The 51,622-nt window shown below is 45.0% G+C and overlaps 8 protein-coding genes across 11 annotated transcripts; 2 read left to right on the top strand and 6 right to left on the bottom strand.

Moving 5' to 3' along the window:
• Positions 1–221: 221 nt before the first annotated feature.
• On the bottom strand, positions 222–6,306 carry LOC120823517 (4-trimethylaminobutyraldehyde dehydrogenase). Its single transcript, XM_040183562.2, has 11 exons — positions 6,090–6,306; positions 5,166–5,311; positions 4,713–4,842; positions 4,502–4,636; positions 4,220–4,416; positions 1,804–1,944; positions 1,536–1,724; positions 1,318–1,405; positions 1,083–1,224; positions 832–944; positions 222–648 (listed from the first exon to the last, which is right to left on the bottom strand). The coding sequence occupies exons 1-11, from the start codon at positions 6,229–6,231 to the stop codon at positions 554–556; spliced, it is 1,518 nt and encodes a 505-aa protein (XP_040039496.2). The 5' UTR covers positions 6,232–6,306; the 3' UTR covers positions 222–553.
• A 1,149-nt stretch (positions 6,307–7,455) lies between these two features.
• aldh9a1a.1 (aldehyde dehydrogenase 9 family, member A1a, tandem duplicate 1) lies at positions 7,456–13,129 on the bottom strand. The gene is made up of 11 exons (XM_040183559.2): positions 12,834–13,129; positions 11,866–12,011; positions 11,413–11,542; positions 11,202–11,336; positions 10,915–11,111; positions 8,765–8,905; positions 8,497–8,685; positions 8,278–8,365; positions 8,043–8,184; positions 7,792–7,904; positions 7,456–7,611 (listed from the first exon to the last, which is right to left on the bottom strand). The coding sequence occupies exons 1-11, from the start codon at positions 12,973–12,975 to the stop codon at positions 7,517–7,519; spliced, it is 1,518 nt and encodes a 505-aa protein (XP_040039493.1). The 5' UTR covers positions 12,976–13,129; the 3' UTR covers positions 7,456–7,516.
• Positions 13,130–13,523: 394 nt separating this feature from the next.
• On the bottom strand, positions 13,524–16,513 carry tmco1 (transmembrane and coiled-coil domains 1). The gene is made up of 7 exons (XM_040183579.2): positions 16,207–16,513; positions 15,437–15,514; positions 15,283–15,342; positions 15,115–15,161; positions 14,807–14,874; positions 14,470–14,614; positions 13,524–13,978 (listed from the first exon to the last, which is right to left on the bottom strand). The coding sequence occupies exons 1-7, from the start codon at positions 16,274–16,276 to the stop codon at positions 13,880–13,882; spliced, it is 567 nt and encodes a 188-aa protein (XP_040039513.1). The 5' UTR covers positions 16,277–16,513; the 3' UTR covers positions 13,524–13,879.
• A 1,532-nt stretch (positions 16,514–18,045) lies between these two features.
• uck2a (uridine-cytidine kinase 2a) lies at positions 18,046–22,795 on the top strand. The gene is made up of 7 exons (XM_040183578.2): positions 18,046–18,340; positions 19,466–19,625; positions 19,802–19,898; positions 20,167–20,309; positions 20,433–20,530; positions 20,641–20,689; positions 21,731–22,795. Exons 1-7 carry the CDS (start codon positions 18,236–18,238, stop codon positions 21,865–21,867), a joined length of 789 nt encoding a protein of 262 aa, XP_040039512.1. The 5' UTR covers positions 18,046–18,235; the 3' UTR covers positions 21,868–22,795.
• A 337-nt stretch (positions 22,796–23,132) lies between these two features.
• aatf (apoptosis antagonizing transcription factor) lies at positions 23,133–25,280 on the bottom strand. Its single transcript, XM_040183560.2, has one exon. It carries the CDS (start codon positions 25,195–25,197, stop codon positions 23,512–23,514), a length of 1,686 nt encoding a protein of 561 aa, XP_040039494.2. The 5' UTR covers positions 25,198–25,280; the 3' UTR covers positions 23,133–23,511.
• A 37-nt stretch (positions 25,281–25,317) lies between these two features.
• magoh (mago homolog, exon junction complex subunit) lies at positions 25,318–27,217 on the top strand. Its single transcript, XM_040183582.2, has 5 exons — positions 25,318–25,719; positions 26,057–26,115; positions 26,483–26,593; positions 26,837–26,919; positions 27,005–27,217. The coding sequence occupies exons 1-5, from the start codon at positions 25,629–25,631 to the stop codon at positions 27,102–27,104; spliced, it is 444 nt and encodes a 147-aa protein (XP_040039516.1). The 5' UTR covers positions 25,318–25,628; the 3' UTR covers positions 27,105–27,217.
• A 1,821-nt stretch (positions 27,218–29,038) lies between these two features.
• Positions 29,039–32,688, bottom strand: cpt2 (carnitine palmitoyltransferase 2). Its single transcript, XM_040183557.2, has 5 exons — positions 32,036–32,688; positions 31,714–31,794; positions 31,504–31,610; positions 30,107–31,411; positions 29,039–29,926 (listed from the first exon to the last, which is right to left on the bottom strand). Exons 1-5 carry the CDS (start codon positions 32,224–32,226, stop codon positions 29,598–29,600), a joined length of 2,013 nt encoding a protein of 670 aa, XP_040039491.2. The 5' UTR covers positions 32,227–32,688; the 3' UTR covers positions 29,039–29,597.
• A 1,012-nt stretch (positions 32,689–33,700) lies between these two features.
• Positions 33,701–49,861, bottom strand: tprg1 (tumor protein p63 regulated 1). Of its 4 annotated transcripts, none has more exons than XM_078107641.1 (7): positions 49,238–49,278; positions 48,696–49,059; positions 48,498–48,659; positions 47,510–47,601; positions 45,891–46,067; positions 36,167–36,320; positions 33,701–34,559 (listed from the first exon to the last, which is right to left on the bottom strand). In XM_078107641.1, the coding sequence occupies exons 1-7, from the start codon at positions 49,261–49,263 to the stop codon at positions 34,365–34,367; spliced, it is 1,170 nt and encodes a 389-aa protein (XP_077963767.1). In that variant the 5' UTR covers positions 49,264–49,278; the 3' UTR covers positions 33,701–34,364. The 4 variants fall into 4 exon arrangements, with proteins under 4 accessions (XP_077963767.1, XP_077963766.1, XP_077963768.1 ...); XM_078107640.1 differs by having other exon boundaries at positions 48,498–48,893; positions 48,930–49,059; XM_078107642.1 differs by having other exon boundaries at positions 48,498–48,857; positions 48,930–49,059.
• Between the last annotated feature and the right edge of the window lie 1,761 nt (positions 49,862–51,622).

Genomic DNA, 51,622 nt, shown 5'->3' with positions numbered 1-51,622 from the left:
TAAAGAGAGCAAGTTGAGCCCAGATGGCTTTTAGTTTTGCTTTGCAGAGGCAGTGCGGAGAGACAGTAACCACGTACGAGTCCTGTAGCACTGCAGTGTGCACAAGCCTTGGTTTCCCAGCCAGTTTTTGTTTACAGTTGTCACTCAAAATGTGATATTAAAGTATATTGTTAAACATAATTCCCATTTTATTCTGAGGCAAAAAGTAATCAGGCACGGACTTTGTTTCGTAAACATTTTATTTGGGTTGAAAAGGCGTTAATTGTAGTGTGTCACTTAAGCACGAGTGTTAAAACAACAGTTCACTACAAACGGAAGGTCTTATTAAGGCTCACTCTTTAGGAACACACAGGCATTTATAATGCGTTTTAATAGGACGTTGGTTTGACATCACTGTTTGTGTTAATTTACTAGGTGAACACTAAAGTGGGTGCACTTGAAAGACCTACATGAACTTGTGTGTTGCGGAAGGCACATGATAAAAGGCAGCAATTCCTTTGACAAAGTGTTTAATTCAAAGTTGTGACACGGCCGGGTTAACTGGGAGAGGAGTTTAGAAGAGGCTCTCCACGTCGCCCATTTCAACAACAACCGTCTTCAGCTGGGAGTAGTACTCGATGGTCACCTGGCCGTTCTCTCTGCCAAAACCTGGTGCAGCACAACAGAGATCAGGTCAAAAGCAGATTTGAATGACTTCCTTTCATTCAGTGAAGATAATGCAGGTCACTCGCTGCAAGACATTCATCACACCATGAATGTATTTGCAATATTTTATTATTAAAACAGGCATTTGGACCATTTTAACGTTTAATAACCATAAAACACCCCTACCTGACATCTTGTATCCTCCAAAAGGCACTTCCACAGGGCTGATGTTGTAGTTGTTGATGAAGCAGCTCCCCGCCTCAAGGTTCTCGGCCACGCGATGGGCTCGGGAAATGTCCCTGCAGGGCGGAACGGAAGAAGGTCACACAGTTGAAATACTGCCCTTGACCTAGAGACTACTGTCCACACGGTAATTACAACACTCCTTTTCACTGCTCTGTTGAAACGCTGGACGGCCTTTAGTGCACTCGGCTGACCTGGTGAAGACGCCCGAGGCCAAACCGAACGTGGAGTCGTTGGCTCTCGCCATCACTTCTTCCTCCGTGTCGAAAGGCAGCACCGACATGACCGGCCCGAAAATCTCCTCCTTCACACAGGTCATGTCGTCCCTGCAGTTATCTGTGCCGGAGGGGAGAGGGGGGGTTAACATGGAGTTAACATGCTGGGACACATGGAAACTGAGCGATTATGTGAAGGTGTATCGTCGCTTACCAAGCACACAAGGTGACATGAAGTAGCCCCCCTTCAATTTGGGGTCGCTGGGCACGAAAGGTTCTCCTCCACAAAGCACTTTGGCTCCCTGGAAACAAAGACATATTACGAAAATAATGATGCGAACTGTAGGACTACACTTGACTGGGCATTCTCAGATAAAAAGGCCTTGGCGGCTCAGTTCCACTGATCTGACGATAAGAGGATCAGAAGCACACCTCTTTCTTGGCCTGGCTGACATATCCCAGCACTTTCTCCAGCTGCGGCTTGCTGATCAGCGCACCCATCCGGGTGCCGTCCAGCAGGGGGTCACCCACAGGGATGGCCTTGGTCCTTTTCACAACTTCTTCAAGGAACTGGGGCATGATCTCTCTTTGCACGTACACCCTGGTGCCATTGCAGCAAACCTGCGCATAGAAACAGAGAATGCATCCGATCGGGTCGAGCTCGACACTGTACAACAGATAAATGGCACAACTGCCTCACCTGCCCCTGTGTCAGGAAGTTTGCCATCAGTGCTCCCTTCACCGCGTTCTCCAGCTCACAGTCTTTGAAGATCAGGAGGGGAGACTTCCCTCCCAGCTCCAAAGTCACATGCTTCACCCCCTTTGCAGACATCTCCATGACCTGAGGGCAAGGAGGACACACTGGGCATCAACGACCAACGGCAGGGACCAACAGCAGGGACAATAGAAGCCTCAGGGAGCCCTTCTAGAGGGTGTCCTAACCAAATTCCATCACATCTTCTACAATCTATCGCACCTGACCTTCTTCCGTTCCTCACCTTTCTCATCAACAACGCTCTGTCATCTGGCTGTTTTCCCAATCCTCTGAAGGAGGCAAGAGTCAACCCTCTCCTGAAGAAACCCACCCTCAACCCTTCTGAAGAAAACAACTACAGACCGGTCTCTATTCTTCCCTTTTTGTCCAAAACCCTTGAACGTGCTATCTTTAATCAACTCTCCTCTTATCTCCACTGTAACAACCTCCTTGACCCCCACCAGTCAGGTTTCAAGGCAGGCCACTCCACAGAGACTGCTCTCCTTGCTGTCTCTGAGCAACTCCACACTGCTAGAGCCGCCTCTCTCTCCTCTGTCCTCATCCTTCTGGACCTCTCTGCTGCATTTGACACGGTCAACCACCAGATCCTTATTTCCTCCCTTCAGGAACTCGGTGTCACAGGCTCTGCTCTCTCCCTTCTCTCGTCCTACCTCGATGGCCGCACCTACCGGGTAACCTGGCGAGGATCTGTGTCGGAACCTTGTCCTCTTACTACTGGAGTTCCTCAGGGTTCCGTGCTGGGTCCCTCCCTGTTTTCGCTTTACACCAACTCTCTTGGCGCTGTCATTCGCTCGCATGGCTTCTCTTACCACAGCTATGCTGATGACACCCAACTAATTCTCTCCTTCCCTCACTCGGACACCCAGGTGGCGGCTCGGATCTCTGCCTGTCTAACTGACATCTCTCAGTGGATGTCTGCCCACCATCTGAAAATCAACCCCGACAAGACTGAACTACTTATCTTTCCCGGAAAAGATTCGCTTACCCAGGACCTGACAGTCAACTTTGGGAACTCCGTACTAACGCCCACTTTGACCGCTAAGAACCTCGGCGTCACACTCGACAGCCAACTCTCCCTGACTCCCAACATCGCCGCGACAACGCGATCCTGTAGATACATGCTCTACAACATCAGGAGAATACGTCCCCTTCTCACTCAGAAGGCAGCGCAGGTACTGATTCAGGCTCTTGTCATCTCCCGCCTGGACTACTGCAACTCCCTCCTTAAGTCTTAAATCTTCAGGAAGTTTATTCCAGCTGTTTGTTTCGTAGTAACTAAATGATGCTTTCCCATGATTTGTATTTACTCTGGGAATCACTAACAGATTGGTGTCAGAAGATCTTATTTTATCATATCAGTGATATACTTTGGCCCTAAACCATGTAGTGATTTATATGTGAGCAGTAGGATTTTGAAATTAATTCTCTGACATACTGGGAGCCAATGTAAGGATTTAAGAATTGGTGTAATGTGCTCACATTTTTTGGTCTTTGTTAGAACTCTAGCAGCAGCGTTCTGAACAAGCTGGAGCTGCCTGACAGGTTTTTTTGGAAGACCTGCAAGGCGACCATTACAATAGTCTAGCCTACTGGTTATAAAGGTATGTACAAGTGTTTCTAAGTCTTGAGCTGACATGAGCCCTCTAAGTCGTGCTACATTTTGTAGGTGGTAGTAGGCCGATTTTGTTACTGATTTGATGTGACTCTCCAAGTGTAAATCTGAATCCATAATAACCCCCAGATTTCTGGCTTTATTTGATGTTTTCAGGGACAGAGAGTGAAGGTGTTGGGTTACTTTAAACCTTTCTTTTTTAGCACCAAATACAATGATCTCAGTTTTGTCTTCATTTAGTTGTAGGAAATGTTGACACATCCAGTCTTTGATTTGCTCGATGCACTGGCACAGAAGATCTATGGGGCGATAGTTGTTTGGTGATAGCGCTACGTAGATTTGGGTGTCATCAGCGTAGCAATGGTGGTCAATTTTATTTCTTTGCATGATTTGTCCTAGTGGGAGCATGTAGATGTTGAATAAAGTTGGCCCCAAGATCGAACCTTGGGGGACTCCACACGTTACGTCGGTTGTTTCTGATACGAAGTCACCAATGGAAACAAAATAGTTCCTGTCTTGTAGATATGACCTGAACCAGCTTAAGACTGTGCCTGAGAGCCCCACCCAGTTTTCCAACCTGTCCAAAACTATTGAGTGGTCGACAGTATCAAATGCAGCACTGAGGTCTAATAGCATTATTATTGAAATTTGCCTGAGTCTGTGTTAAGACGGATGTCATTTACAACTTTAATAAGGGCCGTCTCTTAAACCCCGGTACGGCCTCTGCACCTTCTTGCCCGTTGGCACACTGCCGGTGAATGAGACTTTGGCGACCCCCGGGTGGTGGCAGAGCAAGGTGCCGGTGTCCGCCCCGCCCTGCACCACACAGAAGAGCCCGTCCGGGACCCCCGCCTCCTTGTAAATCTCAGCCAGAATGACGGCGGTCACAGGAGTCATGGGAGAGGGCTTGAACACCATGGCGTTACCTAAACGCAGCGCAAAGTTTAAAAAGGGGACACATCCTCGCCGGGCAGACACGATGATCTCAAATCGCCGCCGTTAGAAACTCACCACATGCCAGAGCAGGGGCGGACTTCAGCGACGCCAATTGGAAGGGGTAGTTCCACGCACCGATTCCCACGCACACGCCCAGGGGCTCCCTCCGGGTGTAGGCAAACGCTCCGCCGGGAAGCTGGATGTGCTGGCCTTCAACGCCCCAAACGCCACTTTAAACACAACTTTTTGTGAAGTGAAAAGAAGAAAACCTGGTTCTTTTACACACCTGCGAGTGTGCCAGCCATGCCAGCGTAGAACTCGATGCACTGCCATGAGACGTCGATGTCCACCAGCGCTTCAGTGATGGACTTGCCGTTGTTGATCACTTCCAGCTTTGCGATCGCCTCCCTTCGTTCCTGTTTGTATTGGAATAACAAACAAAAAGCGGTGAATTAGAACAAACTATTCAAACATTAACGTGGTCATTTGCTTCTATTGCATGTATATAGATTTAATTATTTATTTATACAATGACTGAGGTTAAAATCCAAACTGATACGGAGACAGCAAAGGTCTGTTCTGTGCGTATGTAGGTCAGCAGGAGGTGGTGGGGGGGTCGCGGGGGTGAATAATGAATAACTAGTGTCTTACTGCAGGCTTGCTCTTATTTGTGTTGCATAACATTGAAGTCCGGCTGGTTTCCAGAGAGCACGTGAATGAAACGGCTCCACCGGCTCACCCTGATAATGCGCGCGGCCTCCAACATCACCCGAGCCCTCTCCGTGCCCGCCATCTTGCGCCATTGCAAGTAGGCGCCGTGGGCGCTCTTTATGGCCTCGTCCACCTCCTCAGAGCCACAGGGAACCATCTGACACAAGACGCGGCCTGCACAGACGAGATCAGCTGCTTTACAGAGCGACACCAGGGTGGAGGAACCACATATTCAATGGTGGTTTCCTCCTACATAGATCCAGTTGTGCAAAGGATCTAATAGCGCTGTTGGTGTTTGAGGAGCGTCCTAAGCTTTCTGTAAACAGGCCGTAACATCTCTTTCAAACGGTTGGTTCCAGATTTCCTTTTGATTATGATGCTGGACAGCTTGATGAATAATAAAGCATTATATTTTCAATCAAACTGGAATCTGCCATGTAACCAATGACATTTCAGTCAGGAGAAGGTAGATTTCCTCTACTGTAGATAAGTGTACAATGAAGTTGCATAACTTGTAAGTGCTTTGGGGGATTGTTAAGTTAACTTAAAAGTTACAGCTAAAATGACTTAAATCCTAAAGCTTGATGCCCAGGTATCCTACATTGCAGGTGTTACGTTCCCTACTGGTTTGTATTCACTAAACAGCGGCAGATGTTTTCTGCCTCGGTCACCTGATTCGTCACACATTCGCAAACATATTGCTGAAGAAATGCATAACGTTTCCATTGCAGCGATTGTATGAGTGAGCACTTCATCACTGCCACATATGAAGAGAAACATTGACGAAAATATATTTATTAAAAGATCGCCACAACCTGGATCCGAACCCTGCAGAGTAAAATAACAAAACGTTCCATCACGGCTGCGCTGACCTTTGAACTGGGTTCGAACACATTTTTTTAATCACGTGACGTATGAAGCAGCACGTAACGGACCGGACTCCAGTTCTTACCCGTCGCGGGTTCGAACACGGGCTCCGCGTGTTTCTCCTGCCTGGGCTTCACCCGCTTTCCACCCCAGAAGTTCAGCGGGTCGGTGATGAGCACGGTGCCCGTGGCGGCTCCGGCCATGGTGTCGAGGACTGACTGGGCCATGGTGCGCGGGACAGGACCTGCAGGAGACGATCCGGCAAAGTTGCTGTTGGTCGGACGACGGAGACAAATATGTAGGGGGAGTCATCACACGGTGACGCGCCCTGATTGGCCCTCCTGAAGGGGGCGTGTCCTATCAGGGGGGAGCAATAGGGAGTCCTGCAGCGCCTCAAAGTGGGCTTTATTTGGGTTGAAAAGGCGTTAATTGTCCATTAGTGTGTCACTTAAGCACGAGTGTTAAAACAACAGTTCACTACAAACGGAAGGTCTTATTAAGGCTCACTCTTTAGGAACACACAGGCATTTGTAATGCGTTTTAATAGGACGTTGGTTTGACATCATGTAACGGAGTTAGAAATACACAGTCATTTTCAAAGTATTGTATTTTATTTTTTGGCTATTATTCAACAATCTTGTTGAACGTGTGTGTTTGAATTTTATTTTGATGAGTCAAATTTGCGGAAATTGCGATTCCTCTCTACTGCGCCTCCTAGGCTTCCGTAGTCCCGTTTTTCCTTCACAGTAATGTTACACTGTTGAAGGTAAGTTGAGAAAAAAAACGACGTCGCACTATTTCGCTATGTTCTTAATTATAACTGTTAACATCAGCTACCATTAGCGTGGGTAACATGACCACGGTTCTCAGCTGTGGTGCGTCATTATTCGATGGAGTGGTGATAAAAGTATACGTTTGGTCATTGTTTAATTTCGCGCCGTTTGTACTCGCTACATCCGGTCGTCCTGACGTATACGTTCCCCTCCATAGACCCTGTGTGTAGGGAGCTGATGTGCAGAGACCAGAAGGCAATGTCTGTGTTTTATTGTCTTCTGCAGGTATGTGTTTTCTTTTGTTTTAATGCTGGAATTTTTGCAGTTGTCACTGTTATTTATTTAGTTCACTTGGGGTTGTTCTTCCCCTTTTTGTCACAATTTCGATCTTTGACAAGCTATAATTTAGATTTTGCAAGAGTCCCGTTCTTCCTGCACAGTAGTGTTACACTGTTGAAGACCCTGTGTGTAGGGAGCTGATGTGCAGAGACCAGAAGGCAATGTCTGTGTTTTATTGTCTTCTGCAGGAGCAAATAAATGCAGAAAAGATCAGTACCTGAGTCGACTACTTCCATGCCCTAAACACATCTGTTACAATCACTTAACACTAAAGTGGGTGCACTTGAACGACCTACATGAACTTGTGTGTTGCGGAAGGCACATGATAAAAGGCAGCAATTCCTTTGACAAAGTGTTTAATTCAAAGTTGTGACACGGCCGGGTTAACTGGGAGAGGAGTTTAGAAGAGGCTCTCCACGTCGCCCATTTCAACAACAACCGTCTTCAGCTGGGAGTAGTACTCGATGGTCACCTGGCCGTTCTCTCTGCCAAAACCTGGTGCAGCACAACAGAGATCAGGTCAAAAGCAGATTTGAATGACTTCCTTTCATTCAGTGAAGATAATGCAGGTCACTCGCTGCAAGACACTCATCACACCATGAATGTATTTGCAATATTTTATTAAAACAGGCATTTGGACCATTTTAACGTTTAATAATCATAAAACACCCCTACCTGACATCTTGTATCCTCCAAAAGGCACTTCCACAGGGCTGATGTTGTAGTTGTTGATGAAGCAGGTCCCCGCCTCAAGGTTCTCGGCCACGCGATGGGCTCGGGAAATGTCCCTGCAGGGCGGAACGGAAGAAGGTCACACGGTTGAAATACTGCCCGTGACCCACAGACTACTGTCCACACGGTAATTACAACACTGCTTTTCACTGCTCTGTTGAAACGCTGGACGGCCTTTAGTGCACTCGGCTGACCTGGTGAAGACGCCCGAGGCCAAACCGAACGTGGAGTCGTTGGCTCTCGCCATCACTTCTTCCTCCGTGTCAAAAGGCAGCACCGACATGACCGGCCCGAAAATCTCCTCCTTCACACAGGTCATGTCGTCCCTGCAGTTATCTGTGCCGGAGGGGAGAGGGGGGGTTAACATGGAGTTAACATGCTGGGACACATGGAAACTGAGCGATTATGTGAAGGTGTATCGTCGCTTACCAAGCACACAAGGTGACATGAAGTAGCCCCCCTTCAATTTGGGGTCGCTGGGCACGAAAGGTTCTCCTCCACAAAGCACTTTGGCTCCCTGGAAACAAAGACATATTACGAAAATAATGATGCGAACTGTAGGACTACACTTGACTGGGCATTCTCAGATAAAAAAGGCCTCGGCGGCTCAGTTCCACTGATCTGACGATAAGAGGATCAGAAGCACACCTCTTTCTTGGCCTGGCTGACATATCCCAGCACTTTCTCCAGCTGCGGCTTGCTGATCAGCGCACCCATCCGGGTGCCGTCCAGCAGGGGGTCACCCACAGGGATGGCCTTGGTCCTTTTCACAACTTCTTCAAGGAACTGGGGCATGATCTCTCTTTGCACGTACACCCTGGTGCCATTGCAGCAAACCTGCGCATAGAAACAGAGAATGCATCCGATCGGGTCGAGCTCGACACTGTACAACAGATAAATGGCACAACTGCCTCACCTGCCCCTGTGTCAGGAAGTTTGCCATCAGTGCTCCCTTCACCGCGTTCTCCAGCTCACAGTCTTTGAAGATCAGGAGGGGAGACTTCCCTCCCAGCTCCAAAGTCACATGCTTCACCCCCTTTGCAGACATCTCCATGACCTGAGGGCAAGGAGGACACACTGGGCATCAACGACCAACAGCAGGGACAATAGAAGCCTCAGGGAGCCCTTCTAGAGGGTGTTCACGGTGTGTCTTGACGAAGCAATGGTTGTCTCAATACCAATCTGTGTTTTTTCGCTCTCCAAAAAGTCAGCCAATGTAGAATCATCTCTCATATATGATTTTCTCAAACTACACATTGTGGCACCATGACGCGCGATGAACCCTCGAGCTTTTATAACCACGGCCTTCAGATGGTTCTGACCCAAATTCTAGACTGATCTGACTAAGATCCCAAACACGTACGGGAATAATGATAACTATCCAGTATCGGAGGGAAGACGTCGTCTTTGTCTCACTGGCCCCCTCCAACCCTCCACGAAAAACTCTTTGGACAACAATTGAATGACATTTTTTGATTTCAAAACTGAACTTCGCCAAAAAGCGACAGTTTGCAGTTATGGTGTTTATACAGTGAATAGCAGTTTCTACTTCCCGGATTATTCAGTCTTTGACATTCATTTCACCAGGGTCAAAATAATCTTACGTTATCAATATCACCAGTCTGCATCATTGGTGATTTAATAGGTATTATTGCCATGTTCTACCACCGGGCTTAAGGCAAGGCAAGGCAATTTTATTTGTAAAGCGCTTTTCATACACAAGGCAGCCTCAAAGTGCTTCACATCATAACATTTCATACAATAAAGTGAAATAAAATGCTGGAATTAAAAGACAATTAAAAACAGCAAATAACATTATAAATTAAAATCTTATTTAAATTGTTTAATTAAAAGCAGAGGTTAAAAGTGCAATGTAGGTCAAATTTAGCAGAAGGCGAAGCTGAACATAAAAGTTTTCAGTCTTGTTTTAAACGTGGTCAGAGTTGGGGCAAGTCTTAAATCTTCAGGAAGTTTATTCCAGCTGTTTGTTGCGTAGTAACTAAATGATGCTTTCCCATGATTTGTATTTACTATGGGAATCACTAACAGATTGGTGTCAGAAGATCTTATCTTATCATATCAGTGATATACTTTGGCCCTAAACCCTGTAGTGATTTATATGTGAGCAGTAGGATTTTGAAATTAATTCTCTGACATACTGGGAGCCAATGTAAGGATTTAAGAATTGGTGTAATGTTCTCACATTTTTTGGTCTTTGTTAGAACTCTAGCAGCAGCGTTCTGAACAAGTTGGAGCTGCCTGACAATTTTTTTTTGGAAGAACTGCAAGGAGACCATTACAATAGGCTAGCCTACTAGTTATAAAGGCATGTACAAGTGTTTCTCAGTCTTGAGCTGACATGAGCCCTCTAAGTCGTGCTACATTTTGTAGGTGGTAGTAGGCCGATTTTGTTACTGATTTGATGTGACTCTCCAAGTGTAAATCTGAATCCATAATAACCCCCAGATTTCTGGCTTTATTTGATGTTTTCAGGGACATGGAGTGAAGGTGTTGGGTTACTTTAAACCTTTCTTTTTTAGCACCAAATACAATGATCTCAGTTTTGTCTTCATTTAGTTGTAGGAAATGTTGACACATCCAGTCTTTGATTTGCTCGATGCACTGGCACAGAAGATCTATGGGGCGATAGTTGTTTGGTGATAGCGCTACGTAGATTTGGGTGTCATCAGCGTAGCAATGGTGGTCAATTTTATTTCTTTGCATGATTTGTCCTAGTGGGAGCATGTAGATGTTGAATAAAGTTGGCCCCAAGATCGAACCTTGGGGGACTCCACACGTTACGTCGGTTGTTTCTGATACGAAGTCACCAATGGAAACAAAATAGTTCCTGTCTTGTAGATATGACCTGAACCAGCTTAAGACTGTGCCTGAGAGCCCCACCCAGTTTTCCAACCTGTCCAAAACTATTGAGTGGTCGACAGTATCAAATGCAGCACTGAGGTCTAATAGCATTAATATTGAAATTTGCCAGAGTCTGTGTTAAGAAGGATGTCATTTACAACTTTAATAAGGGCCGTCTCTTAAACCCCGGTACGGCCTCTGCACCTTCTTGCCCGTTGGCACACTGCCGGTGAATGAGACTTTGGCGACCCCCGGGTGGTGGCAGAGCAAGGTGCCGGTGTCCGCCCCGCCCTGCACCACACAGAAGAGCCCGTCCGGGACCCCCGCCTCCTTGTAAATCTCAGCCAGAATGACGGCGGTCACAGGAGTCATGGGAGAGGGCTTGAACACCATGGCGTTACCTAAACGCAGCGCAGCACAAAGTTTAAAAAGGGGACACGTCCTCGCCGGGCAGACACGATGATCTCAAATCGCCGCCGTTAGACACTCACCACATGCCAGAGCAGGGGCGGACTTCCACGACGCCACCTGGAAGGGGTAGTTCCACGCACCGATTCCCACGCACACGCCCAGGGGCTCCCTCCGGGTGTAGGCAAACGCTCCGCCGGGAAGCTGGATGTGCTGGCCTTCAACGCCCCAAACGCCACTTTAAACACAACTTTTTGTGAAGTGAAAAGAAGAAAACCTGGTTCTTTTACACACCTGCGAGTGTGCCAGCCATGCCAGCGTAGAACTCGATGCACTGCCATGCGATGTCGATGTCCACCAGCGCTTCAGTGATGGACTTGCCGTTGTTGATCACTTCCAGCTTTGCGATCGCCTCCCTTCGTTCCTGTTTGTATTGGAATAACAAACAAAAAGCGGTGAATTAGAACAAACTATTCAAACATTAACGTGGTCATTTGCTTCTATTGCATGTATATAGATTTAATTATTTATTTATGCAATGACTGAGGTTAAAATCCAAACTGATACGGAGACAGCAAAGGTCTGTTCTGTGCGTATGTAGGTCAGCAGGAGGTGGTGGGGGGGTCGCGGGGGTGAATAATGAATAACTAGTGTCTTACTGCAGGCTTGCTCTTATTTGTGTTGCATAACATTGAAGTCCGGCTGGTTTCCAGAGAGCACGTGAATGAAACGGCTCCACCGGCTCACCCTGATAATGCGCGCGGCCTCCAACATCACCCGAGCCCTCTCCGTGCCCGCCATCTTGCGCCATTGCAGGTAGGCGCCGTGGGCGCTCTTTATGGCCTCGTCCACCTCCTCAGAGCCACAGGGAACCATCTGACACAAGACGCGGCCTGCACAGACGAGATCAGCTGCTTTACAGAGCGACACCAGGGTGGAGGAACCACATATTCAATGGTGGTTTCCTCCTACATAGATCCAGTTGTGCAAAGGATCTAATAGCGCTGTTGGTGTTTGAGGAGCGTCCTAAGCTTTCTGTAAACAGGCCGTAACATCTCTTTCAAACGGTTGGTTCCAGATTTCCTTTTGATTATGATGCTGGACAGCTTGATGAATAATAAAGCATTATATTTTCAATCAAACTGGAATCTGCCATGTAACCAATGACATTTCAGTCAGGAGAAGGTAGATTTCCTCTACTGTAGATAAGTGCACAATTAAGTTGCATAACTTGTAAGTGCTTTGGGGGATTGTTAAGTTAACTTAAAAGTTACAGCTAAAATGACTTAAATCCTAAAGCTTGATGCCCAGGTATCCTACATTGCAGGTGTTACGTCCCTACTGGTTTGTATTCACCAAACAGCGGCAGATGTTTTCTGCCTCGGTCACCTGATTCGTCACACATTCGCAAACATATTGCTGAAAAAATGCATAACGTTTCCATTGCAGCGATTGTATGAGTGAGCACTTCATCACTGCCACATATGAAGAGAAACATTGACGAAAATATATTTATTAAAAGATCGCCACAACCTGGATCCGAACCCTGCAGAGTAAAATAACAAAACGTTCCATCACGGCTGCTCTGCGCCGTCATGTTTCTCTCACCTACTGCTTCCAAACAAGAAGAATGACCTTTGAACTGGGTTCGAACACATTTTTTTAATCACGTGACGTATGAAGCAGCACGTAACGGACCGGACTCCAGTTCTTACCCGTCGCGGGTTCGAACACGGGCTCCGCGTGTTTCTCCTGCCTGGGCTTCACCCGCTTTCCACCCCAGAAGTTCAGCGGGTCGGTGATGAGCACGGTGCCCGTGGCGGCTCCGGCCATGGTGTCGAGGACTGACTGGGCCATGGTGCGCGGGACAGGACCTGCAGGGACGCGGAGACGATCCGGCGAAGTTGCTGTTGGTCGGACGACGGAGACAAATATGTAGGGGGAGTCATCACACGGTGACGCGCCCTGATTGGCCCTCCTGGAGGGGGCGTGTCCTATTAGGGCCACCAAACAAAATGAAGCCATAGAGGCCGAAATGATGAGAAAAAAAGAAACTTCTTTGGAAGATAAATGGGCTTTCTTATAACTCAGAGATGTAGGTGTAAAGATTAAAACGCAGCTGGGTATTTATTCCTTTGCACTGCATTTGTTTAAATCTATTCTTCTGTCATCTTCTATATTCTAGTGGGAGCTTAAGCCGCCAGGTCGACTGCAGTACCAGTTTCATAACTTTAGTCCTTTTCTGTTCTCTACATGTGTGGAAATCCCTCGTGGATGTGACAACGTGCAGAGTTCATCAAGCAATAGGGAGTCCTGCAGCGCCTCAAAGTGGGCAAAGAAGGCAGTGCAGAGGGAATGTGGCTTTCCAAAGGAGAGGAGAAGAAATGTATGAATTTCAAAACACGAAAGAGTAATCAAACTTTATTACTATGTAAGAAATAAGGATACAGACAATTACATACAATAATACTGACAAATGGATCAATGTTACTGCACCAATGAATCATTCAAATCTCAAAACGATGTCTGGCTTGAGCGGAACACAAGGTATCATCTGTATCCTTTATTAATCAATGGAATCAGACTTATTTTCGAAGCGAGAACACCTTAAAAGTTAAATAAAACTAAACATGACTGAGAAATCCAGCAGAAGGAAGTGATACAGCCGTTCGCTCCAGCCCTACGGAATCAGTTCCGTCTGCGCCCTGAGGACGGAGCCACGACCGTGTGCACCAACGGCGCCGCTGAACCCGCCTGGTGATCAGGAGAACTTTGCTGCTTGGGGAGGAGGTCCTAAGAAGCCTCCAGCCTGCTTGGTTGCAGCTCTGGAAGGCGCGAGGCCAAGCATCTTCTGGATGTTCTGGGGAGAAGAGGCAGAGGAAGAGGAAACATTTTAAATCTTAACCCAGGACTGGTAACCCAGGAGAGGAATGTAACATGCTGGGTATTTTATTTATTTTTTTAAAACAAATTAGTGGAAATAGCAGATTATGAGAAAACGAAAAAGATGGACAGTGCTGTTCTTAATTTCTTTGGGGGCCAAAATGTTCACAACCTTGTATAAAATGATCTAAAATACTGCAATTTAGTCGTTCCGGTTGGTAATTGCATGGCCATAAGTACATATAGATAACAAAATTTAACATTTACCATATATTTTTGCATCTCATTTTACATTTGTGCATCATGTAACATACACAAAATCTCGCTAGCAAGAAAGGACACAACATGCTGCTATTCAAGAACAAATCATCTTGAATCCAAATACAATTCATGTGACTTTGACCTACAATGACTCCTCTTAATGTTTGGCCCCCACTGCCTCCCGCCGGGTCTAAGGGGGGACGTTACCTGTCTGATGGACATGGTGCAGAGGATGTAAAGGAAGATAAAGGAGCAGTCCGTGTAATCCTCCCCCAGCAGGTTGCGGTGCGACAGCCCCTGGATGTAGGAAAGGGGCACGAATGGCAACTTGGCCACGACTCTTCCGTCAAAGCTGAACAGAACAAATGAGAAGTTTTTCACCAGACACACAAGCTTCGCTTTGGCCAAATTCAAACCACAATTCCTCATCGACACAGACGGAAAAAAAGTGGTCACCGTTGGACTTTTTATTTCGATTGATCGTTTCTATCAATCAAAAAATGAAGACGTAAAATCAACTTGATTAACTTTGTGCGTCACTTACATGGAGTTGAACATGCCCATCAACGCTGTGAAGCAGAAGCCTATCGCGAACATTGACTTCATGCGCACCTGCAAACCAAAAATGGAAATTTGAAGTCAGGTCACATCTGACTACAAATACAAGGACAAATGCAGTTTGGCAATACAACAACAAGATGACTAATGTAAAGGTGTAGGTAGGTAAGGCTGTGAATGCTGTCTAATACAGCCAAAACAATCACATTCACAGGAATGATCTTATTTGGTATGTTAAAGACAGATTTGTCTCAAGTCTAAGCATTGCCTATTTGTTGTAGAGCGGTGTCTCACCATGGACAAGTCTCTGTTGTTGTTCTTCAGCTTCTCTTCCTGTCTTTCTGTAATACATTCAAAGACAGACACACTTGTCAAAGGGAAGAAATGCTGAGAGGTTTTAGCTTTTTGGTTTGCCCGAGAGCAATTTATTTTCTCCGCCAATATAACTAATGGTAAACTTACCAATTTTCTTCTTTTGTTGACGTCCTGCAGATTCAGTGATGGTTTCCTTTTTCTTCTCAACTAATGCAAGACATGCAAAAACACCCAAAAGCGAATGCATTAAAAGTCTACAATGGAGAAATTACAGTATGACGTTCACATGTGAGTCACTTACGTTTTTTGCTCTGTTTTTCCACTTCAGCCTTTAGCCTCTTGTACTTTTCAGTGCGATACACTAAAACCCAGGTGATACCTGGTGGGGGACAAAGGAGGGTTGTGTATCAAATAAAAACAACTCTTTTGGACCACTGTCACAATGGCACATCGTGGGTTACATATTGGGCAACATGCATTAATACGTTATACATTTGTGAGAGATTACTTTACAAATAACCCTGCTTAATGTTCCTGTGTTAAGAGATTGTATGAAGCAGCTGCATATAGTGTAGCTACCGAATGCTTGGAAGGTTAAAACAAGTTATTAAAAAAGTACTTTTATTCGACAACTTTTACGACGCGATCACCTGGTTAACTCTTTTCGGAAATTATACCAATAAAAATGTGTGTAAATTTTTTTTTAATTAAATATTCAAAAGCAGAACATTACGTTCTCAGAGGGTATTAATCAAGCATAGTTTCTACTATATTATGAATAACGTAATTGCAACTCTTTTATTGTGGAAATGTAAACCGGAAGTTATTTCCGCCGTCTCACAAACTAACGTCAGCTATTAACGTAGCTTAGTTGGCTAATTACGCTGAATAGCAAGCACACAACTGGTCCTCAAAGGCATATAAAGTAGCCACGAATCAATATTAATAAGATGAAAAACACGGCTGCGCTATCGAATAGAGAAACAATGGAGAGTAAATGCGTTTGCTGGACGGTGATAAATGCCTCCATACTGGAGCCGCCTGTCGGACTGTCGGGAGGATTTCACTCACCTTCGGCCAACAGCGCGGTGCAAACAGAGATGAACACGATTAGAATAGTGTCAGCAAACATGGTGCTCATGTTGCTTATGTCCCGATTACCGTCCCGTTCAGCCGGCCGCACAGGCAGGAGGTCAGTTTGTCATTCCAGGCTACACCGCGGCCAGCGAGCACATTACAGCGGGCTCAGACTCACTGGGCTGACGTCAGCGCTCCGGAGGAGGTCACGCGTGTAGAAAGTACTTCCGGTTCAATGCAATACGTTCCTTTAATACAAAGGTCGTGTATATGTCTATATACATACATATCTTTATATATTTCCTTTTACAGGATGGTATTATAGCAGAAGAGGCTAATTTCCCTCTCTCTTTATATTTTCTATATACATATATATGTACATATATAGATATGTAAATGTATATTTGTGTATGCTTACATCCAGGACATGGTGAAACCCTACATCCCAACCCGCACTCTCCGCTCTGCATTTGCAAAACTACTCGTCCCTCCCTCACTGAGAGCAAAATGTCACCAGGGGGACATTGTGGTTTCTGTAAATTATTGGTTTGTTATATTTTAGCATGGTTTGGTTTTGCATTTTAGCATGGCTTGTTTTTACATTTTAGCGTGGTTTATTTTATTACATTTTAGCGTGGTTTGTTTTATTACATTTTTGCATGGTTTGTTTTATTACATTTTTACATATTAACCCACCTTTCAGTAAACTACATGCACCTGGAGGGACTAATCAATTACAGAGAGCCCTGGCCAACCACATTACACAATGAAAGGACCTCCCCTCTCCAATTAACACAGCTGCTATAAAGGACACTAAGCGCCACAGAAAGGAGAAGCCACGGGAAATCAAGTGAGAGGGCGGCAAGACATCGGAAGAGCAAGCAGGGTGCAACGAGGAGGGGAAAGAAACGGACTGGACACCTCACCCAGGAAAGGAACGGAACCGGAAACAAGAAGAAAGGGCAAGACCGATCAGCAGCAGTGGCTGGTCGAATTCTTAAATCCTTTTAGTACTTTGTTCCAGCTGGACTTTTAATATTGTAGTTATTTATGGGTTTTTAGTTAATAATAAAATCCTCCTTTTAAACCACACTTTTAAGTCTTGTGATCCATGCTGTTCTTCCTCTGGTGAACAAGTCCCCTGTTTTATGGAGACCTAGACTCCGCAACTAGGTGGCGTTGCTGGTACCTTTTTCATAAATATCTTATTTTTTGTTAGGTTTTAAGTCCCCCCGCCTCACAGGGCTGACAAAAACACTCGACTAGATCTCGACTCTTTGCTGTCCGGTGGAACGAGCTATGTGAAGACACCAGGACCGCAGAGATCCTTCACATCTTCCGCCGCAAACTAAAGACACACCTCTTCAGACTCTACCTCGACTAAAGACTAACAAATTGTAGCACTTAAATTGTACTTGTAACGTCACTCATCTACAGCAAATTGGAAATTGGCTTATTTGAGGAAATTGCACTTTCTTGTTTCTTGTTCTCCTGAGTTTGTACCCTATGGTTGAATGCACTTATTGTACGTCGCTTTGGATAAAAGCGTCCGCTAAATGACATGTAATGCAATTGTGTACTGTATGCAATGCTTACATTGCAAATTACATGTAAAGTACATTAAAACTCAGCTCTAACGTCCATTATTTCGGTACACACATATGTGTGTGGGTATATACATCTATATACAACGCGTACATACATATACGTTCATGTATATGTATATACGCGTGCGTGCGCGTATTACCGTAAATTGCACGGGCAGATGAGCAGGTGCACCCAAAATCTTGAAATAAATACTTGTATTCAAACGTGAAAATACCACCATGCAGATGTCGTGGCAGTTAGTGCGTTGAGCTTTTATGCAACTTTGATCCCTCATCTGATCGACGTAAGCAGCATCATGTCATGACACGCCCCCCCGCATCGTCACAAAGCACCGCCGAATGGGAGGAGCGCGCGAGCATCTCCCGCACCCGGGTGAGAGTGTTTTTAGAGGGCCGCGGCGTGTCGCAGATGAAGCATGGCAGGAGACAGCGAGACAAAGCAAGGTGACCAAGCCGCAAACGAGAGCGTCGATCGGCAGCCGTTCCTCATCGGCGTGGCCGGAGGGACAGCCAGCGGGAAGGTGGGTGGCCGGTAGCGCACGCGTTTTCATGCGTTGGCTGTTGGTTTGAGTGAGTGAGTGTCTCTGCGAGCCTCTACGCGTGGATCAGATATGAAACAAATAAAGATGACACGCTTTTTTATTTTCTTCTGTGAAATAATCAAAACGTATTAATCCTTTTTCAGTTGGAATGATTAGACGGAAAATGTTGACTGTAATGAGTGTTTAGACCAGAAAACGGCTTCTATTTTATCATATTATGATTACACGTGCATTGTCCACATAGGTCATTATCTTAGGTGATTAATACAGGTGCATAGTTTAATATGTGGAAATCAAACTTAAGGACTCCAATATATTGCTGATATGAAAATAGATTTTAATTACTTGGCGTTACCTGCACAGTCTATCAGCACCTGAAGCCAGACAACAATAGAACACATTTACACACTCTGAAAGAAGAAGTTCAATATAACCAACTAGCTGTAATGTAAGCCGTACATTTATGAATTAAATACCCTGGTGATGATTTTTTGTTTTTTATGATCTGTGTTCTCTGCTGCTGTTTTTTTAACCTCTTTGTGATACTGCTGTAACCTCTGATTCAAGCGCTCGCTGCCTTGTCACCTGCCCTCATTTGTCAAGCCGGCTCACACCAATTGTGTATTTATTGTCATTAGCCTAAACATGATGCTGCGTTCAATCATGTCTGGCGATCCAAGGTCGGTCAATAAGTGATGTGATCTCTCTTTTGTTGACCAGACACGGACACATTGGTTTTGTAGTTGCTTGAGTCTGTCACACATTGTCTGGACATCATGTGCAATAGAAAGTGTTCATTGCTTCAACTCGACGTGTGCTTTAAAGGTGGTCGACCCAATCACATGTTGGACAAGGAAGCTATTTGCGTTTCTTCTTTCAAATGTCGTGTAGGTTGACTTTTTAGGTGGTTGAGTCAACACCGTTTATTGTGGGTGGGACTTCCTGGTACCCGTGTTTTACTCCCACTAGAGTAACCGCTCACAGAGACACCTGCTCTCCCACACACACACACGCCGGCGCCCGTGTGGGCATCTGTCTACCAACCCAAAGGCCGGCGGGTTTCCCATGCCGCCTTTTCTTTTTGTTCTCCTTTTGTGTGACTAGTCGTCGGTGTGCAGCAAGATCATGGAGCTGCTCGGCCAGAACGAGATCGACCACCACCAGCGGCAGGTGGCCATCCTCAGCCAAGACAGCTTCTACCGGGTCCTCACCCCGGAGCAGAAGGCCATGGCCCTCAAGGGCCAGTTCAACTTTGACCACCCAGGTGTGTCAGTGGTAATCAGCTTTGTCACGTGCCGTGTCAGGGTGATCAATGATGTTTCCTGCTGGGAAACGTCTGCCGTGTCCTCTGAGAGGCCCTTCCAGCTGCTAATCTGCACGGGTTAAATATCCTGCTGCCCAAATGATTTTAACCGCTTTGTTCTCTTTCCTTCTGTATAGATGCCTTTGACTGCGACCTTATGATCGCGACTTTGTGGGACCTCAAGGAGGGAAAAACCGTACACATCCCGGTTTATGACTTTGTTTCTCATTCCAGGTGAAAAAGTCCTATCCATGCAGCTATACGTATATATGTGCATATATTTCTTTTAGCTGAGGCACTATTAAAGAGGACTCCAATGCGCCTGAGTGTAGCAGTGACATTAACTTTGAAAGTGCTAAAAACTAAATTCAGAGTGTATTGTGTCCCTTGAAAGAAAAAGTTACAAATGTTTCCTTTGACAAAGACAAACCGTAGCACTCTTGGGTCGAGCCAATGTCACGAGGAACCCTCGTGTTTCTATGTTTCGTCGTTTGCGCGGCAGGAAGGAAGAGACGGTGACCGTGTACCCTGCTGACGTGGTGCTGTTCGAGGGCATCCTGATGTTCTATTCTCAGGAGATCCGAGACCTCTTCCAAATGAAGCTGTTCGTGGACACTGACGCGGATACGCGTCTGTCTCGAAGAGGTGAGGCATCCGAGTACGAACCGCACCCCGGTGTCTAAAGTTGCATCTAAAGTCAATGCAATCCTAAAATCCATTGATCGTAAGTTAAAGATGGCTCCTCCCTCCTCTTATCTCCTCTACCAGTGCTGCGTGATATAAGTGATCGTGGACGGGACCTGGAAGGCGTTTTAGCACAGTACATTACTTTTGTGAAGCCTGCGTTTGAGGAGTTCTGTCTGCCAGTAAGTGCTCTTCTCCGTCGACTGTAACTCTACTCGTTGGAATCAATGTGGCCCGGAGCCTCGACTCACGGTCCAACCTTTTTGTCCTTTTTGTCTTTGGCGCTATTCAGACAAAGAAATATGCTGACGTGATCATACCGAGAGGAGTTGACAATCTCGGTGAGTATTTGTGCTTTGGGATCCAGATTTTTAGACACTTGTCTGAACAGTGTTACCAAAAAGGGCACAGCTGTATTTGTCCTCTAAACTGCTGCTGTGGAAACCAAACCGGTGTGTCTGTTGCCTGTTGACTCAAGAAGGGAACTTTGTAACCATCCAAAGGAAACGATGGTCTACAGATCATGAAGCAGGATACTTACCCGGATCGAGCCCCAGTTTATGCACGTTGTGCGTAATCTTTATATTCCAATTATACCCAGTCAACCGTGAGTCTACAGCCATGTTGGCAACGGCTGTGATTCTGTTGCATTCGCATGGAGTCTGACGGCAAACCGGATATGATTTTAATGGAAGAGATCAAGACTCTAAAGTTTTCAGCTAAAAGTCAGCTAAGTATACACACATATTCTGTTTAGAATTGCAAATGAATCTGCATTCTGTACTTTAGCGTAAAATAATACACAAGACTGTTCTATTTTTATGTTTTTCCATCACCATAATAATATTATTTTGTCATCCATGTTTTGTTTTCGCACTACTTCTCACTGGATTTATTCCCTCTATAAGTAATGAGTTTATTCTCTCGATTGGTAGTTTTAAATCTTCTCCATTACAGCATCATATTAATTTATTAAACAATGTTCCCCTTGCCAGCAAAGTGGAGGTATGTGTTAGGGAGAGGCTAACCTGTGATTGACAGGTTGCTGTCACGTAAAATGCGCAGGCTGGGAGGAAAGTCATCGGTATGCTGGTGTTTTGTCACGAAACAAGGCAGACAAGACTTTCTATAATTGTCTGAACAACATTTCAAGGCAATCCATCCAGTATTTCTCGGTCGGGGCCGTATTTCAGTCTCAATACGGCCTCAACCGACAGGAAATGTTTCTTTTCTGCACATGCAGTGGATGAAACCGCAGTTTTATCGAGTTACCTTCTGGGTTTCAAAGATCGCTGTGTAGGTGTTTTGACTCTGATGCAATGGTCATACAAAGGACACGCATGCTGAGCCTGACTGCGCTCTCTCCTTGTCTCTCGATACAGTTGCCATTAATCTTATAGTTCAGCACATCCAGGATATTCTGAACGGCGGTTTGACGAAGCGGCTGAACGGATGGGTGAATGTCTACGCGACGACGAAGAAGCAGCCGAACATGGAGCCCAGCAGCCGGCCCCACTGAGCGCAGCGCTGTGGTTCACAAGGCAGGACTGATTTCCAGGGACACTCGAGGCCTCTTCTTGCTGTGATTCTGTTTGGACACAAGAAATGAAATGATCCCTTCATGGCGTTTAAAGCCGTCTTCAGTTAGGTTTTTCTCTTCGGTTTGTGTACTGCATGGGAGGAGGGGTGTGGAGGGATGCAAAGGGGCGAACTTGCAATTCAGTTCAATATTGCTGCTGGGCTTCCCCGCAGCACTGACGCTGTTACGGTGTCTAAATAGGACTTCAGAACACTGGATGGCCTTTAAGCATGCAATGAATGCATTCAGGCGACGTGCTGTTTAAAGGCAGGGCCTCACCGTGGGTGGAAGGTGCACCGTGTGACCTCTTTAGCAATGCAACCGGTCATGTCTGTTTTTTTCTTTTCTTTAAGAGATCTGTGTATTTTGGACGTTTGTCAATTTAAACAACCGATTCCCACCTCAAACCATCTGATGTATGAAATCACCAAAGAGCCGTTTTCTCGACCGTCTTTGCGGACAGATTTATTTTCCTTTCAATGTGATACTGACGTTACCGTAACTCATTTTATAAGATGTTGTTATGAAATAACCACATGGTATTATTTTTCTTTTTGATTTTCTTGAACTGGAATATTTTGTCATGATAAAGTTCTCAGGTACTCTGTTTGCTTTGTCTGAGTTTGGGGGTCGTGCATTTTTGGTGTTCCGCCTCACTGCTGACCACGCAGCCGGTTAGCTGCAAGGAAGCGGTTTTGATTCATGTATTATGTTAATAATGGGTTAGGGTTTGATATAATAATGCATTTGCAGTATTGTAAAAGTTCAGTACAAGTAAAAACAGCCTATGCAATATTATATATTTAATATTTTCATTTCACTATGTGTTGGCCAACATGAATGCATATAAATATCATGGTTTCTTTCACGGTGACGTTCCTGACTGGCAAAACAATATTTAGATCTCCTTTATGATAAAAAAAACCACATTTGAATGAAATGAGTTTTGTGGTCAACATTACAGGTTATGAACCTGGAAAGCATCATGCAAGGTCAAAGGTTACAGCCATGTCCCAAATCCAGCAACTATGGAGCGCTTTCAATGTGTAGTACATAAAATGCAGTATGCCAAAAATCCCACGATGTGCGACCTCCCTGGTGCCACAATGCGTACTGTACACTATACGGGGTACTAAAACTGGTTTTATCCTTATTGTTTGTATGCTGTTGATGGTACGGAAAAGACTGCAGACAACTGGAACGTGTTTTATTTATTTTTTCATTATGGATTTATTGTAAAACGTATCAAAGAATAAGGTAACAGAAAATATTTTCACCGTCTCTCTGAAGACATTCTGAATCAGAAGTTTTACAATACAAGTATTCTATTGTCCGTTAGTATTTGCACCATTCAAACTGATTTATACTGACTGGAAAAACAACATACTACAAAGACCAGTATACCGCATACTGTATAGCAGTATGCAAGTGGCGTGCACAATACCTCACAACCGTCCTCTACCTTCAAAAGAGAATAAAATTATATTTTGTTTCCTTGGAAACGACAGTGAACACACCACTCTGCATAAAAAGGTATCTGCTTTGTTTACATCCTGGCACTTCGGTGTGAATACCGCCGGCGCGTCACTCCCGGACAGCGGCGTTCTGGCCGAAGAGGCCGCGGTACATTTCGCTGCGGGCCTCGTCACTCACAGAGCTGTGGTCAATAGGAGCCATGAAGTTCACCAGCTTGGTGTGGATGTCGAATCGGACTTTACGCCCCTTGCTGGCTTTGGTATCCACCTTCTTTTTGATCTTGCTGCGCAGCTTCTGTATGGCGAGCCACTGCCTGCCCATGGCGACCTGGTCATTGGGGTCCGACGCGCTCGTCTTGCGCTCGATCAGGTCTCTCAGCAGCTGGTGGTAGAAATCGTCGTCGTCGAATATCTCCTCGTCCAGGTCGTTCAGATGCGTGTTCGCTTTGAGCTGCCGCTGCGGCGGCGGCTCCTCGCCCTCGCCGGGGACGGTTTCACGGGTGAGAGCGGCGTCCTGTTTTTGCCCCAGGACTCTGTACTCGGAGCGTCGGGTCTGCGTGCGCCGCACCAGCCTCTCGTTGTCCATCAGCACCTGCTCCACCTGGGTCAAGATGTTTCTGTCGAACGCGCCGAAGCCCTTGCTGCTTTTGCCCATGATCAGTCGGGTTTTGTCGTGCCACTTCTGCAGCGTGGCGTTACGGTAAGGCTGGAACGCGGCAAAACGCTTGGCCATGAAGTCCGGATATTCCGCCGTCTCCAGTTTTCGTTTGGGCGCTCCACCCATGTGCGGGGGCGCCTCTTGATCCTCATTCTCGTCGCTGATTATCTCCTCATCTTCACCCGGAGCTTCTGACGTCCCCAGGGCGATGGCCCTGGTGTCTGCGTTTTGGTAGAGCAGCTGGTCGTGGAGCTCCAGCAGGGATCTTTGAAGGGCTTTCAGAGCTTTGTGGGTGTTCTTCAGCTCCCCAGCAAGTTCCGCTCCCCCCCTCCTCTTGAACTCTGGGAAGGTCTGCGTCTGTGGAAGCTGGTTGGCGGTTACCAGAGCTTTCTGGATTTTGATGCGCCCCTCGAGCAGTTGGTCCCACAGGGCCAGCTGGTCCTTCACAGCTTTTCCTTTCTCCACCTCCTTGTCCACTTTCTCTTGACAAAACGTGCGGGCAGTTACTTCATCCATGGCGTCTTTGTCATCTTCCTCGCTGCCGTCGCTCTCCTCTTCGCCACTGTTGTCGTCGTCGTCGCCACCATCATCATCATAATCATCATCTTCTTCACTCACACCCAAGTCATCCATGTCCTCGGTCAGTTTGTGGAAGTCCACTCCCTGAGGAAGCGTAATGTCTGGAACCTTCGACTTAGACGCCAGTTTAGCATCACTGCCTGCCAACTCCTCCTCCTCCTCATCCTCCTCCTCGAAATCGTTTTCGTCGTCATCATCATCATCATCATCAGCTCCCTCATCCCCCAAAATATCTGCTTCTTCTAGCCCTTCTATGCTCTTTGCCTCCTCATCATCATCATCATCATCATCATCGTCGTCGTCGTCGTCACCAGATGCCTCAATATCCATCAGCAGTTGTTTACGAGAGATCTTCTTCCCCACGTACCGTTTGTCCGTATCTGAGAGTAAGGATGTGTTGTGCTTTCGCAAGGCGCTGAGGCCGACCCCGTCCTCGTCCTCATTGAATCCTTCTATCACTTTGGCTTTGGTCAACTCATCGTCGTCATCCTCTGGATCCGCAAATTTAGGCAAAGGATTCAACAAATGCTCAAGCTCAACAGAAAATGAGGCCGCCATGGATTATAACGAATTACAACCACCGCCACACGTGTCGGAGCCGTTTTCTGGTGAGAGGAGTAATGACATCAGTAATATGCGACGACTAGTAAAAGTCGCGTGCCATTTTTCCCTGAGTTTGGTCTGTTCAATGCGGAACCCTTATTCCAACGGGAATTTAGTCCAAAAGTCATCTAAATGCCCAAGAAGAGAGGTTATTTGACATTTTGCCATTTTAAAGGAGGGTATTGAATAGGGAACTTAATTTCAGGGACAGTAAGAATGTCCACTGTGTAGTGACTAACGCCTGGAAGACATCACACGGGGCACCAAATCCTCCAGCCCCCTGACCAGCTGCGCATGCGTACATGGGTGGCGAGGCAAAGAGCTTCTTGCCGTCTGAGTTTTGTTCCGCGCACTTGGCTTGAGAACGTACTTTCTGGAGAGTCAAAATGTCAACAAGTGACTTCTATTTGAGATATTATGTCGGACACAAAGGGAAGTTTGGTCACGAGTTTCTGGAATTTGAATTCAGACCCGACGGTATGTACAATTTGGCGGTAAAGTTAATGCAAATGTGTTAGCTTGTTCTAAGCTAACGTCGCTAGCCACCAGGTAACTGCTAGGCCGCAGCCTACTCGAGACGAGCTGCTAGTCACAGATGATTTATTTTCTTTCACCCACGGTGTAACTTTGCAGCAACTAATTAATATAAAGTGGATTAATACTGCAGGATATAGGTTTATAGATGCAGCAATGTTTTGAGACATATCGCATGCCGTATGGGCGCCATGTGGCCTACGGGGATGTTAACAAACCGATTGTCAAAGTGTTGCGTTGTTTCAAGTGATTTAACTGTAAATTGAACGTTTTCTTTCAGGTAAACTGAGGTACGCGAACAACAGCAACTACAAGAATGACGTCATGATCAGGAAAGAGGTACGTCGGTGTGCACAAACCAGTTACTGTAAACCCAATGATACGCAGTACGATGTTACTTTCATCGTCTTTAATGAATGGCCCGTCAACATACAAACCATGTCTTTGACTGGTTTCGGGGTCCTTTCATGCGTTATCGTATGTAACACGCAGTGGGTCACTAAGGGGCTCGTTGGTCACTGTTTACCAAGCAGTGATTCCTTGTTTCTCAGTCAAAACACAGCAAACGCACGGAAAATCTGAATTTGGTATTAAGACGATCTGTATAATATATCCTCACACATCATATCTGTTTCAATTGTGTTGCCCGGCCCTGCGCGTTTATGATGTTTGACCCCGTCCATCTCTGCTCCGTGTACCAACCCAGGCTTACGTACACAAAAGCGTGATGGAGGAGCTGAAGAGGATCATTGATGACAGCGAGATCACCAAGGAAGATGACGCTCTGTGGCCGCCTCCCGACAGAGTTGGCAGACAGGTTTGTGACTCAAGTCATCATCCATGATGACCACATGATCTACTATCTCTATCTTCTGGCTTGAAAAACTTGTAATGACCTGATGTTTTTTAAATGGGGGTCACACATTCGTATAGCACGTGTAGAGGACCCCATTTCTCAACATTTTATCAACCAGTTATTTCTTTCTCACATAGTCGAACACGTCACAGATGTCCTCAACACTGGCACTGTAGTAAATCAACTCTGTCCGAATTTTCACAGGAACTGGAGATCGTCATTGGAGACGAGCACATTTCTTTCACAACTTCCAAAATTGGCTCTTTGATTGACGTCAACCAGTCAAAGTGAGTAATGAACTCCGTGGTGGGGAGTCACGGTATACTTGTTAGTGACAAACCGCTTAACTTTCAAAATGTCTCTTTGTTTCAGGGACCCTGAAGGTCTTCGCGTGTTCTATTACCTGGTGCAAGATCTGAAATGTCTTGTATTCAGTCTCATCGGCCTACACTTCAAGATCAAGCCCATCTAAATGTGGATTTTGCTCATTTTAATTGATTTAGTTTGTTTCTGTTGTTGTACTACCGTATTTGTACATTTGTTTTGAGTGGAACTTTTTTTATTCTAAATAAAGGGTGACAAAAATCTGCGACTCTTAATGTGTGATTTGCTGTTATCCACACCATGCCTTAACCTCCATTCAATATTTATAGTATATATTTTATTCTATTGAATAGAAATGCTTTTAGTAAAATATTGTTACTAAATTGGAATGTTCTAGGAGCATATTTTGTAAATGTAATCATTTTTTAATAACAATGATACTAGTTTATTGTTACAGTGACTGACCTCAAATGTGCTGTTGAATTTAAATATTTGATGAAATAGAGTTGAAACTAATATAAGTTCTACATCTGAAACTGCTGCATAAATATTATTACCAGCATTATAAATCTTGTTAGTTTGTAATATAACTCAAAAATAAATTAGGTGGTTTGAGTTTTGAGACCCATTTTTGTCAGGGATCCTCGGTTATCATCTTAGGGGAAAATATTACAATATATTTTCTCCGTTACAAGGAATTATCAATATGGTAGAAATGCCTTACTGTCTCTGCAATTCCTCAAATAAAACAAAATGTCTGCTGAACCACATCAAGTATTTCACAAAGAACCCATCTTCTACTCGTGATTGCTTCTTTGCTGAGCTGTCCAGGGTATTTAGAGCATTCGTGGCCTGTGGTTGCTTCACAGTGTGTTCTGGCTGGAAAACAAAGGCTCGTGCACATTGTGAACGCTGCAGCGCTACAGGACCCGTGTGGCCTCTTCATCCTGAATGACTGGAAAAGACCTCTTGCTTCCAGATATTCTCAGTTAACAGTAAAAACCTGACTTTCAAGTGAATGCTTCAACTTGAAAATAATAAACTTCTTCCTGTGTGCAACAATCATATCTCAATTTATTTTATAGCCAAACTATTATGGGTAGTAAATGACAGGATGTGCTTGTTTTATTGGCCCAAATTAAGTCCATTTGTAGACATGCACTTTTTCATGACACAGAACAATGTATAATGCCAATATCTTTTAATTGGCTAGTGTTTGACCCCAATGTGTTAAAAATGTTTCCCCAAATCTATGTCTTGAAATGGCCAATTTCCAACATCACACATGTGCACAGGAAGGGCCGGGTCGCTGCCGTAAAGGTCACACTTACCAAAGTAGTTCTGTCTTTTGCCCTTTTAAATGTCAGCATATTTCCCTGTTTTTTTCCTTGTTTTGTTATTTGTGACATGAAATGGTTGGTCAGCTCAAGTATTAATAACTGTATGTCGTGTTAGAATTCTGTCAGAGCATCCGGGTAATGTTGGAAACATGCATACATTGTTCTAACCAATGAGCACGGTGTGGGTCCCAGGTGTGTCAAAGGGCTGAATTCAGTGTTTTCCTACAGTCTCTGGGCGCGGCGCAGCTACTCAATTTCCCCCTAGTTTAGAATCTCTTTCAGATGAGAACAGCAGTGTCACGGTCATTGACTGCAGCCCTACAGTCCGCAGCATTTGTTCATTTTAACAAGTGTGGTAGAAATGTTTGTTGGGGTGAGCGTGGCGTCAAACCATAAACAAAGCAGTCTTAGAGAATATCGGCAGCTTACCGCCCCCAACAGGAAACAGGACAGACTTCAATTCAAAGCTAATACACAAGTATTCACGAGCACCGTTATGCTCGTCTGACTGATTTTAATGTCCAGCACTACATTAGGAAGGTGATGCAGCTGTGCAACAAGTCATGGATCTAACATGTGGAATTACTCATAAAGAGATATAATATTTCATCATACGTATCCACTGCTGATATCGACATCATGGCATAACTTTTAATCAGTAGTTGTTTAGTATGTATTTTAAATCATATTATTGGGAGTATAAACAAACTTTTGAACATAGAATTCATCAATAAACACGAGCTAATGCCATCAGATTTTTATTTTTCAAAATACATTCTAATACATCCACCAGCAGACAAAAGGCAAACGTTCTGTTGAATTCACATTTTGTTAAGGCACAGAAGTTGACTTCATTCTGAAGTTCTACATCTGTGACGCCGTGCTGCACACATATTGCTACCAGTACTCTGAACCTTGTATCCTGTCACCCTGCTACACAACACAGCTAACAATTCAAACGGGGCCAAAGTACACAGCGCACTGCACACACGGATTAATCTCTTTAAGTGCTATGTATTTTAGGTTTAATGTGCTTTACTTGAAATTATACAATACACCCCTTGGCTTACACTATTTATTCCCCCATTCAGTTTGTAATCCTTGGTTTTAATATCTAGTTATTTCTAAACTCCTTCAACCATCAAATTTATAATACATTCATACTCAAGCACTGCGATTCTCTATGTGTATATTTAGTGATGTATTAGATATTCATATCAATTAATGCATTATTTCCCAGAGAAGTGCACTGATCACTGCGGTTATATAATCAAACATTTTGAATGACAAACACCCGATCCCTAGCCGAGTGCCTTTCCCTCTAGGACAGTGAAAATGTCCTCTAAAGACTTGTGGACACACTGCAGAAACTCATGGACGTTGCGAGCCGGGTAGCTGGACACATTGCAGCCGATCCAGTCGTCATGGACACCGTAGCCGACGCCAAAGCCATCAGGCACCACCGGGGCGAAGCCGCCCAGACTCACAGCTGGGCTGGTGAGGGTGCTGGTGGAGAGGATGTTGTGGTTGATGGCAGCGTAAGCCGGGTCCGTGTACAGGCCGTGCAGAGGCTCGCTCTTCGAGTTGGCCAGGTATCGCAGGGCGAACAAGTGCCGGTCGAAACCTTGTCCTAGTGGGACAAACAAAAGAGGTGGTTAGTAAAGAAGATCAAAAAGGTTTGTGCTGGTTTTGATGCGAGTTATGTCTCAAATAGCTAATTTGATAGTTTCTGCAATTGAGGTGCAGGTGCAAGTTTGAACATAAATCCCTGCAAATAAATGACCTACATGCAGAAATGTCTCATACACACCCATGGCTGCTTCTTTGGTGAGCTGTCCATGATACTTGGAGCATTCACTCAGCATGGCCTGTAGTTGCGCCACACTGTGTCGTCCTGGCTGGGAGACAAAGGCTTGTGCACATCGTTGTGTGTGTGAGGTGGCAGGCCGGATGGTCTCTGTGCGGCCATGCCTGAACGCTGCAGTGCTACAGGACTCGTACGTGGCTACCGTCTGTCCGTACTGCCTCAGGAAACCCATTTGAAAAGCCAGCTGGGCGATGGCATCGGGACTCAACTTGCTCTTCTTTAACTGGGCCTTGCCCCCTTTCTTGAACTCCAAGGCATCGATGGTGAGTTTCGATACGCTCGAGTCAAAGTTCTCCTTGGCCTTTTTGATGCCATTCTCCAGCTCGCTGTCCAGGTTGAACTGCAGTCTGCGCACAGCCGAGGCGGAATCCACAGCGGCAGCAGGGGAAGCCGGGTTTACCAGTGGCTGCTCCGTGGTGTCTTTGAAGATCTCATTTTGAAAGCGAAGTACAGCGACGCCGTCGCCCCACGAGTGCTCAAAATTGATGGCCGCCTGTCCATCTTTGGTCAGAATGACTGTGAAGGACTTGTCAAACCACCGGTTGCAGCCGTCCCCGTGCAGCATGTTGTGGGAGATGTGGATGTGGTCCCTCATGCTTTCATCGTCCAGACTGAGACAGAAAAGGGCGCTGTCAACGATCCGCAGATCCTCTGCGTTTCCAGCAGCTATCAGCTGGTCCCTCAGCCCGGCCCACACATCCCTGTTCTCACTGGTCAGGACCCCGAGAGGAAAGGCAGCCGCTGGCGTTGGGTCGCACAGGATGTGCTTCAGGTGGGACTGAATCTCTGCGGGCTTTACCAAGTTCCCATCCCGGTCTACAATGTCAAACACATACATGTTGCCCTTCCTCATAACTAGGAGATGTCGCGCTTTGTCGTCGGTGAAGAGCTCATCTCTGCCCTTCTTGGGGATCCGAGTGGAGTTGAAGAGGCGAAAGTATTGAGACATGTCCAGCGGGTAAGCATTCACCATGTAAGCTCCATACCAAGACAGCGAAGACGGCACCCAGCGGATTAATCTTTTGAAGCCGTCTGTGTCACTCTTTGCCGGGTTGAGGTGGAAAACCTCCGGCTCAAGCAACCCGGCTCGCAGTGTTTTCATGAAGCGCACGGCTGAACACACCACATTGGTCGCCCTCACAAGCTGGTCATTGTACTCCGTCTTAGGGTCAGGGTTGAAGGACATGAAGGGGTTAAAGTTCAGCACCACGGAGTCGCGTGCAGATAGATACATGTCAAACCACGGCCCTGAGAGAAGAATCATTTAAATACATTCATTAGCAATCTTAAGTATTTGAGATGCTCACTTTCAGGGTCAAGTGTCGGAATGACAAACTTACCAGAGATGTAGCTGGTGTGTTTGTTGTTTTTGTCCTGAGCTACCAGTTCCTCATGCAGCTGTTTCCCCACCCCGTTCTGGAAATCTTGTGCAATTTTCTCTGTCGTTCTAAGGATTCACAGTTAAAATTGTTGATGGGTAACAAGTACTTGATTTAGACCATTAAGTTTCATGATGATCTTATTAAGAGGTAAAACTTCTGAAAACTCACCTGAACTGGTCCTCATCCAACAGAGGCCTCTGCGCAGCTAGATACCTGCCGACAGTATCCTCCAACTTCGGTATGGGCAGTCTAAACCATTTACAAAACAAAGTCACCAAATGCAGCCTCTACAGTCCAGTAGACGACCCGACCCCTAGTGGTCAACCACCTCAAACCCAGTGTGCACTTTCACCTACATCCTTCACTAACTGGGATCACCTTGCTACTTCCTCCTGACATTTCAAGGGTAGTTCATATTCACACAAGACCCAAGTCATGCGAGGTGAAAGCTGCACGGTGGGTTTGAGTAATATTTCATTTAGCTTCTCACCTGGGTAAACTCTTCTGGTAATGCATCGATGGTACGACACTTTGGTGCAAATACTCGGTTGAAGGCCCCTTTTTGCTGCTGTAGTTTCGCTTGTCGAGGCCCAGAGCAGCAGTTCTTAAATGGATTCCGGATTTCCTCAGAGAGGCGACGCAGTGCATTGGAAGCGGACTGGCCATGGTGCTAGCTAGCATGCTGGCGACCTAACGCTGTCAGGTTGCGTCGACGTAAAGCACACCGGCTGAAGCTAACGGGGAGTAGTTAGTCACGCGTGTCGGAGCTTCCTTAGTCAACACGGACCGCTGGCATTTATTGGAACGTATATAAGATCCTCTCCCTACTCGTTAAAAACTAATTATAATGAGAACTGACAGCAAAAACCAACAGATTCTAACTGAATTAAAAACAGGAAGCTTGACTGGTGGAGATTGTCACGTGACCTCTTCTTCTACGCTTCTCTACCGGGTAGTGTGAACTCGTTACAAAGCAGCGCATGCGCAGTCTAACTAGAACGTCGACGTCACGATGATAATTAAAGCCATGTAATGACAATTATATCAATGTACAGAGTGGAATTTTAGCAGTTAGTTAAACTGCAACTATACAAAACATGGTGGTATTTTGTGAGACACACACATGTATTAATATTAATTGTAATGGAAACTCTTTTATTGCTCCTTTCAGCAAGAAAAATATAGATACAGATAAGACAAAGAACTCTAGTCAGTCTTCAACTGCGTAACATTCAAGATGTATAATATGTGGTTTATGCTGACCATATTCAACTGTGATGCTGAAGAGATATACGTGCGCTTTCACTTTACTTACTTTCAGGGGCCAAGTATTTGTGCAAGGGTGTATTCATCATCCATCCATAAGCGATAAGTCAGAAGTGTATATAACGCCGCTCTGCATCTGCAAAACTGCTCGTGCCCTCCCTTTCCGGGAATTTTTTCGTGCTTTCTCCCCTAGCAGGTCTCGGATCAAAAAATTTGGGACAAATCCGAAGCCAAAGGTATTTTTTGTTTGCAATGAAAGAAATTTACTCCCAAAACTTTTGTGTTTGCATAATAAAGACACAACTCTACCTTCATACTGCACGTGGGGCTACTGTGAGACTGACTGCCTGTGAGTGTTTAAAAGCCTGAACAGCAGCCTTGTAAACCGTTCATCATGGTGCTCTCCTGCTCGTTTGGCTTCTGTGGTGTTGCTGCTCTGAAGGTGAACGTTGAAGACCGCACAGCGTCTCTTGGCCGCCCTCTAGTGTTTAGTTTGAGGAAGTGTAACCAGTTATTCTAGTGGGTTGTCTTCTCCATTTTCAAAAGCTGTGAAGAAAGACTTGTATTGAAGCGGTGCTCATAGCACACAGGAATGTTTCTTACTGAAGGACTGATGTCCTTCTGGTAGCTCTCAGTCACAGGTTGCACAAGTCCTGCTCAGATTTTATTCTCATTTTGTGTTTAAGCAGAGTTCTAAAAAGTATTTTGCATTGGAAAAGAAACTTTTCTATCCCAGCAGATTGTAAGAAAATGTCTTTGACATCAGCTCCCCTTTTCACTTTCCACTCACTTGGATTTCTAGCTTTTCTTTTAGATTTAAAATGAAGGAATAAGTTACAGTAAATTGCGAATGTGTGATAACATTCAAAGGACAACGGTCACCACTGGCTTTATGTTCCAGGACGCTTTCTTATTCAGAATGAACATGGGGTCATTATGGAGCAATACAAACAGGGCAAAGAAGACACGCAATACTAAACAGCCACAGAGGAAAAGAGAACCATACACAAAGTGTGACAACACACCAGGTGCAGCGACACCCATTAAACACACACATCAAGGAGGAACTCCAGCACTGTAAAAACACGCAGCGGATGATAAAACTATAAAACCATGCACAGAAATGGCCCCCCGTGTTCGGTGAATCTCAGCGGTATGAGAATGAGCTTTTTAACAGGCACACCGGGGGAGGAAGAAAGGAGTCCCGTTGAATTACCACAGCGCTGAGGAGCAAACACAAAGCTCTCTGCGAGCAGCGGGAGGGTTGAGAGGGGGGGGGGGGCGTCATCCGGCACGCAGCGCTGCTGAAATAAGGATGCTTCACACTGGTGATAAACAGAGGGGGAGATCACAGGGTTGTTTAAACCTCACACGGAACATCGGGAGAATCCACCCTTCAACGCGACACCAAAGAAAATCCCAAAATGCAAACGTCTTTGGTCCGTCCTGAGAGGGTTTGACGGAACCAACGTACAAACATGAATCCAGGGCTTAATAATCTCCTTCAACTATTTGAGCGACAGCAAAACTATTACACGAAGAAGCAGACGGGGCTAGAAGCCGAGGTTTCCTCGAGCCATGCAGTATCCCAGTTTGTTCTGGTTCCCGATGAAAGACATGAGGCCCACGTAGGCATCGGTGTGGATCGACTGCTTGAGGACCAGGACGCCGTTGGCCTTCCCAGGAAACGGCTTCATGACGTGCGCTTTCTGCGCCGCCTCCTTGATCTGCTCTTGAAAGTTCTCAATCTGAGGGGGGTGGAGTGGGAAAACAGATTTACTGAAGGACTTACTTCCTGTTTGTACAGCATTCCTTAACTGAACTACTCGTGTGTTTATACATATAATTGATTATATCTATTAGGGGTGGGGATTTTTCGATTTCTCTCGAATCTCTCTAGAACGATTTGGTCTCGATTCAGAAAAGTTAATAATCGGAATTAAAAAAAATAAATAAAAAAAAAGCCCGTCTCGCGCGAGATATTTGCTCGCTCGCGGAGCGTGAACTTCCTCGCTCGCGAGGTTAGTCTCTGCTCGCGCTCGAAGGAGTTTTCCACGCGCTCGCCGTTTTTCTTTTTGACAGTAAGGGGGCGGAGCCAGTCACCATGGTCTCTACACTTGATTGGTTACAAACCGTGTCTTTGGATTGGCTGGAGTGATGCATTCACACAACTATAGAAGCCCATTTCCGCACTAATGTAAGGGGATAGAAAGAAATTATGAGATAAAACGTTGTCAAAAAACAAACGCCCCCCTTGGGTAATCGTAGTGGACCGTAGATGACAACCAGCTACAACCATCATTTACCATCATTACCGGCACATTAAGAGCAATGCGTCCAGCTCGCAGACCGGTCCGTCAGTCTGAATCTGAGTATCTAATAACTTTACCGAACTGTGGAGGAGCCTGCACATATCTTACCTCATTATTTCAATTTTTCAAAAAGTCGATCCGTATTGAAAGTTGGCAAGATATTCACAGATTTGGACTTTTTTCCGGTATTTTACAAATACGGACCGGTCTGAGACTAAGAGCAGCTTTGTCTTCATTTAAAAGAAAAATTAATCTGTTTAATATTTTTTTACATCGGCTACTTCCATATTGTGTTGAAATGAAAGCTGCATTGGTTCATTGTTGATAGAAAATAATATTTGTGACAAAGATTTTTTTTCGCTTATAAAAAATTAGAGAAGGTAATTCATCTGTTGATTTTCTTTAATTATCAAATAAAGTAGGAAGTGATTAGCAACCTGAGTAGCAAACTCAGATTTGAGAAAATTTAGAAAATCGAGATGCATCGATAATCATTTTATCAGTTTAGAATCGATAATCGGTTTAGAATCGAATCGTTGACCTCTGAATCGGAATGGAATCGTGAGGTGCCGAGAGATTCCCACCCCTAATATCTATTATATATAGTTTATTTCATTCCGTCTCGATGGATCGTTTTCTCATGCTTTGTTGTAAATAGATGTGACTTGAGTTAATTACATTGATTCAAATATATGTATTTACTGTTAATGACAGTTAGTGTATTCGTAGGTGTTGAACTTCATGTGACATCTGATTTCACTTTAAACGTCACTTTGTTATGTGAAAATAAATAATAAACCTGTAACTAACATGTAAGAATACTTAATATGAATAAGTATGCTTTAGGGCCAGCTGTCCCGGCCTTGTCCGGTCAGTGTTTTCCTCTTACAACTTGTCACGGTGTATTTTTACTTCATGAAGGTGAAGATGAAGTTGTAACCTCTTCAGTCGCCTAAAAATGTCTCATTCTGCGTTCAGCGCAAAGATGGTGACGGACAGAAACACTCAATTAAGTGTCTCCTTTAAACGACTCATAAACTCACATGGCACATTTCAGCGAACGTGTCGCTGAGACTCATCACGGGGTGGTTGATGAAGGTGATGAAGGGGAAGTCAATGGCGAAGGGGTTCCACCTGGAGGTAAAGGAGGGCTCCCTCTGCCTGTCCCAGAAGAGCCGCAGTCCCTCCCCCCCCCTCCTGGACACAGCAAGACACAGAAGAGCGTCCGGCTGTCAGCGACACATTCGACTCAAACACACGGCATTTCTATGCTGTCACCAGATAAAGTAAATTACTCCATATTATGACTTGTTTTCCCATTGAGAGTTACACACACAAAAGGTTGGTGTTTCTCTGACAGTTAAATATATTTGCACATTTGCCTTTGATGTTGTGCGGGTTGGTCGACCTTTCACCCCACAGTCAAAAAACATCATTTGCATTGACTGGCTCTGACTGTCAGAGCAAGAATTACATTTCACTAATGCAACAAAATGATAAATTTGCAGTTTGCTCTTCCTATTTTTCATATGCAAAACAATTGTTAACATGTTGCTGATGGATTCCAACGGCCAACAATTGGTTGCAAAATGGCTTCCAATGGCAACCGTGCAAGTGTTACTTTTGCTTCAACATCACTTCACATTATTTTCCAGAAAGGTGGTCAACCGGACCGGTTAGTTCTACGCTAACATGTGAGAATACTTAATATGAATAAGAATACTTAAAATGAGACGGCCTACTGCGTGTTCCTCATATTAAAGTAAAGACTCCAGGCTGTGAGGTCAAAAAGCCCCAAGTCACATGTTCCTCAGCGCAGTGAAACCTCAGAAAACTGAGAAAAGCAAAGAGCTCTGAACCCTCTTAGATCCCATGTTTGAAATTATGATGCATTCATCCACATGCTGTAAGGATTCTACCGTTTGCCCATCAAATGTGACCCGGGCTCTCACACGCCCCTGACTGTGGGGACTACAGCACATTTGTTATACGTCAAAAGGGTACAGGGTCACAGTGAGTACAAACACTGCTTTAGAGCCAGATAGAGCTGTGAAATAAATCCATTCTTGTCAATATATCTGAGCTATGGGAAGATTTCTGCCTTTATCTTCATCTGTACAGAACAGCCACGTCTTCCCTCAGCGCTTCTCTAAAGTTTGTGGCGACTAAAGCAGCAGCTCAACGGAGAAGTGGAGTGTTTGGCACCGTGTGCACGATGGGAACACGGAGGCTCCTCAAATGAGCGGCTTTTATTCAGCGCTCCAATGAAGCCTCAACCCATCGTCTGTGGATCGGTTCTGTTCCATCCAACACGGGAAAAGGTCATCAGCAGAAAACAAAATGATTTTTTATACTTAAGTAAAAACAATATCCTACTGGTATTGTGGACATGACATGTTATTAAAACAGGCAGTTTAAATCCAGCAATATAATTGGTTCGCGATGGTCGTGATGCCAGAGAAAGCAGAGCAGCGTCCTCGCTGTTAAATAGCCCCATTAAAAGAATCCGTATCTAGTGTATGACCACGTAAAATTACCATATGGGATTACCGTTCCATAAAATGAATGGTTCACTGAATGAATATCCCAAACCTCCTAAAAGAAACACAACAAACAGGTCACACAAAGTGAAGTTTGTTACAGCAATCACACACACTGTTTTGGTGGTTCTGTGAATCGGATCTAAAACAGATTTAACTGTGGGATTAGAAAAATATAACATAATGATTATAATCAACCCTTGTTTGCATCCAAAAGGAAAGAAGGTCAATAAATCAGTGATGTCAATTTACCCAAGAGGCCATGGGATATTTATATTTTGAATGATCTGTCACACCTTTTTACCACATACTTTGCACAATTGTTTAGACAATTGTTTACCTCAGGTGTTTAATTCTGTTCTGCTATCCAAACGAGTGCAGAGGCCTCCTCCAAGGCAGATGTTGTGCAGGGAGAAAAGCTTAGTTATCCACACGCTGGAACAAGCTGTCTGTGGGAGTTTGATCACCCCAAACAGAGGGGGCTCAGCTGTGCACAACATCGTCAAGACAAGACTCACAAACACCTCACGAGGGTCAAACTGAAGAAAGGCCCCTGCCACTAACCACCCACTCAGTCCGCACGGTTACAAAACCACACAGGTCACACACAGGCTGCACTCTGAGCTTAAGGGCAAGTGACGAGAGATTCCTCACTGGGATTCTTTACGCCCTTAGGACTCGTAAGTCAAAACACGAGACATAAACGTCAAAGCCGGCTCCAGTTGTGCAACACCGTCACACAGCAAACCGGCACATCGAGTCCTTTAGCCTGGTTCGTCAGCCATCCATACACACGGATGCAAATACTTCAGGGAGGGACTAACCAGTGATGACTGGGAAAAAAAAGCGTAGCTCACTTGCTGTACACAACTTCCCCACAATATGCGTGCCTGGAAAAGACATTTGCATTATTCATGATGAAGCTCGTGCGACGCTCCGAAGCCTAAAACATAGAGCCACGCTGCTGTGGATGTCACGATGCAAAAAAGCTGTGATATCATGGCTGCGGGCTGTTGGCAAACCCGCTTCCACCCCGAACAGCAGAGTCCACAGGCTGAAAATACGCTGCAAGGTGTTTGAATTAAGAGCAGCGAGCCCAAAACACATTATACGCCTATTGGAGAAAACCCCCGAGTGTGTATTCGCATATTTTTGTGCTATTTATGCCGTAGATGTTCCATTTATGAAAGTGCAGTTGAGATGAATCCCACGGATTCAAATCATTGAAGGAAGCAGGGAGCATGGGACTTCCTCCTCGGTGCTGTAATACAGTTATAGGTTTTAACACAAAGGTCAACGCGCTACATTTGAATCCTCGTTGGAGGCTCTTTAAAGAGAGAAAAATTGCACCATGGGAATTCAGTGCAAAATAATAATAATTCACTCAGGATATCTGAGCCTTTGCTGTAGACATTTTGATTATTCTTATTTATTGTTATGTACAGTATGTTACACATACGTGGCAACAAAGAAAATAGGATAATAATCAAATAGAATAAAATAAGATAAAGTAAAATACCCAAGCAAAAGTTAACAATATAAACAAATAAGCTTAGTACGTTAACACAGGTATGTGCGTACGTATATTTCCATGGTAAGAAACCACTGTGCACATATGTACGGTAATTACACATTTGACGTTTGCCCATTTAAAACATCGTTTTTCAAGTAAAAAGAAAAGGTGGCAGTTTGTCATAGATGTGTGTTATCTTTCATTTTGTGTGAAACCGGTTAGTGGACTACATATCTCATCTCCCACAATGCACGTCAACGTCGCGGGCCAATGAAATTGCTTGCGGTGCGAATACAACGGCCGCAGCATTCATCATCTCAGAATTTTGCTCAAAATGTCAAAGGTCAGAGGCATTTAGGATTCATATGCTGGATGCTTGGTGGTTATTTTTGCTGTGGTTTTGGTGAGATTTGTCTGACTAAAAGGACACTTATATCAGCGCCCTTTCCTTTGTTAGCTTCATGCTTTGATGATAACTTATAAAAGTTGTGTTAGGAGTATCTGTGGATATCGTAGCCAGGAACAATGGGAAGGATTCATAGATTTGTCAGTGATGAGTACACAATGTTCCCGTAGAAAGCTGGTTCTGCTCGGTTGGAAACCCAAATGGGCTAAATAATCTATTGTTCCCCAGGAAAACTTGATTAGGAGATAAAGATATTAGATCTAAATGCTGTGTTACCAAAAAAGGAACGCACCATTAAGCGTTGTTGTAGAAAAATGCCAGACTTTTTCCCCACATTGATGTTGTGATGAAGAAGTTTGCTGTACCATCACAGCAGGGTGGAGGAATCCGTCTCATACACTTTACTGTAGATCAATTTTCTGCCAAAAATAAGAGAGAATGACCTAGACTAATGAAAGACGCTTCCTGAGGGAGAGGCAGAGAAGAAGACAAGGAGGAAGAGGGAGGAGGTAGTGCAGATGAAGTGTTTGAGGGTTGAGTCTCTCTCATTCAAGCAGTCTCTTTGCTGTTGGACTCCCAGGTGGCTTTCACGAGCGCTTTATGTATAATTCAGCGTAATGTGCAGAGATAAAGCCCCCAATACAGGCCGCGTCCTTCTAAGCTCTTCACAGCGCATTAAGTTTTATTCATCAAATTACTTTTAGTTAGTTTGGTATCCCCTGAGCAGTCTTTAAAAGGTTTGGATTAAAGGACTACATTAATTTTGCCACTAATCAGTAAGGCGACAGCTCCAAGTGACAGCTCTGCACTCTTTACCCTCGCCGGTTTCAGGCCGTTACGCGTGTCACCGGTATCTGCAGCGCCGTGTCACTGCTCTCACTGACAAGCCCGATCACCGTCCACGCTGTCAAGCAAGTCGTGCACACTTCAACCTTTGACACCCCCAGAAAAGGCGCCACGTTGTGTTACTTCCTCTAAGAAGGTTCACAAAGCTCGAGAGCAAACTAGGCATGTGTGGCATTAACGGTCAATGGCTAATCGTGTGCTAGAAGGGATTTTTTACTTTGGTGAAGAAAATAAGAGCATGGAGCACATCATTGGGTGTAGGAGCCATTATTAGGTGTGGGATCGTTTCCAGACATGGTGAACTTTCTAGAAAGGCAAGTCAAAATCTTGGCTCATCCACTTTTTGGTGATATTTCTGATGCACAACCAAACACCTTAACAACGGTTATAAATAGGAGCAAACCGCTACTCAAAAGAAGCAGCTTTGCAACGATCACCACAGCGTACGAGACACCAAGGCAGCCTGTAACAGCTAAAGAGTCATCCTCACATTCCTGCCTTTATTGTGAAGAGTCACATCCATTGTTCAGGTGTGCAAAGCTGATGGAAGTTCCTCAATGGGAGAAAATGGAATTCTTGAAAGGAAAAGGAATCCGTTTTGGATGTTTGAAGGCTGGCCACATAAGCAAGGAGTGCAAAAGTCGTCTAACCTGTGAACAATGTAATCTTAAACACCCAACTATTTTACATATCCAGGACAAAGGCAAAATTAGCAAACTACAGGACATCCCAGTAAATAGTGCGCTTGTGTCTTTTCAGGCATGTGGTTGTACAGGGGCTGGAGATTATGACTGTACCCTTTCCATTGTACCAGTGCAGTTAAGGTCTATGAAAAGCAGGCAAGGTGCGGCAGACGTATGCATTCCTGGACCCTGGCAGTACCGCAACTTTCTGTACCAACCGTTTCATGAAGAAGATGAATTTACAGGGCACAAAGACTAACATTATGTTACGCACTATGGGCCAGGAAAGGGTTGTGGAAAGCCAAATATTGCCTGAACTGGAGGTGTCAAAATTGGATGATAAATTCTTTGACCTCCCAGAAACATTCACCCAAGAAACGATCCCCGTCTCAAGGGCAATATCCCTGCTTAATGAGACATTGAAAGGTGGGAATACCTGGAAGGAATCCGTATCCCAGAATTGAATGCTCATGTGGAAATCTTGATCGGGACTAACGTACCAAAATTACTGGAGCCCTGGGAAATAATCAACAGCCAAGGTGATGGACCTTATGCCGTGAGGACCTTTGAAGGGCAATAGTGGTTGTGCTCAAAGTGGATGCTCGACAATATATGCCAATAGGATATCCATTGTCAGACTGGAAGAGCTGTTGGTCTCCCAGTACAATCAGGATTTCAATGAAAGGAGGAGAAGCAGGAGATGTCAGTAGAGGACCTAAGGTTCATGGAGATCTTGGAGAAGTCTACTTGTATGCAGGAAGGTCATTACTGCGTGGACTTAGCCTTCAAAGTGGATGACATCACCATGCCAAACAACAGGGGCATAGTTGAACAGCGCATTCAAGTCTCAAAAGAAAATTTGAAAAGAATAAAACCAAGAGGAGTTTACAGCGTTCGTTAGTGAGATGATTAACAGTAAATACGCAGAAGTGGTGCCTAAAGACGAGTTGGACTGTAGGGATGGCAATGTGTGGTATCTTCCGCATCACAGGGTGTATCCCCCAAAGAAGAAAACCCTGAGAGTGTTTTTTGACTGTGGGGCAAAGTTTAAAGGAACCTCCTTGAACTGTCAACTCTTGCAAGGCCCTCCCCTTACCAACTCTCTCCTTGGGGTCTTAACAAGGTTTAGGCAGGAGAATGCTCTGCTCTGATGACCGATGTCAAGGCTATGTTTCATCAAGTAAAGGTGTCAGATAAGCACATGGATTTTCTTCGTTTTCTATGGTGGCCCATGGGAAACACGTCACAGAACCCAATAGAGCACAGGATGAGGGTACATATCTTTGGAGCGGTTTCATCACCAAGCTGTGCCAACTACGCTTTAAAAAGGACTGCAGTGGACAAAAAGGATGACTTCAAAGTGGAAGTGACCTATACCATCAGAAACAACTTTTACGTGGATGACTGTCTAAAATCTGTGCCCACAAAGATTGACGCAATGCAGTTGGTAAAGGACCTTACTGATATATGCTCAAGGGGTGGGGGGGGGGGGGGGGGGTTCAGCTGCTCAAATGGACAAGCAATAGTCGGGCTGTATTGTCATCTATTCCCGAAGCAAAACGGTCCAAGACAACCAGGCAACTGCACTTGGAACAAGACAGCCTGCCTGTGGAGATGGCTCTGGGATTGAATTGGTGCGCCCAAAGTGACACTTTCACATTCAAGCCGTCAGTGGACACACGACCACATGCAGGACGTGGTATTCTTTCAATTGTCAGTTCCATCAACGACCCGTTAGGATTCTTGTCACCATTCACCTTGCTACCAAAACTGCTGTTGCAAGAAATGTGCAGAAAAAACATGTACTGGGATGACCCTATTCCACAGGCATTATCCCAACAATGGACAACGTGGCTGCTGGATCTGGAGAAGGTGACTGAACTTAAAGTGGACCGCTGCATCAAACCAAAGGATTTCAGAGGACCCATAAATGCCCAGCTGCATCACTTTGCAGATGCCAGTGACCATGGCTATGGCACGGTGTCCTATTTAAGATTGGAGAACCATTGTAAGAACGTCCATCCTGCGTTCATGTTGGGCAAAGGCCAGAGTAGCACCATTAAAACAGACGACAATTCCTCGCCTTGAATTCACTGCCGCTGTGTTGGCCGTAAAAGTTGACAAAATGCTGAGGAAGGAATTGTCCCTTGAGTTGAGTTGGAGAAGTCTTGCTTCTGGACCGACAGTCAGACCGTGCTGAAGTATATTAGTAACAAAACAAAGTGCTTTTACACCTTTGTGGCAAATAGAGTGGCTTCTCTCAGGGAAGCAACACATGTTGTTCAGTGGAAGTACATCAGCTCAAAGAACAATCCGGCTGACGAAGCCTCCAGAGGTCTGACAGCGGATAGCTTCCTAGCATGTCGGAGGTGGATATCGGGCCCAGACTTTCTTCAAAAGGTAGAGTTGGATTGGCCAATGCCCTTACATCCACATCCCATTTCCTCAGAAGATCCAGAGGTCAAAAATGACCTAATGGCGAACATCATCATCACAGATTCTGAGGGTGCAACCACCAAACTCATTAACTACTTTTCTTGCTGGACTGAACTAAGGACCTCAGTTGCCTGGTTCCTTAAGCTCAAAACTATTCTGCTGGGTCTAAGGAGAAAAAGGAATGAAGTTATCTCTTCACTAACTGCTGCCGGCGCAGCCACACAACTAGAAAAAGTAGAAATGGAAATGAGAAAGGTCAGAAACGCAGTCATTAGTCAGTCACTCTCAGTAATGGACATCCACAGAGCAGAATCGGCCGTTATTCGCTTCAGTCAGCAAGCGTCATTCAAAGAAGAAATTTCTTCACTGGAAGGTGGATCATCTGGTGTAAGGAAAACCAGTGCTATCTACCAATTGGACCCTGGATGACAATTTGTTAAGAGTGGGTGGAAGACTCCGTCGTGCAGCTTTACCCGAGGAGCTGCAGCATCCTGCAATACTCCCCAGAGGTCAGCATGTAGCCAATCTCATTTTGTAAAACATTCATCAGCAGCTTGGACATGCTGCAAGAAATCATGCTCTCAACTTTGCGGCGTAAATATTGGATCACAAATGGCAACTCGGCCTGCCGAAAGATAATATCTGACTGCGTGGTCTGTCGACGGCATCGAGGACAGCCAAGTGAACAGAAAATGGCTCACGTGCCGAAAGAAAGGATTAGTCCAGATTTGCCTCCCTTCACCAACGTGGGAGTGGACTATTTCGGACCCATAGATGTCAAGAGAGGACGTGCTATGGTCAAAAGGTACGGAGTCATTTTTACCTGCATGGCTAGCAGAGCCGTCCATTTGGAGATTGCCTACTCTCTGAATATCGACTCCTGCATTAATTCAATAAGAAGGTTCATATGTCTCACAGGTCAAGTGCGTCGTTTTTGTTGGCGCGAATTTTGTTGGAGCAGAGCGAGAGTTAAGAGAGGCCTTAGCTACCATAGACCATAGCAAGATTAAAAACACCCTCCTGCAAAAGAGTATCGACTGGGCTTTCAACCCTCCTGCTGCATCCCACCATGGCAGCGTTTGGGAGCGACTCTTTGGAATGGTCAGAAAGATCTTGGTTTCTGTGCTTCAACAACAATCTTTAGACTATGAAATCCTTCATACAATTTTGTGTGAAGTAGAGGCCATTCTCAACGACCGCCCCCTAACCAAGGTTTCTGATGACGTCAACGACTTGGAAGCTCTCACTCCAAATCATATCCTTTTGCTCAAAGGAAAAACTATTATCGCCCCATATGATGATCTTTACATCAGGAGACAAGTTCAGTATCTGTGAGATCTGTTCTGGAAAAGATGGATAAGGGAGTACTTGCCGCTACTGCAGGAACGACAAAAGTGGACAAAGCCGCGCAGAGGTTTCGTAGTTGGCGATATTGTCATCATCATGGATTCAACTGCTCCTCGTGGGTCATGGATCATGGGAAGAGTGACCAAGACATACCCAGATAAAAAGGGGTTTGTACGTGCAGTACAGTTAAAGACTAAGACTGGACAATTGGAGCGGCCTATATCAAAGATCTTTCTGCTTCAAGAAGCAGTGTAAAAGGTAATGACCTAACATTGCTACTGTTGGTAACACCTGAAGAAGAAAGAAGGAAAGAAATCAGACCTTTTTATTTCTTATGACTCCTCTGGGATTTAAATTAATGTAATTGGGCATACTTTCCCCAATTAGGGGCTGGTGTGTAGGAGCCATTTAGGATGTTTGTGTACCACTTGGTGTTGGGAGCCAATCTCAGGTTGGCCACGGGTGGCAGTGTGACGGTCTACATATGGAGGCACAGGTGCAATTAGTGGGGGTAATGATGCATGGGTGACGGGGACATCACAAGGTTTTTACCGCTAACGGGATACACAGCGAGAGGAATGACGGAAAATAGATAGAGTTGTGTTTTATAAACTATATAATTAAATAAACGGGAACTTCACCCAAAGAAAACAAAAAGACTGGTAATCTCTGTGTGAGCGAGTGAGGAACCGGATTTTCTCCCGCACCCTGCAGAGTGGCTCAAGAAAATCTGTCACTACATTAGGTATAATATTGGTAATTCTCCATGTATTTATAATGTTTTTCTATTTTACAACAAAACTCACTGAATATCAATTTTCAAAGTAGACTCACTGAATACAACTAAATAATGATGCAGGACACCATTGATCCAAGGCTCGCTCTGCACACATGTGTCTCTATGAGCTGAAAGTATGAGGAGTCACGGATCAAAAGAACTTGTTAAAGCTGCAGGCGTCTGTGGAAGGAAGGTGTAGGTTGACGGTAACGACTTACTGAAGCAGGGAGTGCTTGGGGAAGCTGAAGGGGCCGTGGGAGATGCGGTCTATAATGTTCAGTGGGATCCTATGGATATGCTCACAATTGAACAAGACGAAGTTGTACTTGAAGACCAACAGAGAGTTGTCCGTGATGAGGACGAGGCGCTCTTTTTCATTGTTCCAGTGATCCACCCTGGAACAACCAGAGAGAGAGTGTGTTAGCATAACATAAATAAGCACCAAGTTACCAGTTTATTAGTCACATCAGATTAAATTATCTGGTTAACTGCAGGATTTCCAATCTTTTTAGATATTTGTCAGCCAAAAGACCAATATATTTTGTGTTATCCCAGTCCGCCCAACCTAAGGGTCGAGACCCACCAATGGGTCATACGATTTTCATAATGTCTGTATGACTCTTTGTAGTATTATGTTTAGTTCTGATGTTGGTAGGGGAGACTAACTAAGGATGCACAGAATGTAGTCTTGTCTATGGTGGACTTTTTTTTTATTGTTTTCTTGCTAGAAAAGTAGTAAAAGAAGACAAAAGTATTGGCAGCCACTGCAATAGGCTCCTTGGATCGAACCGTAAAATACCGTAACCGTAAAAGATCAAACCCCTTGATCTTAGTATAGTGCAGGAAGTTATCTGAAGTCAACCCATAAACATGTATAACAAAGCTGCTTAATTACGTACTGTAAAAGCTTCACGATGTCCAAAACCGCCCATGGCAAAGATCAAACAATATGCATGCCAGCATTTCTAAGTTTTTACCAACAAACGAAACTGAACAAGGAGGAAAGAATAATATAATAATACACTTTAAAATATTTCACAAAAAGCTTGTACAATAAGTGAACCCGATTTCTGGCAAGTGCACTTTTAAATGTCTTGTATGTCATTTTGCTCCGTGTTGGAGATATTTAATTCGCTAACTCAGCATTGACATGTGAGATCATCAACATTAGTAATCGGCCGAATTATTACGGATGTCTTGGTCTAATCACGCTGAGCCAATATCAGCCTGTAGTGTAGTACATCGGGAGGCGGATCGAAGCTCAAGTTGGGGGAGGAAGGAACAGGCGGACGGAGCTGATGACCCACAACAACAATGAAGAGGTAAAAAACTGGACTTACCTCTCTCCTCTTCCCAAACAGGAAAGAGGAAACTATTACCCTGTGGGGTAGTCCGGAGCCACTGACCAAGAGCCGGAGGAACCTTTTTGTTTAGTTGGTATATATGTCTGAGACTCCTCTTATCCCTGAATATGGCCTTAACTTCCCCTGGGTTGCCACACCACCCTAAGCTGGCCATTCATTTGGACACAGCACGGTTACCGTGACTGCAGTAAGGGACTGAGTGGAGTCAATTAGGTGATTAGAGACGTGTGTATATCATCATTAGCGATCGTCCAGGCCTCCTCTTTGTGCATTTGCCCGATAGCCGCTGGGGCATTTTAACGAGAGGAAACAATCTGATCAGAGACTGTTTCTTAAAGTCTTAGCTAACATCTAAAATGTTATGTATACAACATTGGGAGCTGAAACAATTAGTTGACCTTGATCGTAATTAACATCTCCATATATTTTATTGTGTATGATTTTTTTACACAGTAAAAATGCCCGAAACTCACTCTGCCATCAGCCAAACACTGTGAACGCTGCCATCGACTTCCTCCTCCACCAGAGCTTTCACGTCTTTGATGCCCTGTTCCAGTGTGCCAGGCTGAGGAGACAGAAAGGCTGGGTGTCATTTTCTAGTTTTTCATTGTGACAACCACAATGTGTGACAGGAAGCTTAAGGGTGATCTTTGAGGCAGACGCACAGCTGGGACTGGTACTCCAACTAAATGTCAGCGTGTCTGTGTCAAACAAAATGACAATAAACAAAAAATATGAAGCCTCCGCACAACAAAATGACTGCAAATGAAGAAAGCTGTGCGTGCAGCTTCGACGTTAGAAGACACGAGAGAAAGCTTGTGCACAGAATACACTTCACATCCAAATTGATGCTTTCCCATGAAACTCAGACTGTCATTTCTATAGCATGGCATTCTAGCCTTCCACTTTTATTATTTCAGTGGCAAGTTGAAAAGATTAGGAGTTCATACTGAGGTCTTACAGCAATCTGAAAAAAGTGCTTTCCCGACCCGAGAGGACTACCTGTAGCAAGCCAACCCAGATTGGAACTTGTTCCAAAAAAAAATACTTGCACCATCCACCGAAAATATAATAAGTGTCCATAACAGCATTATGTTGTCGCACTTTTGCGCTAAATCGTATAAAAACCAGTACATCACCAGTTTCAAACTCACTACAGTGCCAAAGCTGTACAACTTGAAGTAAACAGTGAGCAGCAGGTCATGTAACAGGTTTTTCACCAGCTTCACATGCAGGCGGGTTGAATACTGTGTCTCATAAAAAGAATTCTTTAAGGAAATATCCTAAGCCGCAAAGTAGTTAAAGGACTTGCACACAAGAATGAGCCTTATTAAGTCCACTCTGGGACTGCATGTTATGTTGTAACTATAAACAAACAATAAACACTAAATAAGTCAAATGCAACTATAGTAATAAGGACAGATGTCAAATGTAGTATAGCCTACTACCGCAAGTTTTTACCCTCAGCACGAAGAATCTTCTTATCTTAAAATGTTGCAGAGAGGGCTCCACGGAGGAGTCACCCCGCGGGGGGCGGGCGGCTCCGACCTCCGCTGCCCGCTCCTCCGGGCCCTCGGGCGGCTCCGTGTCCTCCGTGGGGGGAGGCGGCTCCGTGTGACCCAGGTCCTCCGTGGGGGGAGGCGGCTCCGTGTGACCCAGGTCCTCCGTGGGGGGAGGCTGCTGCGGGTCCTCCGTGGGGGGAGGCGGCTCCGTGTGACCCAGGTCCTCCGTGGGGGGAGGCGGCTCCGTGTGACCCAGGTCCTCCGTGGGGGGAGGCGGCTCCGTGTGACCCAGGTCCTCCGTGGGGGGAGGCTGCTGCGGGTCCTCCGTGGGGGGAGGCGGCTCCGTGTGACCCAGGTCCTCCGTGGGGGGAGGCGGCTCCGTGTGACCCAGGTCCTCCGTGGGGGGAGGCTGCTGCGGGTCCTCCGTGGGGGGAGGCGGCTCCGTGTGAGAGCCCAGCGGAGGCTGCTTCTCCTCTTCGCCGGGCTTCGTTCTCTCCTCTTCGGCTGCTGCCATGTCGGGGCTTCAACGACACGTGTGTCCACATTAGCAACACTTGTGTAACAGATATTTATACCAAGTTAAAAAGGTTAATGACGGCTGCGAGGCCTGTGTTTAAAGCTTTGCCTCCAACAGTCACGTTGGGGGCACAACTTCCCCGGTATCGAGAATCGCTGTCACACTCACCCTGTCACACTCACCCTGTCACACTCACCCTGACGTTCATGTCGCTGAAGTTAAATCCCCTTTGATTGAGTTAAAGCAGAGTTGAGGGACTTACTTGTCGCTGTGATGTCTGGTTGAAGGGTTCAGCGGGTCCGGACAGCGGCGCAGGTGAATTAACTTCCTTGTTCCGACCAACGTGCGTTGTTGGGCGCGTGCGCGACGCAGCGCGACACTCGGGCCGTTTTACTGCTTTCTGTCGACGGTGCGCGAGCTGCACCGGCACCAGTCTGCGAATCGGCTCGCTAACGTCTACGGCTGGTTCCGTACTGACTGGAGGGGGTTTGTGAATGAAGCGAGTGGAGGTGGAGGTTTGGTCCACGGACACAGCGCATTTCACTGCGTCTGTTCCTCCACCTGCCTGACCAGATCTACCTGTTAGGAGGCAACGTACCCACGACACACCCTGCTGTCAATAAGTTAATATGTCCTCGTTCGATTTCATAGTTTTTTTTTCATCAAAAAAGTAGGTAGTCAGAGATGTCCACGTCACCAGTCTGCTTGAGGGTTAAATGAGGTGTTTTATAAGTTACATTCCAGCCAACGGCTTATGATTACCTGCCTGAAGGGAGCTTCCTTCCATGAATACTGAATTAAATGACGAAAATAGCCATTATCCTTTTCATAAATAGAAAATATTTTGATCTTCTTACCAAATCAGACAGAAGTTAGCATCTGACTATAGTGTAAAAAGTCAACAAGCCAGCCAAACCCATAGCAACAGAGCTTTAACCGGATGCTCTTATTGTCCTAGTTATGTCACCGTGTGGGTTTCTTTCCTGTTTTATTTTGTAGTTTCCTGCCTCTCGTGGGCCTGGGTACTATAAAGTGCCTTTGGTGTCCCCATCAGAATCACAATCATCGTGAAAATGGAGCAGAAGGATGAATTGAGGTCATATTATATATGGCCAAACATCTACACACATATCAGTACAATGATAAGTTGCCTTGAATATGTTTCCTTCATTTAATATAATAGTTTTCCCACACACTGCTCTGCTAAGTGTCCGTAATAAAGTGGTTATTTGATACAAAATATGGCTTTATTGTCCACAACATGTTAGTGTTTTTGATAAGGAACATTCAATTTTCATAATTATTGCATGTGTGCCTGAGATTGCAGGTCCACCTACCATGATTACTACCATGGTTATGTCTTCTTCAATATGACTATTTACACTCAAATTTCATAATATTCATCATATGTGTGTGGTTGGATCTCGTCAAGCTTAACGTGCCCACACTGTCATAGAGAAATATCATTTTATAGTTCTCAATGAAATTCACAATCCAACTGGACAGGAACATAATGAAACCATCGTGTTGGTTATGTTTTTTTTTTAAGTCTGCTGTCATGTTATTCCTTCTTTCAGTCCAGAGCATGTTTGCTTTTGAGATGATTGAATAAGAAGTTTTACTCTGCTCTAACAAGAAGCTGGACTTTTTGTGAAAGAAAGAAATCTCCATGAAACCTTTTGATCCCCTTCCTTTACTCAATACAGTGATAACACCAAACTGAAGACCGCAGCATAATTGAATCACAGACCTGGTGGCAGTTTTAGTATCTCAGCATGGCTGCGTCAGATCAGTGGATTTCTGCTTCCTGCTCTGCGTAAACCGTTGAACTTGGAAACCCTTTTGACCCATGATGCATCACATCATTTGGAGGAGCAAGGATACAAATGCTCCATGTTCTTGTATCTAGGCCAAGGAAATCAACACTACATAGCTGGAAATGCTCACTGCTGCCTTGGGTTCATACTTCAGTGTCTCCATGCAGTTTTTTTTAGTGTTGTCACATACATGTTTATCACCAATGGAATTTACTATGAATTAATAATAGGTTAAATAATAGATGTCACATTTTCTGTGGATGTTTTCATTGAAATGGGACAGCATGATTGCATTGTGAGCATGTGCTGTCCTTTGTAGACGCCAGTAACTTATCATATTCATATGTTTAAGTGCATCTTAGACAGTCTTATTTGTTTTTATAGTTGTACTGTGCAACGTTATATATCATGTGATGCACTGTACGGCTTTGTACACAAGCCCCCAAACACCCTATTGATCCTGAACTATAATTTTCAGCTGCTATATTGTTTTTCAAATACAGAAAGAGGCAAGTTACTGCATTTATATAAAAAATAATGTAACTCTTAAAGACCAAACGTGCAGAAGACACATGGCAACATTTCTAAATATAACAATATGTTTCATACATATATTTCATATCAGCCTCGTATCACGCGTGTAGAAAACCTCATGGTACCGTGAAACAACGCATGTGCGGGTGACCCGGCATGATTTATTTTCAATGGCAGGCGATCTACCAGCACTGCCTTCGCGATCAACCTGTTGTT

Source organism: Gasterosteus aculeatus, chromosome 8 (genome assembly GCF_964276395.1).
Source record: "Gasterosteus aculeatus chromosome 8, fGasAcu3.hap1.1, whole genome shotgun sequence".
Lineage (NCBI taxonomy): Eukaryota > Metazoa > Chordata > Actinopteri > Perciformes > Gasterosteidae > Gasterosteus > Gasterosteus aculeatus.
The sequence above is the reverse complement of the archived record's forward strand: the minus strand, read 5'-3'. Positions and strand labels throughout refer to the sequence as shown.

Coding starts and splice junctions, on each gene's coding strand:
- uck2a (XM_040183578.2), top strand. CDS start 18,236: ATGGCAGGAGACAGCGAGACAAAGCAAGGTGACCAAGCCGCAAACGAG. Junction 18,341..19,465: donor GAGGGACAGCCAGCGGGAAG/GTGGGTGGCCGG, acceptor TTGTGTGACTAG/TCGTCGGTGTGCAGCAAGAT. Junction 20,310..20,432: donor TACGCGTCTGTCTCGAAGAG/GTGAGGCATCCG, acceptor CTCCTCTACCAG/TGCTGCGTGATATAAGTGAT.
- aatf (XM_040183560.2), bottom strand. CDS start 25,197: ATGGCGGCCTCATTTTCTGTTGAGCTTGAGCATTTGTTGAATCCTTTG.
- LOC120823517 (XM_040183562.2), bottom strand. CDS start 6,231: ATGGCCCAGTCAGTCCTCGACACCATGGCCGGAGCCGCCACGGGCACC. Junction 1,406..1,535: donor TCAGCCAGGCCAAGAAAGAG/GTGTGCTTCTGA, acceptor CTTTGTTTCCAG/GGAGCCAAAGTGCTTTGTGG. Junction 649..831: donor TGGAGGATACAAGATGTCAG/GTAGGGGTGTTT, acceptor GTGCTGCACCAG/GTTTTGGCAGAGAGAACGGC.
- tmco1 (XM_040183579.2), bottom strand. CDS start 16,276: ATGAGCACCATGTTTGCTGACACTATTCTAATCGTGTTCATCTCTGTT. Junction 15,343..15,436: donor GGAAAAACAGAGCAAAAAAC/GTAAGTGACTCA, acceptor GTCTTGCATTAG/TTGAGAAGAAAAAGGAAACC. Junction 14,615..14,806: donor ATGGGCATGTTCAACTCCAT/GTAAGTGACGCA, acceptor TGTTCTGTTCAG/CTTTGACGGAAGAGTCGTGG.
- magoh (XM_040183582.2), top strand. CDS start 25,629: ATGTCAACAAGTGACTTCTATTTGAGATATTATGTCGGACACAAAGGG. Junction 26,594..26,836: donor CCGACAGAGTTGGCAGACAG/GTTTGTGACTCA, acceptor GAATTTTCACAG/GAACTGGAGATCGTCATTGG. Junction 26,920..27,004: donor ATTGACGTCAACCAGTCAAA/GTGAGTAATGAA, acceptor TCTTTGTTTCAG/GGACCCTGAAGGTCTTCGCG.
- tprg1 (XM_078107639.1), bottom strand. CDS start 49,263: ATGAACGTCAGGGTGAGTGTGACAGG. Junction 47,602..48,497: donor GAAGATTCTTCGTGCTGAGG/GTAAAAACTTGC, acceptor CTGTCTCCTCAG/CCTGGCACACTGGAACAGGG. Junction 34,560..36,166: donor CGTTCGCTGAAATGTGCCAT/GTGAGTTTATGA, acceptor CACCCCCCTCAG/ATTGAGAACTTTCAAGAGCA.
- aldh9a1a.1 (XM_040183559.2), bottom strand. CDS start 12,975: ATGGCCCAGTCAGTCCTCGACACCATGGCCGGAGCCGCCACGGGCACC. Junction 8,366..8,496: donor TCAGCCAGGCCAAGAAAGAG/GTGTGCTTCTGA, acceptor CTTTGTTTCCAG/GGAGCCAAAGTGCTTTGTGG. Junction 7,905..8,042: donor GCCTCGGGCGTCTTCACCAG/GTCAGCCGAGTG, acceptor TCCGCCCTGCAG/GGACATTTCCCGAGCCCATC.
- cpt2 (XM_040183557.2), bottom strand. CDS start 32,226: ATGCTAGCTAGCACCATGGCCAGTCCGCTTCCAATGCACTGCGTCGCC. Junction 31,611..31,713: donor TTGGATGAGGACCAGTTCAG/GTGAGTTTTCAG, acceptor GTGAATCCTTAG/AACGACAGAGAAAATTGCAC. Junction 29,927..30,106: donor CACCAAAGAAGCAGCCATGG/GTGTGTATGAGA, acceptor TTGTCCCACTAG/GACAAGGTTTCGACCGGCAC.